Below are 72,089 nucleotides of genomic sequence, written 5' to 3' on the forward strand. Positions count from 1 at the left end.
TCCTGAAAGATACGGGCGATGAAGGAGGCTACTGCTACTCAGACACCTCAGCAAGATTTGGTAGAAATACCGAGCTCCCCTCCTTGACCTCAAGAGCAGCCGGTCTCTGAAGTAGAGGTCGTCGTTTCTCCACCTCAATAGATTGAATGTTCGCCCCCTCCACCTCCTCCGATCTCTTCCAATGTGGAAGGGGAATCTTCTGGTCCTACTGTTAGGATGCTTTCTCGGGGAGCTCAACTCCTCATCCAATCACTAGAATGGAAATGTTCCACCCTAGGGAATCCTGGCCTAGCCAAGGTCATGGGCACCTCCATCTACTTTCGAGAAGATTAGAACAAATTGGCAGAGGAGAGCATCGACGATATTTTAACTCAAACAATGAGTTTAGGCTTGGAGGCTATTGCAAATCAACATGTGATCAGAGAAAAAGCCCATGCCTTAAGGAAAGAAATTCTTAAGATAGTCCAGGATGCCTCAGCTGTTAAGGCTCAGCTCTCCTCTGCCAATGATTACATCGTCAAACTAGAAGATCGAATGAAGTAGTACGAAGAAAAGATAGCTGAAGTGGAGCAGGAGCTTGAAGTTTCCCTAGCTGATCGATCTGCCGATCTTGCTTATTTTTCTGAGGCACTTTGGGCGAAGGAGGAGGAGCTTCAGGCCAAGGAAGAGGAAAGCACCACAAAAGAGGCTAGGCCATATGTGAATGCCCATAATGACCTCCTGGCCGAGCTGAAGAAGCGTTATCCTGAGGAGGACTTCTCCTGGATGAATCAGCTCATTCCAGAGGCCGAAGGGGAGAGCGATGAGGAGCCTGAGAGAGAGGGAGAGGATGAGAGAAATGATAATGTACCCAGGGAGCAGGCTGGGGGAGATCCTCTAGCCGAATGACTTGTAAATTTTTTTTTACCTTGAAATGAATTATAGTTTTGTTGTTCAATTTCTTGATGAGATTGGAAAGCGTCCAAATTGTCTGAGTACTTAATTGATTGAATGTAGTTGAACATTAAACTTGAAAGTGACTATTAATCAGAAGATAAGATATTGGAAAAACATTATACGTGAACATGAGATCAGACTAAGTCATGACCAAATATCGGATGAAACTTTAAAATATTAGAATTGCAAAGATTTGACATTGACTTTGAACTTTTAAGATCGGGACCATTATTAGACCGGATAGAAACCTTAATTACATTTTAAGGAATATCTAGGGCATTCAAGCGAGAAGCCCAATCACATCATTAGCCAAATGAAGTTCTGTAATATTTGTACAGAGAGATCGGAGAATATCAGTAGGCAAGATTTGATAGTCCGGAGACCCAATATTGATTCGAACCCATCTGATAAAGACCAAGAGATCTGAAAAACAATCTAACTTAAGCGTGAGATCGATTTGTTCCAAGGACGAGCAATCAGTGAGTCCGGTAAAGCTATTCGTGATTGGTGACATCGGTTGAGAGTGGATAATAAAGCTAAAAGTTTAAAAGTTCCTTGACTTCGAAGGTCGGCCAAAATATGGTGTCTACAGCTGCCCCTCTTTACATAATTTCTATTAGAGAGAATGAAATTCTCTTATATATGAATTATGTAAAGATTCAGAACCATATTTTGGGTGGCTGGAATACTGAAAATTGAAATGCTAAAAATTAAAAATCAACTTAGATCAAGGAACCAAAGGTTGATGGCAGAAAATTGAAATGCTGAAAATTAAAATCAACTTGGATCAAGGAACCAGAGGTTGATGACAGGAAATTAAAATGCTGAAAATTAAAATTAACTTGGATCAAGGAACCAGAGGTTGAAAGCAGGAAATTGAAATGCTGAAAATTAAGATAAACTTAGATCAAGGAACCAGAGGTTGATGGCAGGAAATTAAAATGCTGAAAATTAAAATCAAGTTGGATCAAGGAACCAGAGCTTAATGATAGGAATTTAAAATGCTAAAATTTAAAATCAACTTGGATCAAAGAACCAGAGGTTGATGGCAGAAAATTAAAATGCTGAGAATTAAAAATCAACTTAGATCAAGGAACCAGAGGTTGATGGCTAGAAATTAAAATGTTAAGAATTAAAAATCAACTTGGATCAAGGAACCAGAGGTTGAGAACAAAATTTTAAAATGCTGAAAATTAAAATCAACTTGGATCAAGGAACTAGAGGTTGATGGCAGGAAATTAAAATGCTGAGAATTAAAAATCAACTTGGATCAAGAAACCAGAGGTTGAGGACAGGAATTTTAAAATGCTGAAAATTAAAATCAACTTGGATCAAGGAACCAGAGGTTGATGACATAAAATTAAAATGTTAAAAATTAAAATCAACTTGGATCAAGAAACCAGAGGTTGATGGTAGAAAATTGAAATGCTGAAAATTAAAATCAACTTGGATCAAGGAACCAGAGGTTGGTGACAGGAAATTAAAATGCTGAAAATTAAAATCAACTTGGATCAAGGAACCAGAGATTGATGACAGGAAATTAAATGTTAAAAATTAAAACCAACTTGGATCAAGGAACCTGAGATTGAAGGCAGGAAATTATAATGCTGAAAATTAAGATTAACTTGGATCAAGGAACTAGAGGTTGATGGCAGGAAATTAAAATGCTAAAAATTAAAATCAACTTGGATCAAGGAACTAGAGGTTGATGACATGAAATTAAATATCCTCGCAAAGTAAACATTACACAAGATGTTCCTCCAATCAAAGTGTACTTAACAAGGTCCCGAAGATAGATGATTAATGGAGAGAGTCAGAACGAGTCCCAAGGCTTGGCCTACAATTTCCTCTTTTTACTCACTTTTGGAATGTCCTTCCGAATTTTGGATGCGCACTCATTTTGCAGAAAGTGCCCTTGCAAGTTTTCGCTTTCTTCTACACATTTTGCTAGGAGCGCCCTTTTGGGTTTTTCCTTCTATATTTTTTTTAACTGCCTGGCTGTAACGGTCGGGCTCCAACCACTAGAGGAATTGTCCATTTTGGCCATAAGCCTCACGGTTTTGTCCCATAGGTGAAATGGAGAACTTCCCAGGAGGTCACCCATCCTAGGATTTCTCTCAAGCGAGCACGCTTAACCCTGGAGTTCTTCCAACTCTCTAGGCCATTCCACTAAAAGGCGCCTCTAGTGATTAGTTCTTCCATTTTATATATCATTACTTTTTGAACCCAAGACCATCTCCGTGCTTTGCCGATGTGGGATTTGCCTAAGGGACATTTCTCCCCCCATTTTGGGACCTAGCGTCCTCACTGAAGTTTGCCCCACCATCGCCTAAGAGGACACGCGAGCGGTTTTGATACTAATTTTAACGATCGGGCTCCAACCACTAGAGGAATTGTTCGCTTTGGCCATAAGCCTCACGGTTTCATCCCATAGGTGGAATGGAGAACTTCCCAGGAGGTCACCCATCCTAGGATTTCTCTCAAGCGACCACGCTTAAACCTGGAGTTCTTCCAACTCTCCAGGCCATTCCACCAAAAGGCGCTTCAAGTGATTAGTTCCCTCATTTTATATATCATTACTTTTTGAACCCATGACCATCTCCGTGCTTTGCCGATGTGGGATTTGCCTAAGGGACCTTTTACTAAAGCATGTCACACCTTACCCCTCTGTAAGGCACAGCATATTCCTATAGAATACCTAATGAACTATCGAACTTCACCTACCGATAACTCATTAAGTACCCTACAAGGGATTTTAAAGCCATTTTCTTACTTTTTGGAAGTGGTGAGCATTTTGTTAGGAATTAAAAATATTTAATTGAAGTTTCAAAACTTGTAAAAATTTTTTGTCCATTTTTATTTTTATGTAATTTTTGAAAAAATTTCGGTAGAGTGTCGTCTGTATTTTGAGATAACAGTTCTTTAAAAACCTGTAAAAACACTTCTAATAATTATTTCCACAACTCCCAACCACCAAAATGACTCAAGTCAACACAATTCAATTTAAGTCCACCATTCAACCAAAGTTTGTCATCTCAAATACTTCATAAATTCATTCATATTGCATATAGTACTTAATTTATAAATACAGATCTTAATTTACAAGAAGAAAATCCAAAATAACAATGTTACAATTTACTGTACAACTGCTCAACTTTACATTAATACATATGACATTATAATATTTACATCAATAACTACAAGGGTATAAATAAATACCCGTATAAAAAGGATCAGTGAAGTCCTTGTCAATTCAGCAGCTCACCCTGCTGCTTTTTCCTTGCCCTTATCTGTGACAGCAAAATAAGCTATCACTGAGCATAAAAATACTCAGTGGTGCACAATAAAAATTTGAAATGCAGTACTTAAAATATTCATTGATAAATCACAATTTGAATATTTCACAATCACATTTCATAAATTATCAAAACTCATTATAGCACAATTTTGGTCAAATAATTTAATAAACACAGTGTTGCCAATTCATACACAACTTAAGCCATGACACAAAATTTCCGATCAATGCCGCGTTGTACACCACGACAAAGCAATCTACAACCCCACTAATCGAAATCAATGAGGGAGGAGGCTAGCCAGCTAATGAGTACTCATCTGATCTCCAAACTCAACTAGTAAACCAAAGAGGGAGGAAAATAATTGATCTTAACCCCATAAATGGAGGAAGAATAACAAGGCACTGTAATGCTAAGTGTGAATCTGAAAACAATTTAAAGCAATTTGTTCAAATATTTCATGCAAATCACACTAAATTTCCAAAGCCACCTTTTCATTCATAAAGTGGCAACACAAAAATTCTTAAACTCATGATTAACACAGAAATTTCATAATGCGTACTAAATCAATTTTTCAATGATAAAATGCTTAAATAAGGTTCATTGTATACAAACCTGACGTGAGTTACCTCTAGGCCTTGACTTAGTCTCTTAGACCTTCCAGGTCTTTTTCTGCTGAAACACGAAATTTATAGTGTCTCAGTATCTTTGCCTCACAATAATTCCAATAATTAATCCTAATATGCTTAAACTTACATTCTTGAAAATTTTCATGTTGGGGTTACTATTCATGATACTATTCAAGTCAAAATATTGACTTTCTTATGCTTAAAAGGTATGGGAACTCCAACTATACTCACATACCACATTTTGGTTACCAATTTTATTGGTTATTATTGTTTTCTCAAAACTTAAGTCTTTTAGGCAAAATTACAAATTTTTAGTTTTGGTGTCCTATATTGTACCATTCCATTGGTCATGTTGCTATTACAATTTGGCCAAGTTTTCTTCATAGAAATTGTTCCTTATTATCTTAGCTTTATTTCCCTTTTTGAATCACTCCATTTGGAGTTTTGTAGCTCAAGTTATAGCCATTTGAACATGGCTGGCCGGATTGGCCTAACCCAGATTTTTTGAGCACCAAAACTGGTTCTGACAGTTTTAGGTCACTAATTTTGGGGGCTAAATGGCTTGGTTAAGGGTATAATTTGGGTTTGTGTTCATCATGAAAGTTGTAGGTCTACATCTCAGCTTTCTACTGGTAAAATTTCAGGTCATTTGGACCTACCTAGCCCAAGTTATGGCTAATGATCAAACACTGTTCATTTAGTCATTTTTGTACAGGTCAGATTGCCTAATCCGGATTTGGTCAATTTGTTCCATATGCTATGGTCACTTTCTGGGCATTATTCCTAAATGAAAAATGTGCCATTTTGTGTCTAGTTTCATCCCCAATTAGCGTCACACCAATTGGGTTAGTAAATTCTCAGTTTTGGTCCCTGAAAGGGACCTTGGTCCTGCTGCCTGCAGAATGTCCATAACCAATCCAAATTTCCATTTGATTCCAACACTTCCAACATACCACAATTGGTCACATATGACCATTTTTCAGCTCCAACTAGGTCAAATACACCATTTGACCAATTCTCAAAATTTTGTCTCCCAAACCCTAGGTCCAAAACCCTAACTTTGCTACTTGACTTAATTCTTGAAATTAAAATGTATACACATTACCTACACACTCATTTAAGCTTACATACACTTTTAATTTAATCAAAACATATCATATTCTCATAAATCTATGGCTGGCCGAAATCACACATAGTCCTCCAAAGATGTCTTCTTTTCATTTTAAATATATTTCTATGTTTATTCAACTATAAACACAATAATTCAACTAGAAATTTAAAGTTTAACTTACTAACCTTCTCTTTGAAATTCAACCACCCAATTCCTTCACTTTTCTTTCAAACTTTCTTGATCATTCTTCCTTTCTAGTTGCCCAAAGAAGGTTTAATTATGGAACTTGCAATTTCTATAGCTAAATTTTGGTTTCTTCAAGCTCAAAAATGAGCTTTCATGGAGATTTTGAGAGGGAGAGGGTGAGAGAGAAGTGGGGCGGCAACAAGATGAAGAAGATAACTTTTTTTTTCTTTTCTTTTCTTTCATAAATTTTAACTTAATTACTACATAATTATCCCATATTTTTAATAATATTTAATGATTAAGTTTATTACATCATGCATGATGTCATGCATGATGTAATAACTTTTTCACTTTTTCTTTTTCTTCCTTTTTTTTCCATTTATTTTTCCATTAGTTCTTTAATTTAATTTCCAATTCTGAAATTTTATTTTCTTCAATTTTATTTGACAGTTAGGTCAGGAGTCAGCTCTAGTGGTCAATTGACCAAATTGCCCCTCACCAGTTCGATCCAGTTTGTAAATAATTCAATATTTCTTCCAGATCCTTGACCTAATTATTTGACCGGCTTAACAATTCTTTTTCAAGATTTTCTCTTTTTCACTGTGTTCGCAATAGTCCTGAGGACCGCAACATCACATTTTACGGTTTAAAATTTGAGTTTAAATCGACCTCGCAGTCGTTCCCGAGAAAGTCTCCCATTGCTGTGACTCTCGGCTCATTTAACTTCTTGTGTCCTGTTTTTCTTATTTATACTTAACTAATTGACAATTACTAATTATTTGTGTTCAGGGCTTATTTAGTTGTCTTGGATGTGGTTCTAATCCCCTTAATTATTCGGACTGACATCGGTCATCGGAATAGTGAAATATACCAAGCTATACAAATAGGGGTGTTACAATTCTCCCCCCCTTAAAATAAATTTCGTCTCGAAATTTTACCTGGTATCAATTTCTGAACAACTGTGGGTGCTGTCTCCTCATGTCCTCCTCTCGTTCCCAAGTAGCCTCCTGGCCCGAATGATAGTTCCGTAGCACTTTCACTAATGGTATTTGCTTATTCCATAGCTGCTTCACCTCATAAGCTAGAATCTCTATGGGTTCTTCCTCGTATGTGAGGTTTGGGTTCACTTCAATTTCTTCTACTAGTAGTATATGAGATGGGTCTGATCGATACCTCCTCAACATGGACACATGGAAGACATTATGTATTTTCTCTAACTCTAGAGGTAGTGCCAAACGATATACCAAAGGACCCACCCTTTCCAGCACCACATATGGCCTAATAAAACAAGGACTCAGTTTCCCCTTTCTGCTGAATTTTATAATCTTCTTCCAAGGAGAAACCTTGAGGAATACTTTCTCACCCACTGTATACTCAATATCCCTTCTCTTAAGATCAATATAGGACTTCTACGGTCTGATGCAGTCTTAAGTCAATCTCTGATCACCCTGATCTTTTCCTTAGTTTGCTGAACAATTTCGGGCCTAATCATCTTCCTTTCACCTATATCATCCCAGCACAGGGGAGTTCTGCATTTTCTACCATACAAAGCTTCATATGGAGGCATCCCAATGCTTGATTGGTAGCTGTTGTTATAAGCAAATTCAATCAACGGCAAGTGTATGTCCCAACTGCCCTCAAACTCAATCACACAAGCCCGTAGCATGTCCTCCAAGATCTGAATTACCCTCTTAGACTGGCCATCTGTCTGGGGATGGAATGCTGTACTGAAGCTCAATCTAGTTCCTAGGGCTCTCTGAAGACTACCCCAGAATCTAGAAGTGAACCTAGGATCTCTGTTTGATATGATGGATACTGGCACTCCATGCAGTCTTTTACTATCTCATCAATGTACAACTTGGCCAATCTTTCTAAACTGTAGTCCATCCGGATAGGCAGAAAATGAGCAGACTTGGTCAGTCTGTCAATAGTGACCCATACTACATCATGACTCTTCTGTGTCCTCGGAAGTCCTATTACAAAATCCATCATTATTCTCCCCCATTTCCATTCTGGTACTGGTAGTGGATGTAACAAACCAGCTGGTACTTGATGCTCTCCCTTTACTTGCTGACAAGTTAGGCATTTGGAAACAAATTTTGCTATATTTCTTTTCATACGCATCCACCAGTAATGCTCCTTTAGCCCTCTATACATTTTTGTGCCTCTAAGGTGCATGGCAAAAGGAGACTCATGTGCTTCCTCAAAATGATCTGCCTCAAATCAACATCATTAGGAATACACATTTTGCCTTGGTGTAACAATAGACCGTCATCTCTTATGGAGAATTCTAGTTTCTTACCCTGTCTGACTTCTTCCAACGACACGATACCTTTCATCATTACGAGCGACCATTACGATATGATCAATCAACACCTTGTGCATGCCATGCAAGCTATGCGCCCCTCATCATTAATCTCTAAGCTGGCATGCAATGATCTCGACTCATGTACCATAGACAAAGGAGTAACCCTTAGACTTGCCATAGTCTTGTGACTTAAGGCGTCAGCCACAACATTTGCTTTCCCTGGCTAATAGTCTATCAGACAATCATAGTCTTTTATCAACTCTAACCATCTCCTCTATCTCAAATTCAACTCTTTCTAGGTGCCTAAATACTTCAAACTCTTATGATTTGTGTAAATGTAGCATTTCTCCCCATACAAATAGTGTCTCCAGATCTTAGGAGAAAACACAATAGCTACAATCTCCAAGACATGTGTCGAATAGTTTCCCTCATGCGGTTTCAGCTGGCGTGATGCATAAGTAATAACATTCTGGTCTTGCATTAGTACATAGCCTAACCCATTGTGAGAAGCATCATTATATACTATGTATTCTTTACTTGGGGTAGGTAAAGTCAGGACTGGAGCCTCAGTCAAACACCTCTTCAATTCATTAAAACTCTACTTGCATTTATCTGTCCACTGAAATTTCACATCTTTCCTAAGCAGCTTGGTCAATGGAGATGCCAACATGGAGAATCCTTTCACAAATTGACGGTAGTATCCAGCTAACCCCAGAAACCTGCGAATCTCTATGATATTTCTGGGTGACTTCCAATTAAGGACAGCTTCTATCTTGCTAGGATCTACCTTAATACCCTCTGCTGATACTATGTGCCCCAAATAGGATATCTCCTTCAGCCAAAATTCACACTTTGACAATTTGGCATATAGCTGTTTCTCCCTCAAAGTTTGCAGTATACTCCGCAGATGTCTATCATGCTCTTCTGCATTCCTCGAATAAAACAATATATCATCTATAAACATAACTATAAACTGGTCGAGGTATGGTCTAAAGATAGTGTTCATCAGATCCATAAACGCAGCCGGAGCATTAGTTAACCCGAATGGCATGGCCAAAAACTCATAATGGCCATAGCGGGTTCTAAAGGCAGTTTTAGGAATACTCTACTCTTGTTCTTTCAGCTGATAATAACCTGATCTCAAGTCAATTTTGGAGAACACAGCTGCACCCCTCAACTGATCAAACAAGTCATCAATGCGGGGCAATGGGTATCTGTTGTTTATCGTCAACTTATTCAACTGCCAATAGTCAATGCATAACCGGAGAGTGCCATCCTTCTTCTTTATAAACAACACTGGCGCTCCCCAAGGTGACACACTAGGACGGATGAAGCCCTTGTCAAGCAGCTCTTGCAACTTCACTTTTAATTCTTTTAGTTCTGCTGGTGCCATTCTGTATGGTGTTATGGAGATTGGGTCCACACCAGGCATAACATCAACTTCAAATTGCACTTTTCTTTCTGGAGGTAATCCTGGTAATTCATCAGAAAACAATATAGAAAGTCACATACTGTGGGGATATCTCTCAATGCTAGACTACCCACTTGGGTGTCTATCACATGTGCCAAGTATGCCTCACACCCCGTCCTAATCGTTTTTTTGGCCAGTGCAGCTGAAATGATGTTTGCAGGTAATAACTGCCTCTACCCATGTATTACTACATTACCATACTGAGGAAGACCAAAAGTGACTGTCTTCAGTCTACAGTCAATCATTGCATGGCGCCTGGCTAACCAATCCCTACCTAAGATAATGTCATAATCTCTGAAGGGCATTTTAATCAAATTAGACAGAAAAGTGTGTCCTTGGATCATCAGAGGACAATCCCTATATAGTCTATTTACCTTGACCTCCTGGCCTAATGGACTAATTACTAGCACATCATAGTCCATTTGTACACACTGGATAGCAGTAGAACACATCACACTAGCACTGACATATGAATGTGTGGAGCCAGGATCAAATAACACATATGCATCTTGGTCAAAGATAGAGAAAATACCAGCTACTACATCTGATGTTTCAACCTCCTCTCTCTGTTTCATGGTATAGACTCTAGCTGGTGCACCACTTGGTTCTGGCTGGTTAACAGTACTCTGACTTCCATGAGTGCTATCCCTACCTCTGCCTCTACCTCGACCAGTTGGCTGTGACCCTCTAGGTGTGGAAACTTGCGTTGATCCTTTAGATGTAGCAGAAGGTCCAGATCAGGGTGGACTAGTATAATCCTTAGCAAAATGTCCGCTCCCTCCATAGTTAAAACATGCACCTGTGGCCTTGAAACACACCCAACGTGTGTTCTACCACAAGTCTCACATTGCTGGACTGATAAAACTCCTCGAGATGCCTGCTGGGTCTGCTGACCAGACCGGGGTGGTCTTTGGCTAGAGAATCTGCCTCTACCAGATCTGCGAGAGCTAGATCCCCCAGACTGTTTCTTCTTCCCTGAACCACTTTCAGGTGCTTGATCAGTAGTCTTTTTAGCCTTCTCTTTCTCTTGTGTACCCTTCTTAATGACCCCTTCTAGTTTTATCCTTTCCAGTTCCAAGGCCTGTGAGATCAACTCAAAGAAATTCTGATGTCAGAAGCCCACAACTTGCATTCTCAGATTCGGCCTTAAACTTGTCTCAAACCTCTTACATCTGTCTCTGGGGGTGGAGACTAAGCTTTCAGCATAGTGACTTAGCCTTAAAAAGTCCTGTTCATACTCTGCTATTGTTCTGTCCCCTTGTTTCAAACTCAGGAATTATTGTAATTTCATATCCACATATGCATCAGGGACCCACTTCTGTCGAAACTCCCTCAAAAAGTCTGACCAGGTCAACACAGGTGGCTCAACCAGGCTGTGGGGTATGGTCTTCCACCATTCATATGCATGCCCTTGCAATAGAGAAACAGAGTACTCAAACTTCAGCTCTTCTACACACTGCAGCTTTCTGAAAACTCGTTCCATTCTCTCTAACCACTGTTCTGCCTCTAGTGGATCCATAGTGCCCTTAAACTTGGTGGCCCCAAATTTCATTAATTTTTCATATTATCAAGCTAAGGGCTGTGATTGTGCTGCAGGTGCTTGCATCTAAGCTTGAGGTGGCATATTTCCTGCCATTTGTTGGAAAAACGCAGCCATCTGCTGTGCAAACTGAGCAGGAAACTACGGTGCTGGAGTAGGAGCTGGAGTGGCTGACCCACTCATGTTCTAGAGTGCTGGGGCTTCCCCTTGGACCTCAGCCTCGACAGATTATTCCACGGAATGATCTCCCTCTTCCATTCCATTTTCAGAAATTTCCTACTTCCTAAGATCAAACACAAGGAGGTTGACCTCCGTTAGAGCATATTCATGATGTAAATATGTCATATGTATCAATTAAAGACACTTGAGCAGTTGTACTTATCAAAAAAAATATTCACATACATAGTCAAAATTCATTGTAAAACCATGCTCTGATACCACTAAAACATGTCACACCTTACCCCTCTGTAAGGCATAACATGATCCCGTAGAATACCTAATGAACTACTGAACTTCACCTATCAATAACTCATTAAGTACCCTATAAGGGATTTTAAAACCATTTTCTTACTTTTTAGAAGTAGTGAGCATTTTGTTAGGAATTAAAAACATTTAATTGAAGTTTCAAAACTAGTAAAAATTTTTTGTTCATTTTTATTTTTATGTAATTTTTGAAAAAATTTCGGCAGAGTGCCGTCTGTATTTTGAGAAAATAGTTCTTCAAAAATCTATAAAAACACTTCCAATAATTGTTTCCACAACTCCCAACCACCAAAATGACTCAAGTCGACACAATTCAATTTAAGTCCACCATTCAACCAAAGTTTGTCATCTCAAATACTTCATAAATTCATTCACATTGCATATAGTATTTAATTTACAAATACAGATCTTAATTTATAAAAAGAAAATCCAAAATAACAATATTACAATTTACTGCACAACTGCTCAACTTTACATTAATACATATGACATTACAATATTTACGTCAATAACTACAAAATTATAAATAAATACTTGTACGAAAAGGATCAGTGAAGCCCTTGTCAATTCAGCAGCTCACCCTGCTGCTTTTTCCTTGCCCTTATCTGCGACAGCAAAATAAGCTATCTCTGAGTATAAAAATACTCAGTGGTACACAATAAAAATTCGAAATGCAATACTTAAAACATTCATTAATAAATCACAATTTGAATATTTCACAACCACATTTCATAAATTATCAAAACTCATTATAGCACAATTTTTGTTAAATAATTTAATAAACACAGCATTGCCAATTCATACATAACTTAAGCCATGACACAAAATTTCTGATCAATGCTGCGTTGTACACCACGACAAAGCAATCTATAACCCCACTAATTGAAATCAATGATGGAGGTGGCTAGCTAGCTAATGAGTACTCATTCGATCTACAACCTCAACTGGTAAACCAGAGAGAGAGAAAAATAATCAATCTCAACCCCATAAATGGAGAAAGAATAATAAGGTACTGTCATGCTAAGTGTGAATCTGAAAACAATTTAAAGCAATTTGTTCAAATATTTCATGCAAATCACACTAAATTTCCAAAGTCACCTTTTCATTCACAAAGTGGCAACACAAAAATTCTTAAACTCATAATTAACAGAGAAATTTCATAATGCGTACTAAATCAATTTTTCAATGATAAAATGCTTAAATAAAGTTTATTGTGCACAAACCTAATGTGAGTCGCCTTTAGGCCTTGACTTAGTCTCTTAGACCTTCTGGGTCTTTTCTAGCTGAAACACAAAATTTATAGTGTCTCAGTATCTTTGCCTCACAATAATTCTAATAATTAATTCTAATATTCTTAAACTTACATTCTTAAAAATTTTCATGTTGGGATTACTATTCATGGTACTATTTAAGTCAAAATATTGACTTTCTTATGCTTAAAAGGTATGGGAACTCCAACTATACTCACATACCACATTTTTGTTACCAATTTTGTTGATTTTGGTTGTTTTCTCAAAACTTAAGTCTTTTAGGCAAAATTACAAATTTTCAGTTTTGGTGTCCTATTTTATATTGTTTCATTGGTTATGTTGCTGTTAGTATTTGGCCAAGTTTTCTTCATAGAAATTGTTCCTTATTGTCTTAACTTTATTTCTCTTTTTGAATCACTCCATTTGGAGTTTTGTAGCTCAAGTTATAGCCATTTGAACATGGCTGGCCGGATTGGCCTAACCCAGATTTTCTGGGCACCAAAACTGGTTCTGGCAGTTTTAGGTCACTAATTTTGGGTGGCTAAATGGCTTGGTTAAGGGTATAATTTGGGTTTATGTTCTTCATGAAAGTTGTAGGTCTATATCTCAGCTTTCTACTGGTAAAATTTCAGGTCATTTGGACCTGTCTAGCCCAAGTTATGGCCAAATGAACAAATACTGTTCATTTGGTCATTTTTGTACAGGTCAGATTGCCTAATCCAGATTTGGTCAATTTGTTCACTATGCTATGGTCACATTCTGGGCATGATTCTCAAATGAAAAATGTGCCATTTTGTATCTAGTTTCATCCCTAATTGGCTTCACACCAATTGGGTTGGTAAATTTTCAGTTTTGATCCCTGAAAAGGACCTTTGTCCTGCTGCCTGCAGAATGTCCATAACCAATCCGAATTTCCATTTGATTCCAACACTTCCAACATGCCACAATTGGCCACATATGACCATTTTTCAGCTCAAACTAGGTCAAACACACTATTTGACCAATTCTCAAAATTTTGTCTCCCAAACCCTAAGTCCAAAACCCTAACTTTGCTACTTGACTTAATTCTTGAAATTAAAATGTATACACATTACCTACACACTCATTTAAGCTTACATACACTTTTAATTCAATCAAAACATATCATATTCTCATAAATCTATGGCTGGCTGAAATCACACATAGTCCTCCAAAGATGTTTTCTTTTCATTTTAAATATATTTCTAGGTTTATTCAACTATAAACACAATAATTCAACTAGAAATTCAATGTTTAGCTTACTAACCTTCTCTTTGAAATTCAACCACCCAATTCCTTCACTTTTCTTTCAAACTTTCTTGATCAATCTTCCTTTCTAGTTGCCCAAACAAGGTTTAATTATGGAACTTGCAATTTCTATAGCTAAATTTTGGTTTCTTCAAGCTTAAAAATGAGCTTTCATGGAGATTTTGAGAGGGAGAGGGTGAGAGAGAAGTAGGGCGGCAACAAGATGAAGAAGACAACTTTTTTTTTCTTTTCTTTTATAAATTTTAACTTAATTACTACATAATTATCCATATTTTTTTAATATTTAATGATTAAGTTTATTGCATCATGCATGATGTCATGCATGATGTAATAACTTTTTCACTTTTTCTTTTTCTTCCTTTTTTTTCATTTATTTTTTTATTAGTTCTTTAATTTAATTCCCAATTCTAAAATTTTCTTTTCTCCAATTTTATTTGACAGTTAGGTCAGGAGTTAGCTCTAGGGGTCAATTGAACAAAATTGGCCCTCACCAGTTCGATCCGGTTTGCAAATAATTCAATATTTCTTCCAGATCCCTGACCTAATTATTTGACCTGCTTAACAATTCTTTTTCATGATTTTCTCTTTTCTGCTGTGTTCACAATAGTCCTGAGGACCGCAGCGTCACATTTTACGGTTCGAAATTTGAGTTTAAATCAACCTCGCAGTCGTTCCCGAGAAGGTCACTAATCGCTGTGACTCTCAGCTCATTTAACTTCTTGTGTTCTGTTTTTCTTATTTATACTTAACTAATTGATAATTACTAATTATTTGTATTTAGGGCTTATCTAGTTGTCTTAGATGTGGTTCAATCCCCTTAATTATCTGGACTGATATCGGTCATCGAAATAGTGAAATATACCAGGCTATACAAATAGGGGTGTTACACCGGCCATCGTTCGTCCCCTGCAAATCTTATAGCAAAGTACATGAGGTTATCAATATTCCAATCTTGATCTTATAATAAAGTTTTAAAGAATTAATAGCGCATAAATCAAGGTATATGAGAAAAATAAAATAGAGTGAAAGAATGATTTTATTATGGCTTAAAAATAAAGGTACAATTTCAAAGGAGAAGGGTACAAGAATAGATCTCACAAATTCTTTGTAGCTAGCTTTGAACTCCCTTAACTGCTACTATTTCAAGTAATCTTCTGATGAATGTTCGTGTTGTGGTGACTTATTGCCTATTCTGGTCTTGGGCCCCCTCCCTTATTTCTCCATTTTCTGGTCCAAGGAGCGCCCTTTCGAGTTTTCACCCCTAGAGGATTTTTATTATTTATTTATTTATTTTTATTATTTTTTTTGGCTCACTTTTTTAAGATGCCCTTTTAGGTTTTCACTCCATACTCATTTTACAGAAAGCGCCCTTGCGGGTTTTTGCCCTCTTTCACACATTTTGCTAGGAGTGCCCTTCCGGGTTTTCACTCCTACGTTTTTTTTTTTGGCATAATATCTCTTGACAGCATTTGCATTCACGGGTCTTGGGAATTCTTCATCGTCCATATGAGTCAAGATCAGTGCACCGCTAGAAAATGCCTTTTTAACCATATAAGGCCCTTCATAAGTTGGTGACCATTTGCCCCGAGGATCATTTTGATTTGGGAGGATCTTTTTCAAGACCAGATCTCCTGATTGGAATTCACGCGAGCGAATGCCTTTGTTAAATGCCCTTGCCATTCTCGTTTGGTACAATTGCCCATGACATGCTGCTGCTAGTCTTTTCTCATCTAGTAAATTCAGCTGGTCCAACCTCGATTGAATCTATTCTGACTCATCAATTCCCGACTCTTTTAGAATTCTCAAGGAAGGGATTTCCACCTCTATAGGTAAAATGGCTTTCATTCCATAGACTAATAAATATGGAGTTACCCCAGTCGAAGTTCTCACAGACGTCCAATAAGCATGAAGGGCGAAGGAAAGCATATCATGCTAATCTCTATAAGTGACGGTCATCTTTCGGATTATTCTCTTGAGATTTTTATTAGCGGCTTCCACCACTCCATTCATTTGGGGATTGTATGGTGAGGAATTGAGATGCCGGATTTTGTACTGGTCACATAAACTTTGGATCTTTGGACCATTCAAATTCTTAGCATTATCGGTGACAATTTTACTGGGGAGGCCGTGTTGGCAGATGACATTACTCTTGAGAAATTTGAGGAATATATTTTGCATGATATGTGCATATGATGTTGCATCAACCCATTTGGAGAAGTAGTCAATAGCCACTAAGATGAACCTATGCCCATTGGATGCCTTGGGATTAATAGGACCGATCACGTCGATGCCCCACATTGCAAAAGGCCAAGGTGAATCAAGATTAAAAAGCTGATGAGGAGGGACATTTATAGGATCAGCATAGATTTGACATTTATGACACTTCTGAAAGTACTCAATGCAGTCTTTTTCCAAAGTAGTCCAGAAGTATTCCTGTCTCATGATTTGCTTGGCCATCATATGCCCATTTGCGTGAGTAGCGCAATTCCCCTTATGAGTCTCAAAAAGGATCCTCCTTGCTTCTTTTGCATCCACGCATCTCAATAATTCACCATTAGAGCTCCTTTTGTACAAAATTTCCCCACTGGGGAAGTATCCCAATTCTAATCTCCTGATCATTCTTCTCTCATTTCTGCTTGCCCCGGGAGGATATTCCCTGGTTTTGATGTAGACTTGGATGTCATGATACCAGGGTTTGCCATCTGTTTCTTCTTCGATCATGAAATAGTATGCCGGCTCACTCCTTGTTTTGATTGCAACTCCGGTGTTATCTGCCCCTCTTCCATCTGAGTCATGACAGCCAAAGTGGCTAAGGCATTAGCGAATTGGTTTTTGTCACGGTTGAGGTAAGTAAAAGAAATCTCAAATTTCTTGATCAATTCTAGGAGATACTTTTGATACGAGATCAGTTTCGGATCTTTAGTTTGCCATTCCCCTTTGACTTGTTAAATGATCAAGGCCGAATCTCCATACACCTCTAACTTTTTGATCTTCATTTCGATGGCAGCTTGTAAACCCATCACACAGGTTTCATACTCTGCAACGTTATTGGTGTAGTCGAACCTCAGCTTGATAGCTATTGGGAAGTGTTTTCCATCTGGGGATATCAAAACTGCCCCAATCCCATTACCGGACAAATTGACCGCTCTGTCGAAATACATTTCCCATATGTCATTCGATTCTTTGTCCTCCTTGCTGACCTCATTAACATACTCATCGGGGAATTCAAAATCCAGGGCTTCATAATCCTGGATTGGGTTTTTTACCAGGAGATCAGTAATTACGCTTCCTTTTACTGCCTTTCTGGTCATGTAGACAATGTCATATTAAGAAAGTATGACCTGCCATTTTGCTATCCTCCCTGGCATGAACGGGCTTTCAAATGCATACTTGATGGGGTCCATTCTGGAGATGAGCCACGTTTTATGGTTTAACATGTAGTGTTTGAGTCGATTTGCCGTCCAGGCCAATGCACAATAAGTTTTCTCTAGGAATGAGTACCTCGACTCGCAATCATTGAATTTCTTACTTAAATAGTAAATGGCTTTTTCCTCCCTCCCCGTGTCATCATGCTATCCCAGGACACAACCCATCGAGCTCTGGTGAACCGTCATATATAGAAACAACGGCCTTCCTGCCATTGGAGGAACCAATATTAGCGAATTTGACAGGTACAGTTTAATCTTTTCAAAAGCTTCTTGATAAACTTGATCCCACTGAGCGGTGTTATTCTTCTTGAGTAGTTTAAAAATGGGCTCAGCCTTAGCAGTAAGGATGGAGATGAATCTCGAAATGTAGTTTAGCATTCCCAGGAAATTGTGCACCTCCCTTTCTGTCTTTGGGGATGGCATTTCTTGAATGGCTTAAACTTTGTCTGGATCCACTTCTATTCCCTTCTCGCTTACTATGAATCCCAATAGCTTACCAGATCTGGCCCCAAACACACACTTAGCCAGGTTTAGCTTTAATTGATACTTCCTGAGCCTTTCGAACACCTTTCTCAACACCTGTACATGACTTTCTGTCCCTCTGGATTTGATGATCATATCATCCACATACACTTCTACTTCCTTGTGCATCATGTCATGGAATAATGTGACCATGGCGCGTTGGTAGATAGCTCTGGCATTCTTTAACTCAAAGGGCATCACTGGATAGCAAAATACCCCCCACTGGGTGATAAAAACAGTTTTGTCTTTGTCATTCTCGTCCGTGGGGATTTAGTTATACCCAGATGCCCCGTCGATACATGAACATCTTCCTAGCCCTACAGCATTGTCTACCAGCACATCTATGTGTGGGAGAGGTAAATCATCCTTCAAGCTTGCCTTATTGAGATCCCTGTAATCAACACATACCCTGACTCTTCCATCCTTCTTCATTACCGGGACAACATTAGCTATCCACTGAGAGTATTTGACCACTTCCAGGAATCCTGCATTATACTGGTTTTTGACTTCATCCCTAACTTTAGCAGAGTGTCAGGGTTCATCCTTCTCAATTTCTGTTTCACTGGAATCGTCCCAGGAATCAAGGGGATCTTGTGCATTACTATCTGAGGATCCAATCTTGGCATGTCATCATAGCTCCATGAGAATACATCAATGAACTCCTTGAGCAAACTGTCTATACTCTTTAACTCTCTGTTATTCACGACCTTAAGTTCCCTCTTTATTTCCTCAGTGCCTAGATTTATGGTGTGCATTTCATCCCCACAAGGTACCAAGGAAGGCTCATTTCTTTCACCCCATTCTTCTATAGGTTCTTCTTCAGAATCACTTGAACCAATGGTAGTTATGGGAGTTTCAAAGTTAACATAAGGAAGTTCTGAGTCAATTGAATTATTAGGTGTGAATTGGTCAATGGTCATAAAGAAATGAAAGTGGAGTATATTAAAATAATGGATTTTAATGTCAAAAGGAAAAGAGAATTGGATACAAAATGCGCTGTTAATTTATTAATACTTTAATCATAAGAAAATGGTTCATTTATAGCATTACACTTGTCACCATGGACAAAAATGATCAAGTGTTGATAACAAAATGTACTTTACGACAGATTGAGCACAGGAATGTCTTCTGCTTCCCAATTATCTAGCTCTTACCCCTCAGCGATTAGTGAAATCAGTGCCTCGGACAGGAAGTCCAGTTGTATGACATTAATGGAGGGTTCTTCAAAAGACTCTTCACTTTCTTTTGGATTCTGAATGATAGGTTTGGTGAAAACATCTATGATTTTTGGGACCACTTTCATTTTCCCAATTCTTTGATCTCGGAGCATATTCCTCATCCAGAATCTCCCATCCACGAGTGCATCTCCCTCATACCCTAAGCCGAAGTGGCCGACCTTTTAAATAACTGGTATAGGTTCAACAATTCCCTGTAACGCGGCTCCTAATCCCTTGCCCTTTTCATAGCCACTTTCAAATATCACCTTTGTAACCATAGCTGTAGCTCCTTCTTCCCTCAGGGTGGTGAAGGAGCGGAAGCATGAAAAACACAAGTTTATACCATTGAATTCAAAAATTTTCACCTAAGGTCACATGCATCATGCAAGATTTATTTTTATCTATTTGATTTCAATGATAAATAGCATATTAAAACTCTTTTAATATGTTTTTGGATCTGTATTTTTCACTTAAGATTTTAGAATTAATCAGATTAATTTTAGAACCCTAGATTAAATCAAGAACAAACACACTAACCTCTTAATGCACTGCAGTATATTTGCGCCTTTGAGATTCGTCTTTAGGACACCAGATGTTGTCCCTCTAGCTTGTCCACACCAAGAACACCTATGGAAACCCTTGAACAGCTTCTAAAGCTTTTTCTATTATTTAGAAAATCAAGTTCTGCCTTTTAAGAGATTAAAGATGTAAACAGGACACTAGAAACGATTTCTAGTATTTTTAATTCAAGAGATTGTTTTCTAATCTCTTGGAATAGATAAGAGATGAAGAGGAAGAGAGAATGTGAGTCTCAAGGGTGGCGGCACACAATGGGAGGCAGCAGCTTGTATGTTTTATTTTTTCATAACAACACTTATATAGCTAGGTCACCACTTAAACCCTTGCCACATGTCACCCTTTGATTGGTTCTAGGTTTAATTGACCCAATCACATTGTGCCAAGTGTCAAACCTATATTTAATCTTAATTTTAATCATCTTACATGATTAAAAGACATTTGGCAAGCTTATGTGTAATGTCATGTGTCACTATCTCATGGTACCATATGTCACCCTGTGAAATGACCAAAATGCCCTTGTGTCTTAATTTTGAGTTCTTAATCCAAAATAATTATTTTTCTTCTTCTAATCAATTTGTATCAAATATAAATAAATAAATTAATCTCTATTAATTAATTTCTTATTAATTAAATTCATATTTAAACACTTTAAATATAAATTTAACTTATACTATACATCCAATAATCTAGATTTGGTTTCAAGTCATGCTAGGGACTTTGCAATCTAATTACAAACTAAAACTATTTAATTAATCAATTAAACTCTTTAATTAATTAATTAAATCATATTTAATTAGGTGATAACTTGTGTATGTGTGTGACTTACTAGGCTCATCACTAATTAGCAATGAGATATGATATCAACTCTTAATATCATCAGAACTCTTTCTTACCATAAATGATTTCTCTAAATCATTTTATGCACCTCATAGACCATGGCTAACACCTAGCATAGTATGCCATGGCCACCCAATTAGTAATAAGTTTTACCTTAAATGAACCTATAATCATATGCTACCATGCACTGGAATCTCTCTGTTACAAAATCCCAACTCAAGCTAGAGTCATGGTTTATGTTAAACTCCATTTGCTATGAATATTATGTTCTCTTTTAATTCCAGTTCTTGATTAAAAAGATTTTCTCATCAGAAACTCTTTTCTAATTAAATCTATCTGTCCTGGCCAGGAACTTAAAACATCAAGAATAATTAAATGAACATAGGATTTTATCTCTATTTACTTAGAGGAACAGATTCCATCTTGATCGACACCGACCTCCTTATATAACTAGTAGGAGCCAACACATGCCCATATACCCATACACAGTACAAGTATGAAACTCAAACTACCTATATACAAGATAACTGTACTATCTCAGGTCTAAAGATTATATGCACTGATATGATTTATGACAAAACATTGACAAGAGTAAACTCCATGTGCTTATCATAAGTGTCACTGGTTCGGCCTACTTATCATTTATAAGTGCCTATCATGTTTGTCATATGGCATGAGACTCACCATTCCATCTTATTTATATCTCATATAAATAACTTAGAAACAAACAAGAATACAATCTTTCTGGATAAGTTATGTCCTCATTATGAAGTATCCTCGATTGTGAACCTATTTATGATACTTTGTACTAGAAATACTGTTGCTCATATTCTTAACAACTTAAGAATAGAATTTCTAACAAAATATCAATGGACCTTTCTATTATACATAAATATCTTATGTAAACGGAAAAGTGGAAATGCCTTTTATTAATAAAAACATGTACAGGATACATACTAAATGATATGCTCTAGGGCATACTACTAACAATATCCCACTAGCACTAGAGTTATTCATTACAATATCTTAGACCCATATTCTCAAGATGTCCGTCTAGTTGAGTCTGTGACATAGGCTTAGTGAATGGATCAGCTGGATTTTCAGCTGATGCTATTTTCTGCATGGCTACATCGCCTCGTCCAACTATTTCTCTGATAATGTGGTAGCGCCTTTCTATATGTTTGGATTTCTGGTAAGACCTTGGTTCCTTAGCCTGTATGACTGCTCCATTGTGGTCACAGTGTAGTGTAACTGCTGACTCAATGGAAGGAACTATTGTAAGTTCTGTCACGAACTTCTTTATCCAAACAGCTTCCTTTGCAGCATCTGATGTAGCAATATACTCAGCCTCGGTAGTAGAATTTGTAGTCGTGCTCTGTTTGGAACTCTTCCAACTGACTGCACCTCCATTACAAATGAACACATATCCAGAGGAAGACTTTCTATCATCGATATCTGATTGGAAATCAGAATCAGTATAACCATCAAATTGTAAGTCTCCACCTCCATAGATCAAGAATAAATCCTTAGTTCTTCTCAAGTACTTAAGGATATTCTTGACAGCTATCCAGTGTTCCAAACCTAGATTGGATTGACACCTACTAGTCAAACTAACAGCATATGCGATATCCGGCCTAGTACACAACATTGCATACATTAAACTTCCAATAGCCGAAGCATATGGAATCCTGGCCATCTTATCTCTTTCTTCAGGTGTCATTGGAGACATCTCTTTAGAAAGATGGATACCATGTCTCACTGGTAATAATCCTCTCCTGGAATCAAGCATGTTAAACCTCTTTAACACCTTTTCCAAGTATAGACTTTGGGATAAACTAATTATTCTTTTCGCTCTATCTCTATAGATGCGAATCCCAAGAATGTAGGTTGCCTCCCCTAAGTCTTTCATGGAGAAAGTATTTGACAACCATACCTTTACAGTTGTCAACATACCTGTGTCATTACCCATCAATAGTATGTCATCCACACATAAGATAAGAAAAGTGATAGCACTGTCACTAACCTTCTTATATACACATGGCTCATCCTCAACTTTGATAAAGCCAAAGGATTTAATGGCTTCATCAAAACTGATGTTCCAACTCCTCGAAGCTTGCTTCAACCCATAAATGGATCGCTTTAGCTTGCATACCTTGATAACATCTTGGGATTCAAAACCCCTAGGTTGTTCCATGAAAATGTTTTCTTCAAATGTATCTATTGAGAAAAGCTGTTTTGACATCCATTTGCCAAATATCATAATCATAGTATGCAGCTATTGCTAATAGAATCCTAATTGATTTAAGCATGGCAACAGGCGAGAAAGTCTCCTCATAGTCAATTCCTTGCCTTTGGCGAAACCCTTTCGCTACTAGCCTTGCCTTATAGGTCTCTACTTTTCCATCAGAACCAATTTTCTTCTTGAAAACCCATTTGTTTCCTATAGGTACAATACCTTTAGGTGGGTTAACAAGATCCCAAACTTGATTCTTATACATGGAATCAATTTCAGATTTCATAGCATCAATCCATTTTGAAGAGTCTATATCTGATATAGCTTCTTCATAGGTAAGTGGATCATCTCCATGATCTACTTCTTCATAAGTAGACAACTCTTGTTCTTATTCATGAAGAAAACCATATCTCACTGGTGGGTGAGATACCCTGGTTGTTCTATGAGGAACAGCTGTAGATGTTTCATCAACGGGTGTAGGTTGACTAGATGGATCTATATCCATCTGATCTGTTGGTTGGTCAGAATTCTCTAATTCCAACTCTATTTTCCTTCCTTTACCTCCTTCTTGAATAAACTATTGTTCAAGAAATGTGGCATCTCTACTCACCACAACCTTTTTGTGATGTAGGCAAATAAAAATAATATCCAAAATTATCTTTTGGATATCCAACAAATCGACCCTTTTCTAACCTGGTTTCCAATTTATCAGTGTTTAGCTTTTTGATATAAGCTGGACAATCCCAAATCTTAACATGCTTAAGACTTGGTTTTCTTCCATGCCATATCTCATAAGGTGTGGAAGAAACTGATTTTGATGGAATCCTATTCAAAATATACAAAGCTGATTCTAATGCAAATCCCTAAAAGGAGATTGGCATATCTGTATAGCTCATCATACTACGTACCATATCCAATAGGGTACAATTTCTCCTTTCAGATACACCATTCAGCTGTGGCGTTCTTGGAGGAGTCAGTTGGGAAACAATGCCATGCTCTCTCAAGTATTCATCAAATTCAGTATTCAAATATTCACCTCCACGATCTGATTGAAGAGTTTTAATACTCTTTCCTATTTGATTTTCTACTTCAGATTTAAATTCTTTGAACTTTTCAAAAGATTCATGTTTGTATTTCATCAAATACAAATACCCAAACCTTGATTTATCATCAGTAAAGGTAATAAAGTAATGAAAATCGCCTCTAGCCATTTCTTTAAATGGACCACATAAATTACTATGTATTAGCTCCAAAATATTTTCAGCCCTTAGCCCTTGTCCAAAAACGGTGATCTAGTCATTTTGTCCTGAAGGCAAGATTCACAAGTTGGAGTAGGCTCAGAGCCCAATGAGGATAGAATCCCCATTTTCTTCAATTTTGCAATCCTATCTTCTGCAACATGATATAACCTTAAGTGCCAAATATATTTTGAACTTGAGTTGGTTTTCACCATGGCATTGCATTCTTTTAGATTGCTATACTCTGGGCAGTTCCTATTCCAGTGCCCATCCTTCTGGCAGAGGAAACACTTTCCTTTGCCTCCATCAGCTTTAGTCTTCCCTTTTTGTTTAGCTATTTTCTTAGAAGGACCAAGAATCTGAGGTTTCTTTTTCTTATTGCCCATCTTCTTGTTGGACTTTCCAATAGAAGAAGATGCAATCAAAGCTATCTCTTTTCCTTTATTGCCCGACATATTCTTTTGGGCAATAACCAGCATGTTGAGTAAACCAGCTAAGGTGCATTCCTGTTTAGTCATATGGAAATTTGTCACAAAATTTCCAAAAGACTTAGGAAGGGACTGAAGGATCAAATCCATCTGTAGTTGGAAATCCATGTTGAAGTCAAGATGTTCCAACTGCTCAATCAACCGAATCATCTTGTGGACATGATCCCCAACATTTTGTCCCTCAGACATCCTCATGCAGAACAGCTGCTTAGATATCTCATACCTAGCATTCCTGCTGTGCTCACCATACAACTCTTGTAGGTGAAGGACGATCTCACTCGCACTCTGCATGTTCTCATGCTACTTCTGTAACTCATTACTCATAGAAGCAAACATGCAACATTTAGCTCTCATATCATGCTCTTTCCACTTGTCCAAAGTTTCATGTTCCTCTTGGGTGGCCTCTGGAGGTAAGGGACCAGGAACATTTGAGTCTAGAACATATCCTATATGTTCAAGGTTCAGGACAAGTTTCAAATTTCTTAACCAATCAGAGAGATTAGGTCCTGTCAACCTATTGCGAACAAGTATGCTTGCAAGGATATTGGATGGTGGTGGTTGTTCTATGCTCATTATTATCAGAAAATTAACTGTAGAAAATAACTAGATTAATTAGTAAATGTATCATGTAATTAACCAAAATAATTATGGTCTTTTAATCAAATTGGTCCTCCCACTAACTTAGCGAATCCTACACTTCCAAAGTGGAAAACAGAAATCCTAGTTGGATGGATTTCTAGTGAGTGATTGAATTCTTATAATTCTATTGATCATCTTTAGGTACATCCATTATTGGAATTACAATAAACTATAAGTGAACAATTCTTTGCCCATCACATCTCATGTGAGGTTCAATCCTTTACCTAGCCCCTAATGCTCAAAATTTCAGGTACATCCATTATTGACTTATCTTGTATTAGTTAAGTTGATCCCATTGAGCCAGTAATTATGCAAATAGTTTTAATGTCCTCAGGTACATCCAATATTAGCCACCAAACCATTTACATATTTACAACATCTCATTCTTAAGAATTATTCTTAAGAAAATCTCTTAAATTAATTGCATCTTATGCAACTATTTAAAATTTCTTAAAATAATTGCCCCAATGGAGGGCCCATGTTATAATTACTTTAATTATAATATTTCCAACTTAATCATTTATTTGGAAGATTTTATGGTCATCCTAATTACTATTAAGGTCTCACTTTGCACATTATCCATTTAGCATACATATATCATATAATTGCATACATTCCCATACATCTCATGCATTCATGGATAAGCAGTAAACATGGTATGATCATGGACTTTCAATTCTGAGCCACCAAGAATTGAATCAGGGCATTCCTAGATGCATTTCATTCATTCATTTTACAAGAGTTGCTGAAGGAGTACATAATCAACATTTGATCTTGAATTCCTCCCACTGGTCCCACTAATGCTCTTAACCTCCTTGAACTTCTTGCAATCCAATATTACATAGTAATCCTTGGCATACCAAGGCGAATTTACAAGAACTTAAATAAATGAAATTATAACTCCAAAATTATTACAAACTTAATAATACATGCTCAAAATAAATTAAAATAAATTAATTAATTTACAATCCCAAAGAAACATAAAATAAGTAAATCTAATTACATTGGTCTTTTATAGTCCATAATCATTCATCATGCATATCACTATTTAACAATTAAATAAAACATACATACTTAAATTAAATTGAATATCTTATATTCAACTTAAAAATCCAGATTTGAATATGATTCAAATAAATTTAAAAATTCAGATTTGAATCTCATTCAAACAACCTTAAAAATTCATATTTGAATCATATTTAAACAATTTTTAAAAAATCAGATTTGAATCACATTCAAACAATTTTTAAAAATTCAGATCTGAATATTATTCAAACAACTTTAAAAAATCAGATTTAAATATGATTCAAACAACTTTAAAAATTCAGATTTGAATCACATTCAAATAACTTTTAAAATTCAGATTTGAATCAAAATTTAATTGTGTGATTAAAATTCTAATTAAACAATTTAATTAGACATAAGATGAGCTTTTAGATCATACAACAATTGCAAATTAAAAAGCCAAACCTTTGCACACCCATGAAGCCAAACCATGCGCACCATTGATGGTGTTCTTCAAGCATGCTGCCACACATCCATTGCAACTAGCAATGGATAAATCATCTCATGATCAAAACACACAATTAAATCATATAATAAACAATCTAAATGGAAAATATAGTGGCTCTGATACCAATTGAAGGAGCGGAAGCGTGAAAAACACAAGTTTATACCATTGAATTCAAAATTTTTCACCTAAGGTCACATGCATCATGCAAGATTTATTTTTATCTATTTGATTTCAATGATAAAAAATATATTAAAACTCTTTTAATATGTTTTTAGATCTGTATTTGCCATTTAAGATTTTAGAATTAATCAGATTAATTTTTGAACTCTAAATTAAATCAAGAACAAACACACTGATCTCTTGATGCAGTGCAGTGTATTTGCGCCTTTGAGATTCGTCTTCAGGACACCAGATGTTGTCCCTCTAGCTTGTCCACACCACGAACACCTATGGCAGCCCTTGAACAGCTTCTAAAACTTTTTCTATTATTTAGAAAATCAAGTTCTGCCTTTTACGAGATTAAAGATGTAAACAGGACACTAGAAACGATTTCTAGTATTTTTAATTCAAGAGATTATTTTCTAATCTTTTGGAATAGATGAGAGATAAAGAGGAAGAGAGAATGTGAGTCTCAAGGGTGGCGGCACACAATGGGAGGCAACAGCTTGTATGTTTTATTTTTTCATAACAACACTTATATAGCTAGGTCATCACTTAAACCCTTGTCACATGTCATCCTTTGATTGGTTCTAGGTTTAATTGACCCAATCACATTGTGCCAAGTGTCAAACCTATATTTAATCTTAATTTTAATCATCTTACATGATTAAAAGACTTTTGGCAAGCTTATGTGTAATGCCATGTGTCACTATCTCATGGTGCCACATGTCACACTGTGAAATGACCAAAATGCCCTTGTGTCTTAATTTTGAGTTCTTAATCCAAAATAATTATTTCTCTTCTTCTAATCAATTTATATCAAATATAAATTAATTAATTAATCTCTATTAATTAATTTCTCATTAATTAAATTCATATTTAAACACTTTAAATATAAATTTAACTTATACTATACATCCAATAATCTAGATTTGGTTTCAAGTCATGCTAGGGACTTTGCAATCTAATTGCAAACCAAACCTATTTAATTAATCAATTAAACTCTTTAATTAATTAATTAAATCATATTTAATTAGGTGATAACTTGTGTATGTGTGTGACTTACTAGGCTCATCACTAATTGGCAATGAGATATGATATCAACTCTTAATATCATCAGAACTCTTTCTTACCATAAATGATTTCTCTAAATCATTTTATGCACCTCATAGACCATGGTTAACACCTAGCATAGCATGCTATGGCCACCCAATTAGTAATAAGGTTTACCGTAAATGAACCTATAATCATATGTTACCATGCACTGAAATCTCTCTGTTACAATACATTATGGGCGAAAAAATCATCACCGTGAGAGGGGAGGAGGCCATGCTAGTCATTAAGCCTCAATCTGTTCCTTATGTAGAAACAACTGAAAGATCCTTGGAAAGTTCTTTCTAAGCGCTAGAGTTATAAGGAACCACCTGTTAGTAGTATGCCCTAGAGCATATCATTTAGTATGCATCTTGTACATGTTTTTATTAATAAAAGGAATTTCCACTTTTCCGTTTACATAAGATATTTATGTGTAATAGAAAAGGTCCATTGATATTTTGTTAGAAATTCTATTCTTAAGTTGTTAAGAATATGAGTGACAGTATTTCTAGTACAAAGTATCATAAATAGGTTCACAATCGAGGATACTTCATAATGAGGACATGACTTATCCAGAAAGATTGTATTCATGTTTATTTCCAAGTTATTTATATGAGATATAAATAAGATGGAATGGTGAGTCTCATGCCATATGACAAACATGATAGGCATTTATAAATGATAAGTAGGCCGAACCAGTGACACTTATGACAAGCACATGGAGTTTACTCTTGTCAATGTTTTGTCATAAATCATATCATTGCATATAATCTTTAGACCTGAGATAGTACAGTTATCTTGTATATAGGTTGTTTGAGTTTGATACTGCTTTCATACTTGTACTGTGTATGGGTATATGGGCATGTGTTGGCTCCTACTAGTTATATATAGAGGTAGGTGTCGATCAAGATGGAATCTGTTCCTCTAAGTAAATAGAGATAAAATCTTATGTTCATTTAATTATTCTTGATGTTTCAAGTTCCTGGCTAGGACAGATAGATTTAATCAGAAAAGAGTTTCTAATGAGAAAATCTTTTTAATCAAGAACTGGAATTAAAAGAGAACATAATATTCATAGCAAATGGAGTTTGACATAAACCATGACTCCTTCCTCTGATAAGCCTTCACATGATACAAGGCTCACATCCTTTTTTTCATCAATCAAAGCTAGTTTTTCATATCTCTTCTAGGCACACTCATTTTCTAAGATCTTAGCTTCTAGCATCACTCTTAAGGATTTGACCTCTTGCTTAATGGGTAGCACTACTTTAGTCCCATACACTAAAGAGAATGGGGTTGCCCCCGTAGATGTTCTTGTAGTACTACGATAACCTTAAAGAATATAAGGGAGTTTTTCAAGCCAATCCTTTTATGTTTAGAACATTTTTTCCCAACTAGAACCTTTCCATTCTTATGGGGACCCCACATTTCTGCATGTACTTCTTTCATTATTTGCTCAACCTATTTTTTTATCATACAAAAGAGTTTGTAGAATTGTCCCCCAGCTAAAGTAAGTTGAGTGGCTAATCTATGAAATATTGCTCTATCTCTTTTGTTGACTGATTGAAAGTATTCTCTCACTTCCAGAGACCTCCTTATGTCTTCATGACATTTTCCTTCTCCCTCTAGGTCCACATGTGCTACTACTAATCCTTCATAACATGAAGTTTTATTCCCCATTAGGATAACTAACTAAGTCAACTTTTGATCACCCTTTTTCTATAGGGACACTAGTGTGGCTTGGGAATTGGCCATCTGATTCTAAGCTTGAGGCATGTGCTTCATGCTCATCTTATCAAAAATTAGCTAATAGTTTCTTTATATATTCCAAGTATGGCCTTAATTTTCCTTCCTTCAATTCCCATTCAAATTTAATATAAGAGGCCATTAGCATTGATTCTCCAATTACCTCTTCTTTCTTTACCCTAACAACTATCAATGCTTCTAGGCCATAGATGTAGGCCTTATATTTAGATATGTGGGGATCTTGTATTATACTATATCTTGGTCAATTCTCAACATATCTTTATAAGACCAGGCAGATGCTTCTTAACACTTTGTTAATAAGGCTATAAATTTATCTCTTTCTTCTTGGGTTAAATCTTCAACTAACTTAATGTCTTTAGGATTATCTAGTGCATCCAAATTAATAAAGATCAATTTTAATGCATTAACAGAAATAGATTCTAAATGATTATGAATGCCATGCATATGCTTGTTAGAATAAACATCAAACAAGTAAGCAAAAGGACTAGCCATATCATTCATTTTCCCCAAAATCTTCATGAAGCACACAAAAATGGAAACATTAGTATCACTACCATGAGCATTACAAAAGACAGACTCAAACTTAGGGGTGTAGCTTTAGGTGCTTGGCTTTTTATGCAGTCCATAGATCAATGGTGCTGATTTTTTACTATCGCTCTTTCACATGTGGTAACCCCTAATCATATGTCCAGGTAATTGCCCCCTCTTTTAAGAACTTAGTAGGCTTTGGCTCTTTTTCCTCTTCAGTTAGCTCATAGCCCAAACCATAACTTGTGATCTGCTCTTTCATCTCAAGAAAAGTTATCGGGCCATCTATATATTTTCTGGGGCCATGCCACAAAAAACTTCATCCCTTTCTTCACAGTAGCCACTTTTGAATCCATCCAATTTTCATAAATCCCAACAACTTGAAAAATAGACATTGATGGAACTAAACCATCTACTTGTAATGCAACTACCTCCTTATCAGAATCGGTCTAGACATCCAAAGGACCTTCATCATAGCTAGAATTATCATAAATGTCAACAATCATTATAGACTAAGGTTCATTAGGCTTTTGAATGGGTTGGATATTTGGGGTGGTGGAGATTATGTAGAACCCTAGTGGAGGTAGAAAATTTAGCTAGGCATAGGGCTAGTGTGGGTGTTTAGTCAGTTTTCTGGGTCGATTATCATTTGGCATCAATTAGGACTTAGATATCATGCTTAAGTTGAAAGCATCAGTCAGTGTCATGACCATGGGTTTGGTGGAACTAGTAATATTGGTTGATATCATAGCTAGGTGGGAGTGCATTTGGTGGTGGTTTGGGTGCTAAGAGCTGCAAGAGGTCTTGGGCTTTGAGACGCTTGAAAACTTTGGATAAGGGTTAGTTAAATTGGGAAAATCTCCTTGGTATGCCAGATACAATTTAAACCTCAATAACTTTAATGCCACTTAATTGACCTACCTTAGGGCCTCTTCCCAAAGTTGACTACAATTTTCTCTTCCAACTCAAACATCATGGCATTCAAGGTTTCATTAAGTATAGCCATAGTTTATTCCATCTTAACTAGTGCAGATGAAACCCTTACTAGTCTCTTTCCTTTCCTACTCTAAGTGACCTTATCAGAAGTCTCTTTGATGTGTTTTGAGGCTATGTTTGCTCAAAAAAAAAAAAAAAAGGATTTAAGGGTTAACCTAAACATACCTAAACATGCTATATACATGAACGCAATGCATGAATGGACTTTTTTTTTTTTTACCTTTGCCTTTAAAAAACCAAAACCAAACCATATTAGTATAACTAAAACTAAACCAAACCATATAAACTGAACTAAAGTCAGACAAAAGATTGAATCGAAATCGAAAATAACATCTCCAGAACTGAATTTTCACCCCTTTATACCTTCAACTCTCATGTGCAAGGTAGGAAAACATTCTATCCTAGGCTTCCTTCCCTCACAAACAAAGGATTTATATCCTTAAAGTTTAACCATAAGTAAGCATCCTCTTGCTTAACATGGGTTTTGAAATGGAATTGGGCTTATGCACACATTAGGTTTATGCATAAGCCTATGTTTAACTTAACTATCACTAGAACTTATGGTTTGAATAGTAAGGTTATAAATCAGCACAATAAAAATCTATCAGGTACCTAGGGCTGAAATCTATGGCTCATGGGCTTCATCGAGTAGGAAAAGGGTTACCCATGGAGAGCTTATCCATCAAGCACAACGGTCAAAGCTGTGGCTCTTTTATATACTCAAAGGTACTGGTATGGGGTGTTAGCATTCACCAATTTGTCATAGTTTGAGTAGAACTATGCTATCCTTAGCTAGTACTAGCAGGGCTAAAAGGGTAAGGGTGATCAGTGTGATAATGTAGTGCAATGCAAAAAGTTTAACAGAAGAATAATATTAGACTAATAGAAACATGTTAGAGTAACTATCCATTTAATCCCCAGCAGAGTCGCCAAACTGTAAGGTGGGGGTTGTAGTAAGGTGTGAGGCAAAATATTATCCATTAGAATTATATAAAATGCACCAGGTAATGCCCAGGAAAGATGGTGGAGTCATAATGGTCTTACTTAGGTACCACCTCCTTAGACAGCATTTCCTAGACATGCACTTCATACAATCTTAATAGAATCAAGCCACTGGTAAGTATCGTCTTCCCATAGTACTACCACGATACTAAGGATTTATGCCACGAAGGCATATATAGACAGGAGTTGCCACCCGAATAATAACCGAGACATGTTCAGTATTTCTTTCGAGGGTCATGGATGGCAACTTACTCCTTACAGAGTTTTCACAATCGTCATTACCATAACCTAATGTCCAGGTTCAGGACAGTGAGTATGTGAGGGGAAGGTATTAGGCACCCCTTACGCCTAGTCTAACCTCATTAATTCGAGTGCCAGTCCTCTACTAATGTTTCTAGAACTCTTGTTTATTATTCCTATATTAAACTTTATCCTAAAAATGCAATTCTAATCCTACACACGCAAGTAATTCATAAAAGGTTGTTGTTTACAAATAATTTTCATGCACAAGTAATTCCTATCTATGGGGTTGCTAATTATTTAAATGATATTTACTAGATGACTAAAATTAATTTATTATGGAGAATTTAATTTACAAAAAAATTTAATTTCAAATAACCCTAAGTTTCTATTCAACCTAATTAATTAATTTGACCAATTTACCCTAAGGATAATTAAACTAAATTAATTATGTACATGTGTAATTTATTCTAATATCACATAAGGCCCAAACAATCAAAACCTAATAAAGATTTCTAACATGCAAATTTATTTTAAAAATACCAATTATTAAATTAAATTTATTTTATATGCCAAGATTAGTTTAATTTACAAACAAAATTAATTTTAATTTTTTAAGTATTTATTTAAATTAATTACATACAAAAGTTATTTAAATTAAAAACAAAGTTAATTTTAATTTACCAAATAAAAATCCTATTATTACTATATTTTCATGCCAGCAATTATTTTAGGAATTTAGGATTGCTTACTTGTTAGTAATTGCAGTTGCCATTGAGGCAAGCTACCTTTAAAAAAGGGCATTCTCTTCTAGTATGGCAATAATATCCCTAGCTTACTCCGGTTTAGCTCCATATAAGCTCCACGCAAATGTCATCTTTGACACTTACCTTAAGGTTTCAAGAAATCTTGCATGAAAATTTTCTTGAAGAAAAGAAAAAAAATAAGAAAGAACTAAAAGAGTTTCTGAATATCTCTAAATTTTTTATAGCTCTAAGGTATCTCTAAAGAGCCCTATATATTTCTGAATCTTTCCTCTTTTTTTTTTTTTTTCCTTTTCTTATTCCCCTTTTCTTTTTTTTCTCCTTTTCTTTTTTTCTTTCCCTTTTCTTCTCCCCCCCCCCCCCCTTTCTTTTTCTCTACCATAGTAGAGTATTTATAGGGTTTTGGGAGAGAGGTGTGATAGGGTTTGGAGTCTTAGGGTGATAAAGTTTAGATAACTTAAACAATTAGAATTGCAGAATTTGGGTGAGATTGGGATATGGGTGAGGTGCTTCAACCAATAGGAAGAGAGGGAGAGGGGGTAGCACCAATAGGGAGTGAGAAAGAGAGTGGGGCCAAGTGGGAGAGAGAGTTTGTATGGGAGAGGGAGAGAGAAAAAAGACATTTTCTTATTTTAATTTTCAAAAAATAAATTAAATGGGTTCTATTTAAAATTTCTAACTAGGCTTTCTTAGGCCAATGGGGCCCAGTTAAACTCAATTAGGTCTATTTAAAAACTATCCATATTAAATTTAAACAAAACAAAATTTTATTTAAATTTAATTAAATTAATTTCCCAAAAAACATATTATTATTATTTTTTTCATGATCATGCCACGGAATTAATAATTCAGCTCCATACCTCTAATTACATCTTATAGTCATATAATTTTTTATCATCGGATTCCCCATAGCCTCAATGCACATACTTATAATGAATCGCAAAATGAGGATTGCACTAGTTCTCAAGGAAGTAAAGGGTGCAAGCACAAGAATTAGGGTGGGAACTAGTACGCAAAGGGTAAAGCAGAAGCCAACAAGAAACTAGAATTTGTGAAAAGAAAACATCCTTTTAAAAGAAGAAGAACAAAGACATTGCTAAAGTAAAATGCTTCAACTATGGTAATAAGGGACATTATGCTCGTAACTGAATTGAGCCTAAAAAGATAAACAACCTTTTAGCACTTAAGAGTGCAATTTATGTTTCTAGTTCTATTTTACTAACTGAACCTAATCCTCCATAGACAATAGACTTAGGTGCCATAGACCATGCAGTGAAGGATAGAGATGCCTTTATGGATTTTTGGTGGCTTCCACACAAGGAAAGATGGATTGATGTTGGGGACAACTCCAAAATGGAAGTGAAGGGTATTAGCACATGTAAGCTTGTTACGAGTGGTGGGCAGACCCTTGTCCTACATGATGTTCTTTTTGCTCCACAGATTTGTTGGAATTTGGTTTTTATTCTTGTGTTAGTAAGCCATGAGTTTTTTGTTAATTTTCATGAATTAGGTGTGAATGTGTTTTCATAGTCAAGTTTTTATGGTTAAGATATTTTCTAGATGATTTTATTTTATTATATGTCTTGAATGTTTCCAATAATATTTGTTTTTCTCTATTTACATCTTCTAATGCTCATGACAACAGTGAGCCTAAAATGGTAAATAGCCTATTAGCACTTAAGAGTGCATTTTATGTTTCTAGTTATGTTTTACTAATTGAATCTAGTCCTCTATAGACTATAGGCTTAAGTGCCACAGACCATGCTGTGAAGGATAGAGATGCCTTCATGGATTTCTAGTGGCTCTCACAAGGGGCGAGATGCTTTGATGTTGGGGACAACTCCATAATGGATGTGAAGGGTATTAGCACATACAAGCTTGTTATGTGTGGCAGGTAGACCCTTATCCTACATGATGTTTTTTTTGCTCCATAGATTCATCATAATTTGGTTTCTATTCTTATGCTGATAAGACATGGGTTTTCTATTAATTTTCATGAATCGGGTATGAACGTGTTTTTAGAATCAAGATTTTATGGTTTAAGATATTTTTTTGGATGATTTTATTATATTAGATATTTTGAATGTTTCTAGTAATATTTTTTTGTCTTTATTTACATCTTCTAATGAATCTATGAATAATGTGAATGTATGCATGCTAGACTTGGCCACATAGGTTAACAACATATGCGAAGACTGACCAAAGAAAGCTTATTAGGTAATATTAATAATGTGGAATTGTCCATTTATGAATATGGCCTAACTGGAAAAACATCTAAAAAACCATTTGCAAAAGGAAACAGAGCTGAATTGCCATTACAATTAATTCATTTTGATATATGTGGTCTAGTGACTGTAAAGGCTAAGCAAGGGGCTAATTACTTCATCACCTTTATAGATGACTTTACTCGTTTTGGTTGCATCTATTTTATATCTCATAAATTCAAGGCTTTAAGTTGCTTCACTAAAATTTTGAATTTAGTAAAGAATCAATTAGATAAAAAAGCAAAGGCTTTAAGAATTGATTGAGGAAAAGAATATTTATCTAAGAAATTCAAGGAATCATGTGATGAAAGGGGAATATAACGATAATTGACTATTTCTAGACGTAACAAAATAGTGTTGCAAATAGACATAATAGAACCCTATTAGAAATTGTTAGGTCAATGATGGCTCAATCAAACTTACCTATCACCTATTGGGGTGATGCATTGTTGATGACCACCTTTGTACTTAATCGAGTGCTACCAAGTCAATTACTTTTACTCCATTTATGGATAAAATGTAAACCAAAATTAGGTCTTTTGAAACCTTAGCGTTACACTGTGTTTGCTCATGAACCTTCTCATAAATTTGGAAAATTAGGTCCAAGAGTGAAAAAACGTACCTTTATAAGATACTTTGAATAATCAAAAGGTTGTGTGTTCATTAGTGAGTAAGATAATGGAAATATAATTGAGTTTGAATCACATGATGTCACATTTTTAGAAAATAATTTTCCATGATAAAGAGAGATAGGACAAGACTTATTTCTATTTGAAACTCATGACGAAGATGCTTCCACTATAGAAATTCAAACAAATACACTTCTAAGTGGGAGCAATATGGATATCGATGAAAATATTCATTCAGATTCATTATTGCACCCTGAAGTGAGTCCAATAATAATACCTGGTTCAAGTGGGAGTAACATATCAATTAATAAGCTGATGAATCAATCTCAACTCCTACTAATAAGTCATCCAAGGGTTCCTCATTATCATTTTCAGATTGAAGGGGAAGCACTTATAGTTACTCCTAATGTAGAAGAGCCAATAAATGTTAATGAGAATATTTCATACCCAGCTAAGGAAAAATGGATTTTGTAATGGAAGAAGAGATGGAGTCTATGAAATTTAACAAAGTTTGGGAACTAGTTAATTTACCTTTAGGATGCTAAGTAATTGGAAATAAATGGGTTCTCAAAATAAAACATAAAGCTAATGGCAATATTGAAAGATACAAAGCTCTCCTAATGGCTTAGGGGTACACACAATAGGAGGGAATAGATTATGAAGAAACTTTTTCACTTATTGTGAGATTCACCTTGATAATGTTAATTTTGGCTATGGGAGCCAACTTGGATCTTGAACTACATCAAATGGATGTTAAAACTACTATTCACAATAGATAATTAGAAGAAGAAATCTATATGGAATAACCTATAGGTTTTGTGAAAGAAAGCCAAAAGCATAAAGTGTGTAGACTTTTAAAGTCAATTTATGGTGTTAAATAGTATTCAAGTCAATGGTATATTAGGTTTCATAATGCAATCATGTCATATGATTTCAATATGATCAATTAAAACCATTACGTGTATATTAAAAGATCTAAGGATAAATATGTAATCTTATCATTGTACGTAGATGACAGACTAATAGCTGGAAATGATATAAAAGTATGTAAATACTGTTAAAGGATGGTTATCATCTAATTTTGAAATGAAAGATATAGGTGAGGCTACATATATCCTTTGAGTTATGATTTTAAAGGATAGCTTAAAAAAATTATTGTCTCTTTCTCAAGAGTCATTTATCAAAAAGGTTCTAGAGTGATTTAATATGCAAGACTATAAGCTTATAGATACTTCTAATTGAAAAGGTGAGGTTTTAACCCAAAGATTATGTCGTAAAACTCCACAAGAAAAGGAAAAAATGAGGAATGTTACTTATGCTAATGCGATAGGAAGTCTGATGTATGCCATGATGTGTACTAGAGCTAATATCTGCTATGCAGCTGGCATGGTAAACTGATATCAATCTAACCCAGGTCAAGCATACTGGAAAGAAATGAAAAGAATACTGAGGTATTTCCAGGGCACAACTGATTACTTGTGTAATTAAGGAAAAAATCTATAATTGAGAGGCTATACGGATGCTGATTGGGGAAAAGATTTAGATGAGAGAAAATATACTTATGGATATATTTTATTACTGAATGATGGTGCCATATCATGGACCAATAAGAAGTAGTAATGTGTAGCCTATCCATAATGGAAGCAGAATTTGTAGCTTTTTCGACTACTATGTAAGAGGCAGTTTGGTTAAAGAGATTTTTGGTACATTTAGGAATGTCTGATAGTGTCGTTTAGCCAGTGATTGTATATTGTGATAGTCAAGCAGCGATAGCTTATACGAAGGATCCTAAGTATCATGGGAAGACCAAACACATCAATATCAAGTACAATTTTATAAGGGACATGGTTGAAAATAAAGAAGTAAACATGAAATACATTTCTACGCACAAGATGATGTTAGATCCATTAACAAAGCCTATTGTAAAGATGTTTTTCTATAGAATGTAATATCTTTAGATTTGCGAACAATTAATGTACAAAAATAGATTATTTCCCAAAAACATTCATATAAATTACATTATTTATGGTAATGTTATCTTTTAATTATTGCAATTTCTTGCAAAACATACATACATATTCTTAATAAGTGCTTAAGTAATTTTTTTAAAGGAAAGTATGATGAATAGCAAAACGATTGGCCTTCTCGCATAGATAATCATTTTAATATCTATGGGGTAATGAAAATGGAGATGTTATGAGCATTATTATCTAAGAGACAATATTGAAAGTTAGAACTTATAACACAGATAGTCATATCAAGTGAGATATGGTCAAAAGGTCATTGTAATAATTACATTGACATTATGTGAATAAGTCACATTATCTATCTTAAATGCCAAATGTGAGTTTCATATGATATTATGTAGATTAGGAAACTTTAATTTAATAATTAGATATGCTTGAATTATCCTACATACGGTATCTAGAATAGAGATATACACTCCATTGGAAAGGAGATGATGCCCTAACATGTGATTCATGCCACATGTGCTTGTGTCCAAAGGGAAATACAAGTTAAGATCTCCACTTGTTATTGTGTGAGACCCTAAAGATTATAAGTAATCTTTACCCATATCCTCAGGACTCTAATATGTTACTTAAGAATTAATTTAATATTTACTATCTTAGGATGTTTCTAAAAGGCTATTTGAGGTGCAATCTAATAAGGCATTCCTAGAAAAGCGAGTTAAATTAAAGTTGAGAGTATCAAGAGAGGAGAAAGATCATTGAGCATTATCATATTAAGTTTGTTTTCATAGACTGGTCAATTATGTTTATCAATGGATATGAAATGATTACGAACTCAAAACACATTTAATGAGATCTAGATAGATGTAAATATGATATAATGATCTATGGTACTACGTACTATATCTACTTAAATCCCACCATTCAAGTGATTATATTATCCTAATTGATATATAGTACTTGAGCTCTTGAAGTATAACTGGTCACACAGTTTCTTTGTTAAGCATGAAAATTGTAGTGATTGAGAAAGAAATTAATCCCATCATGTGTAAATGAGAGATTAAGAGAATTGGACTGCACACAAGAATAGGTTTAATATTGATAAATAAGACTATAAGGATCAAAACTGTAAAAAGCCTATTACATTCAAAGAAATTTGAAAAGAGGAAAGTTACATATCCTTAGTTACGTGAGGAACGTGGCCAACAAAATTGGTTTTCATCAACATCACAAAAGGTGTTGTAAATATATATAGTGCAAAATATCGAAAGCACATTTTTATGTGTGTGGTTTTGCAAAAGCTATACATTGTGGCATTGGTCATTGGCAGTAGCTATTAGTTGTTGATCTACACATAGCAAGAGTGCTTGTAAGCTCTTCTTCTTGGATTACTCTTTTTCAAAACTATTTGTGGGAATACACTGCAATATGAGTTTAACAATTAAACTGTGATTTTATGACAATGATTCTATTCATGTAATCATTGTTATGACCATGCAATAGAAGGATGGATTTATATATGATTAGTTTGCTTGAAAGAAAAATAACAATAATGTATATGATCCTAAGCATGTTTTAATTTCCAAAATAAATAGTTAATATATTTTATATTTAAATAATTATATATATTATATTTAAATATAATATAAAAGCGTATAATGATTAAAATATCAAAATTGTAATTTTTATTTAAAATGAAGTTAAGGCATTTTAAAAAATTTATACTATTAATTAATCTTTAGTTTATTGCTATTATATTTTATTCTACTCAATTAATGAGGGACACAAATCGAATTGCTATGCTAACTATGGTTTCAAAATTAATTTAGATAATTTCCATTAAAATAATCACATTTGCAAAATCAAATAATCACATTTTATTCATCCTAAATTCCTATACAAGGTGGCAACACATCAAGTTCTCAAAACACTTCTAAAAGCATTCAAACTGGCTCAACCCCTTACTATAATAATTTCAAATAGCCAACATCCGCCTTTCCATAATATAAATTCATTTCATAATTTAAGATCCTCAAAACAATGCAAATAATTCTTAAATGCATAAGAAAAATTATACTTGAATCATACAAAGTTCATTCAATATATTTATAATGTTAAAACAAAAGGAAAGTCTAGTTGTGCATAAACCTTCAATAAATCTCCTTTTCTTTGGCTTACTTCTCCTTAAACACACAAGTGCAATGTCTCAATACTCCTCCCAATTATCGCCAATAACTAATCAAATAAATATCTAATGAATCTCTAAGCTAACTTTACAATTTCAATGAATTCTGGGTTCAAGGAAATTCTAGACCTTGACTTTAGAACCAAATTTCAACTTAGTTCTAGTCAAAATTTGATAATTAAATCTTCATGAAAGTTGTTCCTCTATGTCTTAGTTTTAATTCCCTTTTTGAATCATTTAATTTGGAGTTCTAGATCTCAAGTTATGGCCAAATTACTAGACACTATTATGGGTGTCATATCCTGAATTTTCAGGTTTTCCAGATTTCTACCTTAAAATTACATTCCATATCCGGGCACTTATGCATAGAATTTGGACCAGGTCCCTAAAACAATGTTTTAGACCTTTGTCTTAAGTTTCCAAATTATTTTAAATAACTTCAATTGGAGTTTTGTAGAGAAAGTTATGGCTTGATAACCATTTAGAAGTCACAGGGCAATTTTGTTGAAGTGTAAGATTTCCTGATTTGGCATTCCATACTTACCTCAACATTTCCCCTACTTTGCCCTAAGAACTGGGCTTAGGTCAAAAGATGAAAGTTGTAGTTCTATATCTTATGGTTATTTTGGCTTTAGAATCACCTAATTTTCATCTATATAGCTCCAGTTATGGCCATTTTTCCAAAACTATTCGGATGACTAATTACTCGCATTTTCCAGGTTCAATCCAGAATCAGGGTAGATTTGTTAGACTAATTTTGTCTAGTAATATAGCTAAGTTAGAGTCATAATATGACTTCATGTTCTTCATAAGAATTGTTCTCCTATGTCTCAGGATTCTATAGGTTCTAGAATTACCCAAATTGGAGTTTCTTAGAGTGAGTTATGCTTAATTGATTAGGTACTGTTTATTTGGTCATTTTTCTCAAGTCTAGAATTGCAATTCCAGATTCAAGCTCTAATTAAGGTAACTTATGGTCATTTTCTGGGAAGACACTCTTCATGGAAGTTTTAGCATTATGTCTTAAGTTTCATTTCCAATTGGTTTCACACCAATTGGAGTAGTAGCTCAACTTATAGGCTTCTAAACACACTGGACTTAAGTGTCCAGATTTCAGCACATTGACTACACTCCTATCTCATTAATTCCTTTCACCAACCAACATCAATTCACATTCAATACATCTCAATTGACCATAATTTAACCTTATAAACACTAATTGGACATCATACCACAAAAGCCCTAATTCTCTAAAACCCTAATTCCACACCTTCCAAATTCATTCCAATTTTATGCAATTCAACATGTAAATCATGTATACTCCTCCATACAAGCTTGACTTCAAGTTTAGTTCTGTAACACCCTAGGCAAATCCCACATTGGAAAAACATGGGAGAGATGCTGGGTTCATAAGTTAGTGATTCGTGACCCCTAGTGATGCATTTTAAAACCATGAGGGTTCGGCCCAGAGCGGACAATATCACTAGTGGGCCGGGCCATTACATTTATGGTATCAGAGTAGCTCCGCATGCAACCTTGAGCGATGGTGGGGCAAACCTCAGCAAGGACGCTGAGTCCCATAAGGGGGGTGGATTGTAACACCCTAGGCAAATCCCACATCGGCAAAACACGAGAGAGATGCTAGGTTTATAAGTTGGCAGTTCGTAACACCTAGTGATGCATTTTAAAACCGTGAGGGCTTCGGCCCAGAGCGGATAATATCACTAGTGGGCCGGGCCATTACAACCTCAGCGAGCATGCTGAGTCCCATAAGGGGGGTGGATTGTAACACCATAGGCAAATCCCACATCGGCAAAACACGGGAGAGATGCTGGGTTTATAAGTTGGATGTTCGTAACCCCTAGTGACACATTTTAAAACCGTGAGGGTTTCGGCCCAGAGCGGACAATATCACTAGTGGGCCGGGCCATTATATTTGTCAAATGTAATGGCCCGGCCCACTAATGATATTGTCCGCTCTAGGCCGAAGCCCTCACGGTTTTAAAACGCGTCACTAGGGGTTACGAACTGCCAACTTATAAACCCAGCATCTCTCCCGTGTTTTGCCGATGTGGGATTTGCCTAGGGTGTTACAATCCACCCCCCTTATGGGACTCAGCATCCTCGATGAGGTTTGCCCCACCATCGCTCAAGGTTGCACGCGGAGCAGCTCTGATACCACAAATGTAATGGCCCGGCCCACTAGTGATATTGTCCACTCTGGGCCGAAGCCCTCATGGTTTTAAAACGCATCACTAGGGGTTACGAACCGCCAACTTATAAACCCAACATCTCTCCCGTATTTTGCCAATGTGGGATTTGCCTAGGGTGTTACAAGTTCAATCAAACACATCAAAACCCTACCTTACCCCAAGCTGGCAGAAAATTCATTTCCCTTATACATGCATAATTTTCATTATTTCTCAAGCTAAATCCCCATATTTAACTTAATTCAATATAAACATATCTTATTAAACTAGAAGAGTAACTTACCTCCAATGGTGATTTTCAAATTTTCTAATTCTTCACTTTTTTCAACTCTTCTTACTTCTATACTTCTAACCAAGGTCTAATTTCAAGGTTTCTCAAGATTAACTATGGAAATTATCAAGAAAAATGGGAGTTTCAAGCTTGGGACTTATAAAAAATGGAGGAAATTTGGAGGAGGAAGAGAGAGAGGAGTGGGTCAGCCAAGCTAGGTGAAGAAGATGACTTTTTTGTTTTCTTTTTAATTGATTTGTCTCTTATATATTAATATCCTAAAATAATTATTTAAATTATAATTATAATTATTATTATTTTTACAATTTTATAAATTCCTTTTATGTCCCAATTAAATTTTCCTAACACTTTAATTCTTTTCCAATGTTTTAATCTCACTCATTTTAATGGACATTTAGGTCAAAAGTCAAATCTTAAAGTGAATTGATCAAAATGCTCCTCATCGAGTTATAGTCCATCTTTTTCTATAATACCTGATGAGTCCTTAGATTTTGATTCACTTATTGGTGCTTATTCCCTTTTCATTTCTTTGTTTTTTAAATTCCCAATAATTTCTAAATAACTTCTCAGTTAAGGATTCCATAGGGTCCCTCATGAATTCAGGGTAGCAACTGAACTTACAATCGCTTCCTGGGTCGGTCACCCATCGCTGAGAAATTGGGCTCATTTAATCTATTTATACTCCATTTCTCTTATTTTCCACCAATTTGATTTGATCTTTATTAATTTAGTTTATGACTTCTCCTTATGTTTTAAGTATGGTTCCAGATATTCTAGTTGTCCGAATAGACATTAGTTACCGGAACAGTAGAATGTACGGAACTACTTAATATGAGGGTGTTACATCATGTGCCTATTAACAAATTATAGGATAAGCTAATATGAAAGCAAATTTGATTCTCATAATGGATAAAAAGAATGCATATATATTATTACTCACGTATTTCTCAAACCAAGATGCAAACTCCATTTCAAGTTTTGCATCAACCTTACTATCTTGAATAAATGGTTGATCTTGCCTTAAGGTATCTTTATAGATTCTTTTTTTTTTAAAAAGCAAAAATTGAAGTTAATCTAGCATCAAATGTAAATAATTTTGATATCTGCATCGTTAATAACTTACATAATATATGGTTTAACTTCATCGCAATTTAACAAAATATAAGTGCGAGCTAAATGAAATCTGTATCATCTAATCATCTGGATTACTCTTGACCAAAAGATCGTCCAAATTGTTTGAATATAAAAAGCATCCCTGGGTGTTCATATGCTTCAATTCCACATCCATAAACATTTCGGGGTACTTTGTTATGCCTTGTTGAAACGTGCAACTTGAAATAGTGCGCATAAAATGATGTAGCTTCTTCAACCAAATATGCATTGCATATTAAACCTTCAACCTTGGCTTTATTTTTTACATTATTCTTCAACTTTTGAAGATGCCTACATTGAAGAATACATAATTAATAGATACATTGAATAAGTATTATATAATTTTATATAGTTATTATTACTTACCTCTCAAATGGATACATCCATCGGTACTGAACTAGGCTTGCTATACGTGCTTCGTAAACTAAATGGATTGGAAGATATTCCATGGAGTCAAAGAAGCTTGGAGGAAAAATATGCTCAAGCTTACACAAAAGAAAAGGAATATTTTTTTTCCAGACATCTCATATCTTCCTCTGTTATGATATTAAAAGTGAGATCTTTAAAGAAAATACTCAATTCTGTCAATGATTGCCACACATGTTCTAGAAGTAACTCTCAAAATGCTATGGGTATTAGTTGCTGCATAGAGACATGACAATCATGACTCGTCATGCTGAACAATTTAGGCTTGTTCATATCAACACATCTTCCCATGTTAAACACATATCCATCTAGAAATCTCAATTCTTTCACCCACTTAGACAACACTTCTTTTGCATTCTTGTCTAGCAGGTAAGGAGCCTTAGGATATTTCTTAGTATTTTCATCCCAATGTAACTCTGGATGATGGCAAAATATTTTCAAATCTACTCTAGACTTCACATTGTCCTTCACTTTCCCCTAGACATTCAAAACGGTATTGAAAACATTATCAAATACATTTTTTTATATTTGTATTACATCAAGATTATGCCTAATGAGATTTGTTTTCCAGTAAGGCAAGTCCTAAAATATACTTCTTTTCTTCCACCCACATCCATAATTCTTAGAAATTTTAGCATTAATTCCTTCTGAATCAACTTTTGTAACTTTTTGGAATCCCAAATCCTAAACCTCCTTAAATATTTGTTCACCTGACTGTTTCATTGTTCCTATCTTTTATACTGTTTGACCCTTCCTAGACTACCTTTTATTCCTTCTAAATGGATAATCCGATGGCAAAAACTTTTGATGATTGCCAAACCATGAGGTTTTTCCACTGCTAGCTAAAGTTAAAACATTTGAGTAATCCTTAAAATAAGGACAATCTAACTTCCCCATTGTGCTCTAACTTGACAACATTGAGTATGCAGGAAAATCACTTATTGTCCACATCAATGCATCTTGCATCTAAAAATTCTTCTCACTTAAAACATCATATGTTTGGACTCCCACCTCCCACAAATCTTTCAACTCATCAATGAGGGGCTGTAAGAACACATCCGACTTCTGTTTAGTGTTTTTCAGGCAAAGCACAATCACAAATAAGAACATGTACTCATCCTTCATGCACATCCATGGTGGCAAGTTGTATGGCATAACTATCACAGGCCATGAAGAGTATTGTTAGCCTGATTGCCCAAATGGTTGAAACCCATCAATGCCCAAACGCAATCTGACATTTCTTATTTCACATACAAAACTTTGATGCATCTGATCAAAATGCTTCCAAGTGGGAGAGTCTAAGTAATGAGAGATGACACTATCTTCTTCATGCTTAGCATGCCACCTCATATACTTTATCATGGCATCAGATGCATACAACCTTTATAGGTGCAGAGTTAAAGGAAAGTAGTACATCATCTTATAAGAGGCATTTGTTTTTTGCCTGGAAGGTCCATATATTGATCCTTTGAATCATGGGTGTCCACAGAACTTGCAATTATTCCATTCACTATCTCCATGCCAATAAATCATGCAACCATTAATGCAACAATCAATCTTTTCTACTGGTAAGCCCAATCCTCACATTAGTTTTTTCGTACTGATCGTGTGTCCCAAGATGTACTTTAACTGTAATCTCATCCAGAAAATTCCTATTCTGACACTTATGATGATTACACAGACATCTTATCTTTTTACCATCCATGTGCTATGGATGCATTTTAGTAAACTCCACAAATTTCCCAACCCCAGCTATAAAACTAGGATTTAAGAACCCGTTTTCCAATCTAGCATACATCCATTGTTGATCCGAATTCATATTAATGTCTCTGACATATAGCCAATAATGACATTCATGTTAACACTTATGCAATGATAATAAAATAAATTTTTATCATTTCACATAAAATTACTTATTAAATATATACAATTACTCATTAAATCTTTTAAAAATTATAAAGTTCCTAAATCAGTAACCTTAACTTTTCATAACTAATTTGAAAGGGTATGGCCCTAAACATTCGAAAATGCACTGTCTATACAACTACAAACAGACATTTTTACAGTACAAATGTAGAAATTTCGGCAACATCTCCCCTAAGTTCTCCAATTGCATGATATGAAAAATGTGCTATTCCATTTAAGATTATTAAATGAAATATAACATTTCTGTATATGCAATTAGAGAACATAATGAGATACCACTATATTTCTACTTATGCATAAGTAAAGAAGCATTCATTTGTAGATATTGAATATAGAGACTGCATTTCCAAACTATCCTTTAGGACAATTCGATAAAAGTTTACCCTCCAGTGAGCATATCACTGAACGATCATCTATGGCTAAATGAAACTCGATTTACTTTAATTTTTTTTATGTTATGTTAATATGTATGTTATATCATATACATATATGAATATTTATCTAACGAAATTTTAGCAACAATTTGACTGTTTCGGAACGTACAAAAACTTTTTAATTAGGCTAATTTTACAAACTTGAAATTAAAAAAAAAAAAAAAAAAACACTTCAAATACTTCCACGTTAAACCACCCAAACTGTAACGTCCTCACCGTAGGTAGTCCGTACATTTTACTGTTCCGACAACTAATGTCTGTTCGGACAGTCAGGATGTCTGGAACTATACTTAAACTATAGTGAGGAGGCATAAATTAATGAAATAAATATTAAAAAAATATAGGAAAAATTTTGAGAAACAAAATAAAATTTAAAGAATTTATTAATCGGTATAAATAATAAAAATAACCCGATGAGCACCATGAAGGGTATTTTGGTCATTTCACCCATAGAGGTGAATTTTGACCTAAATGTCAAATTAAAATTAGAAAATAAAATAATTAACATAAATTAAATTTATGAATTTGAATTTGAAAAATGAGAAGAGAAAGAAGAAGAAAAGAAAAGAAAAAAAATTGAAATAGATTTATAGCATTTAAAAAAAAAATACATTCTACACATAAATTACCTGATTTAAATGATATTAAAATTTACAATAGACATGACAAGACAAGATAGGGTGTTCCAACACCAAATGTGGCACTCATCGCTCGGCTACACTGTAGACGAGTGAGGGGCATCACATTTTAGTGGTATCAGAGCAAAAGTTTAGGCGGTCCTAGACCTAGATAGATAGAAAGAAATAATTGGATCACATGCATGGGCCTTTAGATAGAGTCGAGGTGACACTAATGTAGATTTGTTCTTTATCTGTTTTATAGGATCGATGGCATCTGATCCTTCAGAGCACGGACCTCCAGGACCGATAGAGAAGGAAGTAGAGAGTCACGCACCTGCATCTGCATTTAGTCAAGGGAGCAGTAGCAGTAGAGCAGAACCATCGTTGGGTACTTTAGTAAGGACACAACAGGCCTTCCTAGAGCAAATGACTCAATTGCTCCGTCAGGTCACTGGAGCTATGCCACCACCTCCCCAGCTAGTATATAGGACCCCAGTAGAGAGAGTTAGAAATGATGAGCAGTTTAGGAGAGACAGGCAGTGCAAGAGAGGGTCTGGACCTGGCCAGTCCAGCGCAGCTGCTACAGAGAGCAAGAGACCCAGGGGGTCTCAGGGTTAGATTCAGAGTAGAGAACAGAGGCAGAGGTTCCGATTTGCCCCGAGGAGAGGAGGTCAGATGAGTGTATCAATTGGCAATTCTGTGGGTCCTATAGCACGGAGATCAACCCCGATGCCAGTTTGTACACATTGTAGGAAGAACCACAGAGGAAAGTGTAGATTGCTAACGGGTGGATGTTTCAGATGTGGGTCCATAGAGCATTTTTTTGAGAGATTGCCCACGGAGGAGTGCTCCCACAGCTCCACCACAGACTCAGAAGTCTGCCCCGACAGTACAGAGGGGTAGAAGACCGATGAGACCAGAGATAGCTTGTACATCATAGAGAGCTTTTAAGACTATAGAACACCCCGAGGTTGAAGTAGCATCCCGAGTGTACGCTATGGCTCGAGAGGAGCCAAATCCGGTTGACATTATTAGAGGTACATTTCTTAATTATAATACCTTTAAGTATGTATTGATAGACCCTAACTATGTTCACCCCTATATATGCATTGTACCTCCTGTTGAAAGAGGATACTGAGAGATGGGTTAGAAGATGAAATGCTTGTTACCAACCCTTTGAACCATAAGGTTATGGTAGATTATAAACCGAAAAAGGATTATGTTAAAGATAATAGATGGAAATGAGAAGGGGGCTGTATATGAGGTGAAAGAAGATGAGTACAGAACTGGTTGAAAAAAAAAAAAAGAGTTAGTCTATTGGGATATACCATGGTAACTATGCAATGCTCTTGATGTTTGTACTGTAAGCTGCAGATTACAGTGCCAACTTGGGACTACTGTGTAGAGCTAGGTATTTTCAATAGTAAATCGAGATAAGGAAAAGATTGTAGAACAAGGATTAATAAGACAGACTAAAAAAAAAAGTAAAGTATTATAACACAAAAAGGCAAAAAGACAAGGAGATAACGGTTCCTTGATTAATTACACTGTGTAAATTTCGAGGAAAAAATTTTATTTAGAGGGGAAGAATTGTAATGCCCTCACCGTAAGTAGTCCGTACATTTTACTGTTCTGATGACTAATGTTTGTTCGGACAGTCAGGATGTCTAAAACTATTCTTAAACTATACTGAGGAGGCATAAATTAATGAAATAAATATTAAAAAAATATAGGAAAAATTTTGAGAAATAAAATAAAATTTAGAGAATTTATTAATCGGTATAAATAATAAAAATAACCCAATGAGCACCGTGAAGAGCATTTTGGTCATTTCACCCATAGAGGTGAATTTTAACCTAAATGTTAAATTAAAATTAGGAAATAAAATAATTAACATAAATTAAATTTATGAATTTGAATTTGCAAAATGAGAAGAGAAAGAAGAAGAAAAGAAAAGAAAAGAAAAGGAAAGAAAAGAAAAGAAAGGAAATAGATTTATGGCATTTAAAAAAAAAATATTCTACGCATAAATTACCTGATTTAAATAACATTAAAATTTACAATAGACATGACAAGACAAGATAGGGTGCTTCGGCACCGAATATGGCACTCACCGCTCGGCTACACTGTAGATGGGTGAGGGGCATCACACAAACTACAACACAACTCAAACAAACCCAATCACTTCAAATAAAGCTACTAATATCAATAGGAGCAGTAAAGCCACTATTGCAATAAGGAAGCTCATCAATAATAGTTATGCTTATAATCATATCATGAATTAACTAGTACAAGATTTCACAACACTCCCAAAATATAAATATACAAATGATAAATAAACAATAATATAAGAAATCCTCTACCTTGATTGGCTCCAATGTTGCCACTAGCATCCAGGCTGCGATTCATCACCTATATCCCTAGCAGCAACCCTAAAAATGAAATCAATTTCAACCTCGAATCCGGGATAGATCATCTCACAACTTAATATTCATGATATAGCAAAATTTACACAAATTAAAGAAATAAGACAGGTGGTAATTTTTTAACTATATTATTAAATTTGTCACAAATAAAAAATTATTATTAAATAAAGTACCTTATATGTGACAACCCGCAATCGTCTACAATGTAGCCGAGCAAGGCATGCTACACAGAGTGCTGGAGCACCTTATCTTATCTTATTCCAAATTCTAGTCTTTAGGTTATTGATAAAAAGGCTTTTATGTGAAATTCACACCATTTATGTCTTTTATTTAAAATTTGATTATTTGAAATTTCCGTAAATTTTATTGAAAATCTGACAGAGTGCCGGTTGTAAATTGGAAAAACAGTTCTTCTGAACCTGTTAAAAACACTTCCAATACTTTCTTCATATTCTCAAAACTCCATTTGTATCAATAAAATCTCAATATTTCTGAAAAATCTCAATAGTTCATTATAATTCTGGAAATTTCATTCAGAACATAATTCAACTCAATTTCATAAAAAAAAAAATACTCAAACTTTTATTAACTAACAAAGTATTATAGTGGATCACACAAATACAAAATTACACGAGTTCATAATATACATGGAAGCTTATAAGTTACAAACCAAAAACTAATATCTAATACAAGATGCAAAATAAAAAATCCCAAAAGAGCCTAAGGGTCTTACCAATGCAACACTGAGATGGAGGTGACTCTGGACTCTACGCAGATCAGGACTCTTTCCCAGTCTAGGGTCTGCTGGGATCTCCAACTATGTCTCCAGTGCCTACGTGTGGCAAAAGCAACGCGCTAAGCAATACAGCTTAGTGGTGCCAATATAAAATAAAATAAACCAAAATAAATGTTTATGCAAACTTGAAGATGATATTTTATGCAGATTGAAAATTTTGGGTACTTATTAATAAGGTTATCAATATAGTACTTTTTTATGCTCATTATTTGATAATAAATTATTAACACTTAATTTAGTTTCCCAAGTAGCCTATGCAAATTGATCAGACTAGATAAATGGGTAAACTGGCACTGGGTACTAAGTACCTCGGGCCATCACACCATCGGTCACAAAGTGTCTCCGAATGTGCAATAGAGCAGCTAATAAGCCGTAATAAACCTCAGGCACAAGGCCAAGCATATTAACGTAAGCAAAATAGCCAAAGGCTATTATATAACAGAATGGCATAATAGGCCATAAAACACAGAATGGCGTGAAGTCATATACAGTACTGCTATCGAAACCCTATTGGCGTGCCAACCTATCCAAATCAATCACTTTAGGCATACTAGGGAATTTTATAAAGTTAATTATTTAATTTCTTGTTTTTGAGGATTGGTACTTACTATTCATTTTACTATCCAAACACAAATGTTGATTTTTAAATACATAATAGGTTTGTTATTTCTAATTTCCAGATTTTATGGTCCATGTTCACCGTCCCATTGGACCAAGCTACAGTGGGAACTTGGCCAAACTTTCTTCATGAAACTTGTTCCTTAATGTGTCTTCTTTAATTGCCATTTTGAATCACTCCATTTGGAGTTTTTTAGCTCCAGTTATGCTAATATCTTTAAGGCTGGCCGGATTGATCTCTACCCAGAATTTATGGGCAGAAAATGGTTCTGGCAATTTTGGTATCCTAATTTTGGTGGACAATTTCATTTGGTTATGGTCAGAATTTGGGTTTATGTTCTTCATGAAAGTTGTTCTACATTGTCTAAGCTTTCCATTGATATAAAAATCAGGTCAATTGGACATTTCTACACTGAGTCATGACCATTTGATCAAATACTGTTCATTTGGTCATTTTCCAAGGATAGCTTGTGTGTTACCTGGTTTGAGGCAATTTTTAGGTCAACTTAAGTTGGTTTTCTGAGCAGTGTTACTTCATAAAAAATGTGCCATTGTGTGTATAGTTTCACCTCTAATTGGCCTTGCACCAATTGAGGTTACACAAATCAAATTATTGCAGCCTAACCACACTGGACTCAAGTCTAGAAATTCTGGCACATTAAGGGCAGCATACCAATTCTTAACCAAATGTCACAACTCATTCTAAATTAGGGTCAATTCACCTCAATTGGTCACTAATTGACCATTGACATAGTAATTCACCATTCCTAATTCGCAACTTGCCAATTTCATGCAATTCCTAACCTAAGTCAAGTCCCTAAAAATGAATTGAGAGAATGAGAGACAGATTGGTCACTAACCTCACTTGAGAGATTTTTTCTCCTTCAATTCCTTCACTTTCTTTGGTTTTCTTGGCTGCCAAACACCGCCCCAAGAAGAGTTAACAAGTTTTAGTGAAGAGGATTAGGGGTTTTATGGGGAAAATTGGTGGGATTTGGAGCTTTGTTGGAGTAACAATGGTGGAGCATGAAGGGTGCTGGTTCGGCCAGCTGAAGAAGAAGAGCAAATCTGATTTTTTTTTTCTTTAATTTTTTTCTCTTTTAGTTGTTTTAAGAAGGCTTATTGAATGGTGATTGGTTGGAGTGTTTTAATTGCATCATGCTTGCTTAATGCTTGTGTCATAAATCTAATTTAATTTCCTTTTCTTTTCTTTTTTTTCCTACTCATTTCTAATTAGTTTTCCATCAATATTTGTTCATATTTTATGGCATATAATTCACTTACTTAAATGGACAAGTTGGTCAAAAATTATCTCTGAAGATAAAATGACCAAAATGCCCTCCGTTTGGCTTAATAAGCTAAAATCGTGTGTACCGATTGATTTAATTTTTCTTGTGTTTTCTTAGTAATTTATTATCATCAAAACCTCAATAATCCTTTCCTAGAATCCTAATAATTATTTCATTGGATTTCCCCCGGGTCTAGGGTTGCTAACAGCCTTCACCATTACTTCCCGTTAGGGTCACTCATCGTTGAGGCTACGGCTCATTTAACCTTAGCGCATTTCATTTCTAAAAATTTTCCTTAATTTTTCTTGTTATTATTTGGTTTATTTATAACTCCTCACTCGAGTCTAATTATAATTTTAGACATTCTAGCTGGCCGGACCGACATTGGTCACTGAAACAGTAGAACGTGCAGACTAGCTAAAGTGGGCATGTTACAACTCTTCCCCTCTAATTAAAATTTCATCCTTGAAATTTACCTAATGTAAACAGTTGAGGAAACTGTTACCTCATCGTCTCTTCGCTTTCCCAAGTTGCCTCCTCAGTATTGTGGTGCCTCCAAAGTGCTTTCACTAGTGGAATCTGTTCATTTCTCAGTTCTTTCACTTCCAGAGCCAGGATCCTGATTGGTTCTTCTTCATATGTCAAGTCCGGTTGAATTTCAATTTCGTCCATGGAAATGACATGTGAAGGGTCTGATTTGTACCTCTTCAACATGGACACATGAAACACATTGTGGATCTTGTCCAGCTCTAGTGGTAAAGCTAGCCTATAGGCCACTGGACCCACACGCTCAGTAACTTCATATGGGCCAATGAACCTAGGGCTTAACTTACCCTTTCTTCCAAACCTCAATACTTTCTTCCATGGTGACACTTTGTCGCCAATTACATACTCTATCTCTTTTCTCTTCAAGTTGGCATAAGACTTTTGTCTATCCGAGGCAACCTTCAAATTGGCTTTTATTAACTTCACTTTTTCCTCAGTCTGTTTCACCAGGTCTGGTCCCACGAGTTTATCTTCGCCCAATTCAGTCCAACACACTGGCGTTCTACACTTCCTCCCATACAGTGCTTCATACGGAGCCATTTGAATGCTAGCTTGATAGCTATTATTGTATGCGAACTCTGCCAGTGGGAGGTATCTATCCCAACTCCCCTCAAATTCAATGACACAACTCCTCAGCATATCCTCAAGGACCTATCATATATTGCATGTTATTATTATCATTTCAGTTTAATATTTGCACTAATTCAATAGGTTTCAATGTCTACCTAGATTACTCGTTCTGACTGTCCATCTATCTAAGGATGAAAAGCCGTGCTAAAATCGAGTTGTGTGCCCAAGGATTCTTGTAACTTTTTCCAAAATCTAGATGTGAAGCTCGGGTCTTGATCAGATATGATGGAAAGTGAGATTCCATGTAGTCTAACTATCTCACTGATATACAATTCTGCTAACTTCTCAGTGAGTAGTCAATTCTAACTGGTAGAAAATGTGCTGATTTGGTCAACCTATCCACTATCACCCATACTTCATCACGTTTCTTTTGGGTGAGAGGTATACCACTGATAAAATCCATGGTGACCCGGTCCCATTTCCATTCAGGTATGCTGATGGGCTGTAACAAACCTTATGGAACTTGATGTTCTGCTTTGACTTGCTGACATGTCAAGCATCTAGTCACATAGTCAGCTATGTCCTTCTTCATACCAGGCCACCAGTATTGAAGCTTCAGATCATGGTACATTTTTGTGCTTCCTGGGTGCATGGTATAAACACTGCTGTGTGCTTCTTTCAGAATACTAGTCTTTAATTCCCCATCATCTGGTACACACACCCTTCCTTTATAGTATAGGTACCCATTCTCTTTCACTTCATACTCAATTTCCTTCCCTTCTGAAATTTTATCTATAACAGCTATTAACTTCTCATCAGTTTTTTGCCCATCGTGTATCTGTTATAATAGGTGTGGCTTTACTTGTAACTCAGTCAAAATAGCTCCATCATGAGCTAAGGACAAGTGGGCATTCAAAGATCTCAATGCTGTTATGGCTTTTCTACTCAATGCATTAGCAACTACATTTGCTTTCCCAAGATGGTAGTCTATCACACAGTCATAGTCTTTTAGGAACTCAATCCACCGTCTCTGTCTAAGGTTGAGCTCCTTCTGGGTTGGCAAATACTTCAGACTTTTATGGTCTGTGTAGATGTAGCACTTTTCACAATACAAGTAGTGCCTCCATATCTTCAGTGCGAAGATAATTGCTGATAACTCCAAATCATGAGTAGGGTAGTTCTGTTCATGTGGCCTTAGCTGCCTAGAAGCATAGGTGACCACCTTCCTCTCTTGTATCAATACACACCCTAACCCATTATGTGAGGCATCACCATAGACCACAAAGTCCTTTCCATATACTGGCTATGTTAACACTGGTGCTTCTATCAACAAAGCCTTCAACCTCTCAAAATTGGCTTGACACTTGTCATTCCAGTCAAATTTAACATTCTTATACAGCAACTTGGTCAATGGAGTGGCTATCAAAGAAAATCCGTTCACAAACCTTCTGTAGCAACCAGCTAGCCCCAAGAAGCTTCTGACCTCAATTGTATTTTTGGGAGGCTTCCATTCCATCACGGCTTCAATTTTCTTGGGATTCACTCTAATCCCATCAGCTGTTACTATGTGTCCAAGAAAGGAGATCTCACTCAACCAGAAGTCACACTTGGATAACTTAGCATACAGCTTCTTCTCTCTTAGAGTTTGCAGAATAATCCTCAAATGCTCATCATGTTCTTTCCTATTCTTATAGTACACCAGGATGTTATCAATGAAGACCACTACAAACTGATCTAAGTATGGATGAAAGATACGGTTCATAAGGTCCATGAAAGCTACTGGTGCATTTGTCAAACTAAACGGCATCACCAGATGTCACACCTTACCCCTTTGTAAGGCATAACATAATCCTGTAGAATACCTAATGAACTACCGCACTTCGCCTACCGATAACTCATTAAGTACCCTACAAGGGATTTTAAAACAATTTTCTTATTTTTGATAAGTGGTGAGCATTTTCTAATAAGTATTTAAAACATTTAGTTAATATTAAAACTAGTTAATATTTTTGGTCCATTTTAGTTATCCGCAAATTTTATAAAAATTTTGACAGAGTTTCCTCTGTATTTTGAGAAAACCGTTCTTCGAATACCTGTAAAAAGCACTTCTAAAAATTTTTCTCAACAGCTGCTTCAATTTAATACTCAATCTCAATCAATTTCTCAAATTCACAAGTTCAATAATTCCTTCAAAATACTGTCCATCAATATCATTTATTCATATTCCATTCAAGATAAACAATTTATATATTCATCATACTAAAATTTACATTCAGAAAGTCCAAACTAAAATTTATTACAACTTTTATACAAACTTTGTACAAACTGCTCAAGACCCATGTACATGTCCATACATTTATGTGCAATATATACATCAAAAGAAATATTTACTGATTAGGTATAAATTATACCCAAAACTTTAGGTGGTAGCTTCTCACACCTCAAGACTCGATCTGCTCCTCTAATCTCTGTATCTGACAAAGAATAAAGCTATCGCTGATTACTAGGACTTAGTGGTGCACAATATACTAAAATAATCTTTATGCAAAACTTAAAGCACATTTATTCAAAGATTTGGCTAAACATGAAAATTAAATACAAATCATGCATTGTGAGATTTTAAATGTAAACCGAGTTCATTTCAAAGTATCAAAACACATTTCACAAAACCCACAACTAGATCATGCCATTCGAAACAAATAGAATCTCAATAGCCAGAGGCTAAAGAGAAATCACATGAATCTCGATAGCCAGAGGCTAAAGAGAAATCATATCACAAGGCTAGCTAGCTCAAATATATGGATATCCATTCACATCCTCTTCTACTGGCACACCTCAACACTTCTCCAGAGAAGGAATCAAAATTCAAAACTAATTACCCCTACTAGTCGTGCTAGAGGGGTGTTCAAATATATGGTCATGACATTGTGGTTTCAAAACTTATCTTAACAATTTGCTAAACATTGTCATTTCAAATGTACACAATAACTTTCACAATTTAAATCAAACATCATAAGAATGTCATAATCCAATATTTCACATTATTCAAAACAATATGCAAAAGATGATTATAAAAGTATACGTTGTGCACAAACCTCAAACGAGTCGCCTGTTGGCCTTGACTCGACTCCTCGAGTTCTGTCCCGGTATTCTTTTCCACTGAAACACGCAATTTCACAATGTTTCAGTACTAGAACTTAAAATAAATCCAAAATAAACTTAGCTCCACATTTACCTAGCTCTAACGTGTTAAATTCGACGTTCTCAAAATTTTGTGTTTCGGGTTACTATTCACTGCACTATTCTAGTCAAATAGTTGACTTTTTAAGGCTTACTAGGTATGGGAACTCTAACTTCACCCACATACCACATTTTGGTCATTAAACTTGTTGGTTTTGGTCACTTTCTCAAAGCTTAGGTCATTTTGGCAAAATTGCCAATTTTTGGTTTAGGTTCTCCGAAGTTGCACTATTCCATTGGTCAATCTACTGTTGGAATTTAACAAAACTCCCTTCATAGAAAATGTTCCTTATTGTCTTAAGTGTATTCTCATTTTTGGATCACCTCAATCGGAGTTTTGTAGCTCAAGTTATGGCCAAAATAAGTTTACTGTTCACGTGCACTGTTCATGCTGTAATTTTGGGTTCTGGCAGATTTTGATCCAACTTTGGTCAATAATTTGATCAAGTTAAGTTCATAATTTGGTCTCACTTTCTTCATATGAAATGTTCTACTATGTCTTAGGTTTCCATCGGTTCAAGAATAGCCTAAATCGAAGTTTTGTAGAGAGAGTTATAACCCTTCAAACATTACTGCTCAATTGAAATTCTGCAGAGTTACAGGTTTGATAACTCAACTTTGCTCAATAATTTGAATGGGTTAGTGGCATAATTTGGGGTGGTGTTCTTCATGACAGTTTTAGATCTATATCTTATCTAATTTCTGGTAAAATTTCAGGTCAATTTGACCTTCCTAGCTCGAGTTATGACCAAATGAACAGTTACTGTTCATTTGGTCAGTTTAATGCGATGGCAGCCTGCTCTCATTTCACTTTGGTCAATTTGTTCACCCAGTTTTGGTCAGTTTTTGGGCATGGTTCCTTAATGAAAATTGTGCTCTTTTATGTCTATTTTCATCTCCAATTGGTGGCATATCAATTGGACTTGTAAAATTTGAGTTTTGGTCCTTCAAAGTGGGTTTGGTCATGCTGCCAGCAGCATGACCATTGGACCTACGAATTTGGTTTTCATTTTCACAATTTCCACACATCTCTTTTGGTCATTAATGACCATTTTTCATCTCACAATAGACCAAAATCATCATTTAAACATTTCTCCAAAATTTGGTTCACAAACCCTAGCCTCCAAACCCTAATTCATTCATTCAATCACAATTGGTGCATTTCCATCTTACCACCATACTAATGTAAGTTTACTAACATCTTTAATTCCCTTTAAACACATCAAACCAGACCAAATCATACTCCCACCAAGCTGGCCAAAAATTTAGTTTATTCCTCTTCACATATTTTTATTCCATTTTAAGGTTATTTACAAGCTCTTAATGCCATATAAACACTAATTAAGCAAGAAAAATTGAGGTTTGTATTACCAACCTTGAGCAGAATTTTCTTCCTCCTTTTCTTCAAATTTTCCTTCTTTCTTTCTTGCCCAATCCTCTTCTCAAGTTGCCTAGATAAGCTTTAACTATGGTGGCTAATTTTTCTATGGTGAAATTTTATGATATACAAGCTCAAAATTGAGCTTTAATGGAGTTTGTGGAGATGGAGAGTTAAGAAAAAGAGAGAGATGAGAGAGGAGATGAAGGTTGACGGAAATGAAGAAGAAAAAAAAACCAATTTCTTTTCTTTTTATTTTGCTTATGGAAGACCACAAAGTCCAAATTTAATAATTCATTTAATTAATTCTTTTATGACATCACCTTTGACTTTTCTAACTTCTTTCTTTTTTTTTTTCTATTTATTTTTTTCTATTAGTTCTTTAATTTAATTCTTGATTCCGAAATTTTCTTTTCTCCGATTTTATTTGTGATTAGGTCGAGTCGCCTCTGGTCAATTGACCAAATTACCCTCGGTTCATCGGTTTGCAAATAATCCAATATTTCTTAGGTTCCACGACCTAATTATTTAACCGACTTAACAGTTTTTTTATGATTTTCTCTTTTCCACAGTGTCCATAAGGGTCCTAAGGACGTCACTTTTACGGTTGAAATTTGAGTTTAAAATGACTTCGATGCGTTCAGGAGGTCACTCATCGCTGTGACTCTCGGCTCGTTTAACCTCTTATGTTCTGTTTTTCTTATTTATAGTTAACTAATTAAACATTACTAATTATTTGTGTTTATGGCTTCTCAAATTGTCTTAAGTGTGGCCCTAATCCCATTAATTGTCCGGACCGACACCGGTCACCAGAACAGTGAAATATACCAGGCTATACCAATAGGGGTGTTACAATTCTCCTCATGTCCTGGTATCAATCTCTAAATAGTTGTGGGTGTTGTCTCCTCATGTCCTCCTCTCGTTCCCAAGTAGCTTATTGGCCCGAATGATGGTTCCACAGCACTTTTACTAATGGTATCTGCTTGTTCCGTAGCTGCTTCACTTCATAAGCCTGAATCTTTATGGGTTCTTCTTCATATGTGAGGTTTGGATTCACTTCTATTTCCTCTACTGGTAGTACATGAGATGGGTCTGATCGATACCTCCTCAACATAGACACATGGAAGACATTATATATCTTTTCCAACTCTGGAGGTAGTGACAACCGATATGCCAAAGGACCTACTCTTTCCAATACCTCATATGGCCCGATAAAACGAGGACTTAGTTTCCCCTTTCGGCCGAATCTCATAATTCTCTTCCAAGGAGAAACTTTGAGGAATACTTTCTCACCCACTGCATACTCAATATCCCTTCTTTTCAAATCAATGTAGGACTTCTGACGGTCCGATGCAGTCTTAAGTCGATCTCGGATCACCCTGATCTTCTCCTCAGTTTGCTGAACAATTTCGAGTCCAATCATCTTTCTTTCACCCACGTCATCCCAACACAACGGGGTTCTACATTTTCTGCCATACAAAGCTTCATATGGAGGCATCCTAATGCTTGATTGATAGTTGTTGTTATAAGCAAACTCAATCAAAGGCAAGTGTGTATCCCAACTACCCTCAAACTCAATCACACAAGCCCGTAGCATATCCTCCAAGATCTGAATTACCCTCTCGGTGGCCATGCATGCGTGGGTGGAATGCGATCGTTCAATCTAGTTCCTAGGGCTCTCTCAAGACTACCCCAGAATCTAGAAGTGAACCTAGGATCTCTGTCGACACGATAGAATCCGCACTCCATGCGGTCTCACAATCTCATCGATGTACAATCCGCCAATCTGTCCAAAGCGTAGTCCATTCGGATGGCAAAAATGAGCACTTAGTCGGTCTGTCAATAATGACCCATCTTGCATCATGACTCTTACGTGTCCTCGAAGTCCCATCACAAAATCCATCGTTATTCTCTCCCATTTCCACTGCATGGTAGTGGATGTAACAACCAGGTACTTGATGCTCGCCTTTACTTGCGATAAGTTAGGCATTTGGACACAAACTCTACCACATCTCTCTTCATACCCATCCACCAAGAATGCTCCTTTAGCCCCTATACATTTTTGTACCACGTGGTGCATGGCAAAGGAGACTCATGTGCTTCCTTCAAAATGATCGCCTCAAATCAACATCATTAGGTACACACATTCTGCACTGGTGTAGTAGTAAACCATCATCTCTGATTGAGAACTCTGGTTTCTTGCCCTGCTGGACTTCTTCCATCAGCTTTTGATACTTCTGATCATTATGAGTAGCCATTCTAATCTGATCAATCAACACTGGCTGTACATGCCATGCAACCGCTGTCTGCCCATCATCACTAATCACTAAGCTGGCATGTAATAACCTCAACTCATGTACCAAAGACAAAGGAGTAACCAGACTTGCCATTGTCTTGCGACTTAAGGCATCACCACAACATTAGCTTTCCACGGTGATAGTCTATCGGACAATCATAGTCTTTATCAACTCTAACCATCTCCTCTGTCTCAAATTCAGCTCTTCTGGTTCCCAAATACTTTAAACTCTTATGATGCGTGTAAATGTAACACTTTTCCCCATACAAATAATGTCTCGGATCTTAAGAGCAAACACAATGGCTGCAAGCTCCAAATCATGTGTCGGATAATTCCTCTCATGCGGTTTTAGCTGGCGTGATGCATAGGCAATGACATTTCGATCTTGCATCAACACACAACCTAACCCGTTGTGAGAAGCATCGCTGTAAACTGTATATTCTTTACCCGGTGTGGGTAAAGTTAGGACTGGAGCTTCAGTCAAACATCTCTTCAATTCATCAAAACTCTGATGGCATTTATCCGTCACGAAATTTTACATCTTTTCTAAGCGGCTTGGTCAATGGAGATGCCAACATGGAAAATCCCTTCACAAATCTACGGTAGTATCGGCCAATAAACCAGAAAACTATGAATTTACGTGACATTTCTGGTGGCCTCCAATTGCTTCAATCTTACTTGGATCTACCTTAATGCCCTCTTATGGATACTACATGCCCCAAAAAGGATATCTCCTTCAGCCAAAATTCACACTTCGATAATTTGGCATATAGCTGTTTCTCTCTCAGAGTCTGCAGTACAATCCGCAGATGTCTATCATGCTCTTCTGCATTCCTCGAATAGACCAATATATCATCTATGAATACCACCACAAACTGGTCGAGGTATGGTCTGAAAATAGTGTTCATCAAATCCACAAAAGCAGCCGGAGCATTAGTTAACCCGAATGGCATAACTAGGAACTCATAATGGCCATAGCGGGTTCTAAAGGCAGTTTTAGGAATACTTTGCTCTTGTACCTTCAGCTGATAATAACCTGATCTCAGGTCAATTTTGGAGAACACAGCTGCACCCCTTAACTGATCAAACAAGTCATCAATGCGGGGCAATGGATATCTATTCTTTATTGTCACCTTATTCAATCGCTAGATAATCAATACACAAGTGGAGAGTGCCATCTTTCTTCTTTACAAACAACAAGCGCTCCCCAAGGTGACACACTAGAGGCGGATAAAGCCCTTGTCAAGCAATTCTTGCAATCGCACTTTCAACTCTTTCAATTCTGCAGTGCCATTCTATATGGCGTTATGGAGATTGGATCCACACCGAGCATAACATCAATTTCAAATCGCACCTCTCTTTCGAGGTAATCACGGCAATTCATCAGAAACACATCCGGAAAGTCACATACCGTAGGGATGTCCCTTAGTCTTTGGACTCCCCACAGGTGTCTATCACATGTGCTAAGTATGCTTCACAACCCTTTACGATCATTCTTCTAGCTAGTGCGGCCGAAATGATGTTTGATGGCGATAAATGCCTCTCCCGTGTATTACCACATCAGCATGCAGGGAGACCAAAAGTGGTATCTTGATCTACAATCAATCATTGCATGATGCGGCTAACCAATCCATGCCCAAGATAATATCATACTCTCTGAAGGGCATCTCAATCAAGTTCGACAGAAAACATGTCCTTGGATCACCAAAGGGCGGTCTCTATAGATCTGTTGACCACGACCTCTTGTCCTAACGGACTAGTTACTAGCACTTCAAAACCCATTTGCACACATGGAGCGACAAGTAAGCGACTATGCTAGCACTAACATATGAATGAGTTGAACCCGGATCAAACAATACAAATACTTCTTGATCAGAGATAGAGAATATACCAGCTACCACATCAGAAGTCTCAGCCTCTTCTCGCTGTCTCATCGTGTAGACTCTGGTTGAAGCACTTCCTTGTCCTGACTGACCAACTGTGCCCTGGCTGCCTGAAGTAGTGCCTCTACCTCTACCTCTACCTCTTCCTCTGCCAGCGTGAACCTCACGAGGCGGGACTGAATAGATCCCTTGACAGTCGTAGGAGCTGGACCATATCTTGAAGATGGAGCACTAGTGCAGTCTCTTGCTAAATGACCCTTGCCTCCGTAGTTAAAGCAGGCTCCAGTGGCCCAATAACACTCCCCCCCATGAATCTTGCCACAAGTCTCACAGGGGCGGGCAGAATGTGAACCCCTGCTCGACTGCTGACCAGACCTAGGGGGTCTCTGTCCAGAAAATCTGCCTCTACTAAATCTTCCACCTCGACCCCTGCTGGGTCCACTAAACTTCTTTTTCTTTCCAGAGGTAGCACCAGAACTCTGTTCAACTGATTTTTCCCCCTTGTCTTTTTTTAATTTCTCGGCTTTTTCTTTCCCTGGGGTTGCTTCTGCTTCAATTCTCTCCAGTTCAAGTGCTTGAGACATAAGTTCTGAGAAGTTGCTGTGTCGAAATCCCACAACTTGCATCCTTATGCTAGGCTTTAAACCCGTCTCAAATCTCTTGCACCTTGCCTTGCTGGTGGAAAGGAGACTCTCAGCATAATGACTTAAGCGAGAGAACTCCCTCTCATACTCTGCCACTGATCTATTGCCTTGTTTTAGACTCAGAAACTCTTGTAACTTCTGATCAACGTATGCATCTGGGATGTATTTCTGTCTGAACTCTCTGATAAAGTCATCCCAAGTCAACACTGGTGGTTTAGCCAAGCTGTGGGGGATGGTCTTCCACCAATCATACGCATCCCCTTGTAGCAGTGACACAGAGTATTCAAACTTCAGCTCATCTGGGCAGTGCAGTTTCTTAAACACTCTGTCCATTCTTTCAAGCCATTGCTCTGCCTCTAAAGGGTCCACTGTACCCTTGAATTCTACAGCCCCATACTTCAGTAATTTATCATATTGTCTGGCTGGAGGCAGTGGTTGTGCCACAGGTGGTTGGGGTGGAGCTTGAGCAGGCATTCCCCGACCATTTCTTTGAAACATCGCAGCCATCTCTTTGCAAAGCGTGCGAGGCTGCGGCATTTGTGGGTGTCTTTGTGACCCACTAACATTCGATAAAGCAGGGGCTTCCTCTTGTGCCTCAGCTTCAACAGACTGCTCAACTGAGCGATCCCCTTCTTCCATTTCAGTCTGAAGTTAGGGTATCTCCTAAACAAGTAACACATGGAGATTTCCCTCCGTTAGTTCATATTCATGATGTAATGCACTGTATGTAACAATTATGGACATTGAGCAGTTGTACTTAACAAAGAAAAACACAAATTCACAAGCTAAAACATACTTCAAAAATTTTGCTCTGATACCACTAAAACATGTCACACCTTACCCCTTTGTAAGGCATAACATGATCCCGTAGAATACCTAATGAACTACCGCACTTCGCCTACCGATAACTCATTAAGTACCCTACAAGGGATTTTAAAACAATTTTCTTATTTTTGATAAGTGGTGAGCATTTTCTAATAAGTATTTAAAACATTTAGTTAATATTAAAACTAGTTAATATTTTTGGTCCATTTTAGTTATCCGCAAATTTTATAAAAATTTTGACAGAGTTTCCTCTGTATTTTGAGAAAACCGTTCTTGAATACCTTAAAAGCACTTCTAAAAATTTTTCTCAACAGTTGCTTCAATTTAATACTCAATTTCAATCAATTTCTCAAATTCACATGTTCAATAATTCCTTCAAAATACTGTCCATCAATATCATTTATTCATATTTCATTCAAGATAAACAATTTATATATTCATCATACTAAAATTTACATTCAGAAAGTCCAAACTAAAATTTATTACAACTTTTATACAAACTTTGTACAAGCTGCTCAAGACCCATGTACATGTCCATACATTTATGTGCAATATATACATCAAAAGAAATATTTATAGTTAGGGTATAAATTATACCTGAAAACTTTAAGTGGTAGCTTTTCACACCTCAGACTCGATCTGCTGCTCCTCTAATCTCTGTGTATCTGCGCAATGACAATAAAGCTATCACGAGTACTAGGACTCAGTGGTGCACAATATACTAAAATAATCTTTATGCAAAACTTAAAGCACATTTATTCAAAGATTTGGCTAAACATGAAAATTAAATACAAATCATGCATTGTGAGATTTTAAATGTAAACCAAGTTCATTTCAAAGTATCAAAACACATTTCACAAAACCCACAGCTAGATCATGCCATTCGAAACAAATAGAATCTCAATAGCCAGAGGCTAAAGAGAAATCATATCACAAGGCTAGCTAGCTCAAATATATGGATATCCATTCACATCCTCTTCTACTGGCACACCTCAACACTTCTCCAGAGAAGGAATCAAAATTCGAAACTAATTACCCCTACTAGTCGTGCTAGAGGGGTGTTCAAATATATGGTCATGACACTGTGGTTTCAAAACTTATCTTAACAATTTGCTAAACATTGTCATTTTAAATGTACACAATAACTTTCACAATTTAAATCAAACATCATAAGAATGCCATAATCCAATATTTCACATTATTCAAAACAATATGCAAAAGATGATTATAAAAGTATACGTTGTGCACAAACCTCAAACGAGTCGCCTGTTGGCCTTGACTCGACTCCTCGGGTTCTGTCCCGGTATTCTTTTCCACTGAAACACGCAATTTCACAATGTTTCAGTACTAGAACTTAAAATAAATCCAAAATAAACTTAGCTCCACATTTACCTAGCTCTAACGTGTTAAATTTGACGTTCTCGAAATTTTGTGTTTCGGGTTACTATTCACTGCACTATTCCAGTCAAATAGTTGACTTTTTAAGGCTTACTAGGTATGGGAACTCTAACTTCACCCACATACCATATTTTGGTCATTAAACTTGTTGGTTTTGGTCATTTTCTCAAAGCTTAGGTCATTTTGGCAAAATTGCCAATTTTTGGTTTTGGTTCTCCGAAGTTGCACTATTCCATTGGTCGATCTACTGTTGGAATTTAACAAAACTTCCTTCATAGAAAATGTTCCTTATTGTCTTAAGTGTATTCTCATTTTTGGATCACCTCAATCGGAGTTTTGTAACTCAAGTTATGGCCAAAATAAGTTTACTGTTCACGTGCACTGTTCATGCTGCAATTTTGGGTTCTGGCAGATTTTGATCCAACTTTGGTCAATAATTTGATCAAGTTAAGTTCATAATTTGGTCTCACTTTCTTCATATGAAATGTTCTACTATGTCTTAGGTTTCCATCGGTTCAAGAATCACCTAAATCGAAGTTTTGTAGAGAGAGTTATAACCCTTCAAACATTACTGCTCAATGGAAATTCTGCAGAGTTGCAGGTTTGATAACTCAACTTTGCTCAATAATTTGAATGGGTTAATGGCATAATTTGGGGTGGTATTCTTCATGACAGTTTTAGATCTATATCTTATCTAATTTCTAGTAAAATTTCAGGTCAATTTGCCCTTCCTAGCTCGAGTTATGACCAAATGAACAGTTACTGTTCATTTGGTCAGTTTGGTGCAGTGGCAGCCTGCTCTCATTTCACTTTGGTCAATTTGTTCACCCAGTTTTGGTCAGTTTTTGGGCATGATTCCTTAATGAAAATTGTGCTCTTTTATGTCTATTTTCATCTCCAATTGGTGGCATATCAATTGGACTTGTAAAATTTGAGTTTTGGTCCTTCAAAGTGGGTTTGGTCATGCTGCCAGCAGCATGACCATTGGACCTACGAATTTGGTTTTCATTTTCACAATTTCCACGCATCTCTTTTAGTCATTAATGACCATTTTTCATCTCACAATAGACCAAAATCATCATTTAAACATTTCTCCAAAATTTGGTTAACAAACCCTAGCCTCCAAACCCTAATTCATTCATTCAATCACAATTGGTGCATTTCCATCTTACCACCATACTAATGTAAGTTTACTAACATCTTTAATTCCCTTTAAACACATCAAACCAGACCAAATCATACTCCCACCAAGCTGGCAAAAAATTCAGTTTATTCCTCTTCACATATTTTTATTCCATTTTAAGGTTATTTACAAGCTCTTAATGCCATATAAACACTAATTAAGCAAGAAAAATTGAGGTTTGTATTACCAACCTTGAGCAGAATTTTCTTCCTCCTTTTCTTCAAATTTTCCTTCTTTCTTTCTTGGCCAATCCTCTTCTCAAGTTGCCTAGATAAGCTTTAACTATGGTGGCTAATTTTTCTATTGTGAATTTTTATGATATACAAGCTCAAAATTGAGCTTTAATGGAGTTTGTGGAGATGGAGAGTTAAGAAAAAGAGAGAGATGAGAGAGGAGATGAAGGTTGACGGAAATGAAGAAGAAAAAAAAACCAATTTCTTTTCTTTTTATTTTGCTTATGGAAGACCACAAAGTCCAAATTTAATAATTCATTTAATTAATTCTTTTATGACATCACCTTTGACTTTTCTAACTTCTTTCTTTTTTTTTATTTATTTTTTTCTATTAGTTCTTTAATTTAATTCTTGATTCCGAAATTTTCTTTTCTCCGATTTTATTTGACAGTTAGGTCAGGAGTCAGCTCTCGGGGTCAATTGACCAAATTACCCCTCGCCGGTTCATCCCGGTTTGCAAATAATCCAATATTTCTTCTGGTTCCCTGACCTAATTATTTAACTGACTTAACAGTTCTTTTTTTATGATTTTCTCTTTTCCACTGTGTCCATAAGGGTCCTAAGGACCACAGCGTCACTTTTTACGGTTCGAAATTTGAGTTTAAAATGACTTGTGATCGTTCAGGAGGTCACTCATCATTTGTGACTCTCGGCTCGTTTAACCTCTTATGTTTTGTTTTTCTTATTTATAGTTAACTAATTAAACATTACCAATTATTTGTGTTTATGGCTTCTCAAATTGTCTTAAGTGTGGCCCTAATCCCATTAATTGTTCGGACCGACACCGGTCACCGGAACAGTGAAATATACCAGGCTATACCAATAGGGGTGTTACACCAGAAATTCATAGTGCCCATATAGGGTCCTAGATGTACTCTTAGGCACATCTGCATCCTTTACCCTTAGCTAATGATACCCTGATATGAGATCAATCTTAGAAAATACGCCTGCTTCTTTCAATTGATCAAACAGATCGTCAACTCTAGGCAATGGATACTTGTTCTTCACAGTCATTTTGTTTAGCTGTCGGTAGTCAATACATAGCCTCAAAGTCCCATCCTTCTTCTTCACAAATAGCACTGGAGCTCCCCATGGTGACACACTGGGGCATATGTGTTAGTAATATGCCCTAGAGCATATCATTTAGTATATATCTTGTACATGTTTTTATTAATAAAAGGCATTTCTACTTTTCCATTTACATAAGTTATTTATGTGTAATAGAAAAGGTCCATTGATATTTTGTTAGAAATTCTATTCTTAAGTTGTTAAGAATATGAGTGACAGTATTTCTAATACAAAGTATCATAAATAGGTTCACAATCGATGATACTTCATAATAAGGACATGACTTATCCAGAAAGATTGTATTCATGTTTGTTCCCAAGTTATTTATATAAGATATAAATAAGATGGAATTGTGAGTCTCATAACATATAACAAACATGATAGGCACTTATAAATGATAAGTAGGCTGAACCAGTGACACTTATGACAAGCACATGGAGTTTACTCTTGTCAATTTTGTCATAAATCATATCAGTGCATATAATCTTTAGACCTGAGATAGCACAGTTATCTTGTATATAAGTAGTTTGAGTTTGATACTACTTTCATTCTTGTACTGTGTATGGGTATATGGACATGTGTTGGCTCCTACTAGTTATATATGGAGGTAGGTGTTGATCAAGATGGAATCTGTTCCTCTAAGTAAATAGAGATAAAATTCTATGTTCATTTAATTGTTCTTGATGTTTCAAGTTCCTGGCCAGGACAGATAGATTTAATCAAAAAAGAGTTTCTGATGAGAAAATCTTTTTAATCAAGAACTGGAATAAAAAGAGAACATAATATTCATAGTAAATGAAGTTTGACATAAACTATGACTCCAGCTTGAGTTGGGATTTTGTAACAGAGAGATTCTAGTGCATGGTAACATATGATTATAGGTTCATTTAAGGTAAACCTTATTACTGATTGGGTGGCCATGGCATGCTATGCTAGGTGTTAACCATGGTCTATAAGGTGCATAAAATGATTTAGAGAAATCATTTATGGTAAGAAAGAGTTCTGATGATATTAAGAGTTGATATCATGTCTCATTGCCAATTAGTGATGAGCCTAGTAAGTCACACACATACACAAGTTATCACCTAATTAAATATGATTTAATTAATTAATTAAAGAGTTTAATTGATTAATTAAATAGGTTTGGTTTGCAATTAGATTGCAAAGTCCCTAGCATGACTTGAAACCAAATCTAGATTATTGGATGTATAGTATAAGTTAAATTTATATTTAAAGTATTTAAATATGAATTTAATTAATGAGAAATTAATTAATAGAGATTAATTAATTAATTTATATTTGATATAAATTGATTAGAAGAAGAAAAATAATTATTTCGGGTTAAGAACTCAAAATTAAGACACAAGGGCATTTTGGTCATTTCACAGGTTGACATGTGGCACCATGAGATGGTGACATATGGCATTACACATAAGCTTGCCAAATGTCTTTTAATCATGTAAGATGATTAAAATTAAGATTAAATATAGGTTTGGCACTTGGCACAATGTGATTTGGTCAATTAAACCTAGAACCAATCAGAGGGTGACATGTGGCAAGGGTTTAATGTGTTGAGCTAGCTATATAAGTGTTGTTATGAAAAGAAAATAACACAACCAGCAGCTCCTCATCTTTGGTGCTGCCACCCAAGAGTCTCCCTTCTCTTCCTCTTCCTCTCTCATATATTCCAAGAGATTAGCAAGCAATCTCTTGAATTAAAAATACTAGAAATCATTTCTAGTGTCATGTTTACATCTTTAATCTCTTAAAAGGCAGAACTTGATTTTCTAAATAATAAAAAAAGCTTTAGAAGTTGTTCAAGGGCTACCATAGGTGTTCTTGGTGTGGACAAGCTAGAGGGACAACATCTAGTGTCCTAAAGACGAATCTCAAAGGCGCAAATACATTGCAGTGTATCAAGAGGTTAGTGTATTTGTTCTTGATTTAATCTAGGGTTCTAAAATTAATCTGATTAATTTTAAAATCTTAAATGGCAAATACAAATCCAAAAACATATTAAAAGAGTTTTAATATGTTGTTTATCATTGAAATCAAATAGATAAAAACAAATCTTGCATGATGCATGTGACCCTAGGTGAAAATTTTTGAATTCAATGGTATAAACTTATATTTTTCACGCTTTCGTTCCTTCAATTGGTATTAGAGCCACTATATTTGCCATTTAGATTATTGATTATATGATTTAACTGTGTGTTTGATCATGAGATGATTTATCCATTGCTGGTTGCAATGGATATGTGGTGGCTTGCTTGAAGAACACCAACATGGTGCGCATTGTTGGGCTTCATGGGTGGTGCATGGTTTGGATTTTAATTTGCAATTGTTGTATGATCTAAAAGCTCATCCTATATCTAATTAAATTGTTTAATTAGAATTTCAATCACACAATTAAATTTGATTCAAATCAGAATTTTAAAAATTGTTTGAATGTGATTCAAATCTGAATTTTAAAAGTTGTTTGAATGTGATTTAAATCTGAATTTTAAAGTTGTTTGAATCATATTTAAATCTGATTTTTAAAGTTGTTTGAATAATATTTAGATCTGAATTTTTAAAAATTGTTTGAATAATATTTAGATTTGAATTTTTAAAAATTGTTTGAATGTGATTCAAATCTGAATTTTTAAGTTTGTTTGAATGTGATTCAAATATGAATTTTTAAATTTGTTTGAATGAGATTCAAATCTGAATTTTTAAATTTATTTAAATCATATTCAAATCTGGATTTTTAAGTTGAATATATGATATTCAATTTAATTTAAGTATGTATGTTTTATTTAATTGTTAAATAGTGATATGCATGATGGATGATCATGGATTATAAAAGACCAATGTGATTGGATTTATTTCTTTTATGTTTCTTTGGGATTGTAAATTAATTAATTTATTTTAATTTATTTTGGGCATGTATTATTAAGTTTGTAATAATTTTGGGTTGTAATTTGATTTATTTAATTCTTGTAAATTCGTCTTGGTATGCCAAGGATTACTATGTAATATTGGATTGCAAGAAGTTCAAGGAGGTCAAGAGCATTGGTAGAACCAGTGGGAGGAATTCAAGATCAAGTGTTGATTATGTACTCCTTCAGCAACTCTTGTAAAATGAATGAATGAAATGCACCTAGGAATGCCCTAATTCAATTCTTGGTGGCTCAGAATTAAATCCCTTAGAAAGTCCATGATCATACCATATTTACTGCTTATCCATGAATGCATGAGATGTATGGGAATGTATGCAATTATATGATATATGCATGCTAAATAGATAATGTGCAAAGTGAGACCTTAATAGTAATTAGGATGACCATAAAATCTTCCAAACAAATGATTAAGTTGGAAATGCTATAATTAAAGTAATTATAACATGGGCCCTCCATTAGGGCAATTATTTTAAGAAATTTTAAATAGTTACATAAGATGCAATTAATTTAAGAGATTTTCTTAAGAATAATTGTTAATCATGAGATGTTGTAAATATGTAAATGGTTTGGTGGCCAATATTGGATGTACCTAAGGACATTAAAATTATTTACATAATTACTGGTTCAATGGAATCAACTTAACTAATGCAAGATAAGTCAATAATGGATGTACCTGAGATTTTGAGCATTAGGGGCTAGGTAAAGGATTGAACCTCACATGAGATGTGATGGGCAAGGAGTTGCTCACTTATAGTTTATTGTAATTCCAATAACGAATGTACCTGTGGATGATCAATAGAATTATAAGAATTTAATCACCCACTAGAAATCCATCCAACTAGGATTTCCGTTTTCTACTTTGAAAGTGTAGGATTTGCTAAGTTAGTGGGAGGACCAATTTGATTAA

This window comes from Hevea brasiliensis, chromosome 6, assembly GCF_030052815.1.
Source record: "Hevea brasiliensis isolate MT/VB/25A 57/8 chromosome 6, ASM3005281v1, whole genome shotgun sequence".
NCBI lineage: Eukaryota > Viridiplantae > Streptophyta > Magnoliopsida > Malpighiales > Euphorbiaceae > Hevea > Hevea brasiliensis.